Source organism: Anguilla anguilla, chromosome 17 (assembly GCF_013347855.1).
Source record: "Anguilla anguilla isolate fAngAng1 chromosome 17, fAngAng1.pri, whole genome shotgun sequence".
Lineage (NCBI taxonomy): Eukaryota > Metazoa > Chordata > Actinopteri > Anguilliformes > Anguillidae > Anguilla > Anguilla anguilla.
This window is the reverse complement of record NC_049217.1, coordinates 6,533,776-6,605,864: the sequence shown is the minus strand read 5'-3', so window position 1 is coordinate 6,605,864 and position 72,089 is coordinate 6,533,776. Positions and strand designations below refer to the sequence as shown.

At 40.0% G+C, this 72,089-nt stretch overlaps 3 protein-coding genes across 3 annotated transcripts in view; 1 reads left to right on the top strand and 2 right to left on the bottom strand.

Annotated features, from left to right (window-relative positions):
- LOC118216362 (beta-1,4 N-acetylgalactosaminyltransferase 2-like) overlaps positions 1-2,447 on the bottom strand; it is a 19,015-nt gene extending 16,568 nt beyond the window's left edge. The window contains exon 1 of the mRNA XM_035397453.1: positions 2,271-2,447. Within this exon, the coding sequence (XP_035253344.1) occupies positions 2,271-2,395 (125 nt within the window). The 5' untranslated portion in view covers positions 2,396-2,447. The remainder of the gene's footprint in view (positions 1-2,270) is intronic.
- Positions 2,448-20,827: 18,380 nt separating this feature from the next.
- LOC118216682 (beta-1,4 N-acetylgalactosaminyltransferase 2-like) lies at positions 20,828-38,577 on the bottom strand. Its single transcript, XM_035398079.1, has 10 exons — positions 38,408-38,577; positions 33,340-33,492; positions 32,407-32,513; positions 31,049-31,086; positions 27,692-27,872; positions 26,697-26,783; positions 25,656-25,837; positions 23,857-24,000; positions 22,478-22,700; positions 20,828-21,584 (listed from the first exon to the last, which is right to left on the bottom strand). Exons 1-10 carry the CDS (start codon positions 38,536-38,538, stop codon positions 21,403-21,405), a joined length of 1,428 nt encoding a protein of 475 aa, XP_035253970.1. The 5' UTR covers positions 38,539-38,577; the 3' UTR covers positions 20,828-21,402.
- A 19,870-nt stretch (positions 38,578-58,447) lies between these two features.
- On the top strand, positions 58,448-70,625 carry LOC118216685 (beta-1,4 N-acetylgalactosaminyltransferase 2-like). Its single transcript, XM_035398081.1, has 10 exons — positions 58,448-58,653; positions 60,773-60,922; positions 61,237-61,343; positions 63,257-63,294; positions 65,577-65,757; positions 65,906-65,992; positions 67,735-67,916; positions 68,059-68,202; positions 69,083-69,305; positions 69,579-70,625. The coding sequence occupies exons 1-10, from the start codon at positions 58,538-58,540 to the stop codon at positions 69,758-69,760; spliced, it is 1,410 nt and encodes a 469-aa protein (XP_035253972.1). The 5' UTR covers positions 58,448-58,537; the 3' UTR covers positions 69,761-70,625.
- Positions 70,626-72,089: the final 1,464 nt, after the last annotated feature.

The window sequence follows — 72,089 nt, the reverse complement described above, 5'->3', positions numbered from 1 at the left end:
CCAGTACCATCCGGTGGAAAAGCACCTTATCAAATGCAGTGCTGTGCATAGGCTATAGCCTACTTGCTGTGGGATTGTCGGAAATGCTAGATTCACCTCCAAAGCACCTCAAAGCACCTTTGTCATCTTGACCAACTCCCTCTGCTCAGAGCAGTAAAAATAGAATCAACTACTCCACCCGCTTCTTTGTTCGTCATATTCTTTGCGCTTCTTTCCAGGAATCTTTGGTTAGACTGTCTCAAAAGTTCTAAAACCCATTCAGCTTGCAAACTAGTGTCTTCAAACGCTTCAAAGCAATTCGTACATAGTGAATAAAAATGTTACTCCCTCCCTCACTTTCATGTCATTTGCATAATACATGTCTCAATATTTGTTGTGAGTGGTGGTGAGATGGATGCTTTAGTTTTATTTTATTGGAAGAAAATGCAAACACGCAATATTACAATTAGAAAATATTATAGTGCTAATTTTTAAATACCAACAAGAAAATATTAACATTAATTAGCTATGTTAATATTCACATCATGCAAATCAGAGAGTATGCTACCCATAGGCTATAGCGTTCTAGCTGGGATAACCAGCTAGTGCAACCCAATTCCTTTTAATTCTATACTCATTACAGGCAAGTTCACATTGCAATACGAAGGCATTATGGGGAGGGAGAGGCGTAGGGCTGCAGCAGTTATGTAGTCGAACTTGTTCTGGATCCGAACGACAGATTGTCCAGTTCCTTCACGGATTCGTTCCTGAACGACAGGTCCAGGTCCAGTGCCTTCTTGGATTCGTTCCTGAACGACAGGTCCAGGTCCAGTGCCTTCTTGGATTCGTTCCTGAACGACAGGTCCAGGTCCAGTGCCTTCTTGGATTCGTTCCTGAACGACAGGTCCAGGTCCAGTGCCTTCTTGGATTCGTTCCTGAACGACAGGTCCAGGTCCAGTGCCTTCTTGGATTCGTTCCTGAACGACAGGTCCAGGTCCAGTGCCTTCTTGGATTGGTTCCTGAACGACAGGTCCAGGTCCAGTGCCTTCTTGGATTCGTTCCTGAACGACAGGTCCAGGTCCAGTGCCTTCTTGGATTCGTTCCTGAACGACAGGTCCAGGTCCAGTGCCTTCTTGGATTAGTTCCTGAATGACAGGTCCAGGTCCAGTGCCTTCTTGGATTCGTTCCTGAATGACAGGTCCAGGTCCAGTGCCTTCTTGGATTCGTTCCTGAATGACAGGTCCATTTCCAGTTCCTTCACCGATTTGTTTAGGAACTGAACTGTCGTTGCTTCAGCCACACATTCGGGAGAGGCTCAGAGCACGCCACGTTCAAGCGGATCAATACTGCCATTGGCTAATTTCTACTACCAACCAAATGGTTAAATAGGAGGAATATCTGCAGCTTCAGCCAATGGCAAGTCCCCAATTTTACTAACTGAATGAAAGGAACGAATCCGTACATGGAGATGAGTCAGTTCTTTTCGTTTGCCAAAAAGATTAGTTCAAAAGGAACAAATCGTTCACGAACGGCACGCCACTACGATATAGTCTTCAAGAGGTGGCTGCAACGGAACAGCAAGATTCCTGCTCCCTGGTGGTGTAAAACCAGAAGCTGTAGCTTCTGAAAAAGCTAAAGTATCTCAAAAAAGTGCTTATGTCTTAACATGAATTACCTTTGAACTTTAGTGTATAGTGCTTTTTAATCTTTTTTTCATTTAAAACGAGTGAGATTTATCATTTTCCACATATGTGCAACTTTCCAACATAAAATATAGCACATTAAAATTGTTTTTCAAAGCAGGTTTTTGGTAATTATAATAAATCTGAATATCCCATATCTGTGCTCTAATTTGCATATCATCCAGCATTTCATCTTGGAAACACTAACCCTAATTCACATCAAAATACTTTTTTAACAGTGTATTGAAACAGTCAACCAAAATGTGTTAACAAATTTTCTGCATGTTACTCATTCAATTTTAATTAGAGAATAGTACAAACACATTGCCTAGTAAAATGTTCTCAGACATAGCTTTGTTTATAAATTACTTCATGATCTTAACCACATTGCAGGTATTAAAAAGACAGCCTCAGAGGTGTGTTAAGGCAAAAACTTTACGTACACATGAAAAAAAAAATAAAAACAGATTACGAAAGAGCATGTCATTCAAATTTTTTTTAGCTCATTGCACCCCCTCTAGGATTCTTCCTATTGGCACCACGACTGCACCTGGAGAGGTTAAAGCATCTAGAGAAATAAAGGGATTAAAAACATAAAGCCAATCCTACCTTTGAAGAGATGTTAATGGACAATGGTTTATTTCCTGGAAAAATAAACCAAGCACTGCCAGTGAAGAAACAAGGAGCAGGAATTTCAACAAGCAGCCTAAACTCACTGACTTTAAACCAGACATCGTGTCTGATGTGGATACATATGAGTTACCAAGTGTGTTTCTGGTTTACAGTGTATACGCCTGGCGCATAACTTGCGAATGAGGGGGCCGTCCTTGGACGAATGGCTACCAAACTGGATTTTCTAACTAGATGGAGGAATGTGTACTTTGGTGCCCACAGTGGTTCTTTCATTCTTTGATGCCAGATAAACCTGACTGGTGTGATAGGAATTCTTTTTTTTCTATTTCTTCAAATCTGAGCTTCGTGGGGGTCTCTAAAATAACTACATTACATTACATTATATTACATTATATTGGGGTGGAGATAAATAAATAAATAATAGCCTAATGGGTGTGCTTTCTGTGTGTGTGTGTGTGTGAGAGAGAGAGAGAGAGAGAGAGAGAGACTTCACTGCTCATTATGTGGTCCAACACTTTCACACACACACACACACACACACACACACACACACACAGCAGCTCACTACTTGCAACAATTGTATCAAGTAAATTGCAACAACCCGAAACTGCCCAAGATGTCTGCGATATTGCAATAACAAAGTGTCAATGGCCTGAAATATGCCAACCCAGGCCCGGTGCCAGGACGAAGTGGCTGACAAGCAGGTGAATTCCAGTTGTCAACAGCTGATTTTTATTTCTTTGTGAAAAAACCGAAACTAGCCAGGCTTGTAGACCCGGCAGCAGCGGCCTTTTTTCGGCGGCATGGTAGCTAGTCCATACTACTGCTTTCTGTTCAATATATTATAAAGATAATGTTGGCTGATACGTGCAGTGGCTTCTTCTTCCACGTGGGTTTGAACGTTCGCGGCTCACGCGCCCTCAACAGGAACAGGCGTAGTTCGCGCAATATTCTACTGCGCACCATGGTGGCTTGGTGGTGAAGAGCAGCCATAGTGTCATTCACGAGAGAATATTGTGCGTTTAGTTCTTTTGGAGAAAAAAAAATGTTTCTTTTAGCCTGTTTATCTCGTTAACGTAAATAATACTCATTACATTGAAAAATGCATTATTTGTGATTAAAATAATGGTTGTTGGTAATGTATTAGCGACCCCCCACAGATCTATGATTTTACTGCTTTCATGGGAGCTCAGACCCCTCCTTATGGGAGCTCAGCTCCCACTGGCTCCCACATAACTGGGACCCTGGATTTACCCCAAGACCATAGTATAGACTCAGCTCTTGCATGAGTTACAAACTCTGGAGACTTTTTCACAATGCAGATGCATAATGTCTATGGTAATTTTATTAAACCTGACTGCACTATTTTACTTGAGCAACTAATAAGGTGTGTTGATCTTACTGGCACTGAAATGAAGTGTTTTACAGAAGGCTGTATGTTTCTTCTTCTGTTATGTCCACCTGTGTTGTCACCACGATGTTAAGCATATCAAAAACCCATGTAATTTATATTTGGATCAAGTGGCAATTGAAGAATAATTATTGAAGAGTTTCATACTGATAAATGAGCATGAAGCTTCTAAATTAGAATAATATGTTTATAAAATCTCACTGGATAGATTTAGCTAAATGCATTAACCCCTTTTTGCAGTTGTCATATCTGGTTATTCCTTGCCCATTTAGGTAGTGTTCTATTTAAGGCTTTATAATTCCAGATGTGAGCATCATAGACTTGGAAAATGGCCCAAATGAAGCGGGAAACTTGTAGATAGTAGAATGGTGTGTAATTACAAAATAATTCCTCTTGTTTATTTCGCTATTCAGTGACCAGTGTGTTTCACCACGGTATTGGCATACTTTTGGGCTATTGTTGGCTTTATCTTGTCGCTATGATGAAATATGAATTTTTGGCAGTGAAAGAATATTTTCATGAACTCCCGGATGGACAGTATTTGTCCAATTTGTGACTCCAGTTGCAGATGAGACTGGGCGGGAGGTGCCTATTAAATGGGCAAACTGCATGACCATGCTGGTGCTTTTAAGCTCTGTATTTGGCATAGTTGTTGTGTATCATCTAATAAAGCTAGAACAGAGAGTTTATTGTTCCACTCATAGTTTGGTTGCAGCAGCACTGGATGTCTGACCTGAGCAATCTTAGAATGCGGGCCAGCCACTAGGGGGGTTACGCGAAAGGGTAGAAATTGAACCTCCTTTACTTTTGGTAGGAAAAGATATGATGTAGGCAAGCACCAAGTGATTTTTCATTTGATTTTATTTTTTAATACTGAATTTCAGTAGTTATACTGTATGGGATCTGTTTAAGCTTATATAATAATTTCCCAAAAAAGTAGTTATATTTCAAGTAGAATAAAACTAATAATTAATGATGATTATTCACACTTAATGCAATGAGGATTTGTGTAATTTAAATGATCAGGCCCTGCATCAAACACAACATATTTTGCATTTTTATGAACCATTACCCATGATGGAGAGACTGAATTGTTTTAATTTTCACATTTAATTCCCTCTCAGACAAAATATATTTTCATTTACATGCCAGTGCTTGTTTCTCAAGTTTTTTTTCTTTCTGTCAGGTAGGTTTCATTCATTTCAGACACAAACTAGATAAGAAGAATGTACACTCACTAGAGAAACAACTCCACAGCCAACCAGTCACTGTACATTTTTTACATTACATTACAGACATTTAGCAGATTCTCTTATCCAGAGCAACATACACATATTGTACATAACATTTAGATTGCATCCATTTATACAGCTGGATATGTACTGATGCAATGCAGGCTAAGTAGGCTACTTTGCCGAAGGGTACAACGCCAGCACCCTACCTAGGGATATAACCTAGGTTACAAGCCCAGTTCCCTAACCATCACACTACAGTGACATGCCTATGTTGTGTAGAATACTGCACACCACAAACAAAGCACTGACTTTCTGAGGGCTATATTGTTAAGGTCTGCTTTCTGACCCAAATCTGACAAGCCTGAAGGCACCCTGTGATTTTGTATCTGACCTGAGTGAACGCTCAAATATGGCCATTTTAAATTTGCTCGTTCAGCATAATGGTACCCCACAAAAAAACTTTAAGCTCTGTTTAGTGCCATTGTTGCTGCCGTTGTATCCTTGAACAGGGTACTTTGCCTGCATTTCAAAAAGCTATCTTTCTGGATAAGAATGTCTAAATGCCTAAATGCCTGTAATGTTGTCAGTAATAGTTGGCTGGAAGTGTTGCTCAGCACTGTTCTGCTATTTCAAGCGGCTTTCCTGCAGGAAGCACTGCATTGGTTTCTATTGTGCTGCATGGTGTATTTGGCTTGTTATTGGCTTGACACAATGGGGCTATATTGGGTTTGGGCTTGTTCAAGTCGGGCTGTAAAGACGTTGGGATTCGGCAGGCTCATTTCGAGCCTGATGCAGACCTCTACTATGTGGTAACGTACCAACTGACTTGGTGAGTTTAAACCTGCCCTGGGTAGGTTTGAATCGTAAATGCACTATTGACCACCAAACCTAGAGAGTACCAGATGTTTCTACTGATGCGCCACCTGTCGTTGGGTCCAACCCATGGTGACGCAAACGGGTTTACCGCAGACCAAAAAACAAACAGACCGGGCGCACGCAACAAGTACCTGAACATGGGACATGAATATCACCAATGATCAGACGTGTTTGCTCTTACATTGTCATGCCCATGTTTGCTCAGACATGCCGTCTGAGCAAACATGGAATTTATTATATGTAGCACAAGCCATTAACGCCTATAGACATTTCAGCAGTCACATTTTGCCCCAGGGTCAGACTGTTTGTTACAGGGTGAATGATGAGGGAAATGAGTAAGGGAATGGGTAAGGGAAACGTACTGCAAACCGACCAGTAACTCTGGTCCCTATCCGCCTATCCAAATCTAACTGAAAGCCGGCTAGTCTTCAAAGGGCATTGGGCGCGGGGCGGCTTTGAACGCTGCACTTTGAACAGTTCGCCCATAGTCTAAAACCAAAAGTCTGAATAGCATATCCCCAACAGAGTGTTAAATCTCCATCCAGAGTACCTTCAAAAATAATACAGGAAAAATAACAAAGCAAAATAACAAAGTTGTGTCCCAATGGAAGGATTTTTAATCCAGCTGGGAACACATTAACTAACCAGAGCGCTATACAGTGAGCAGGGGGCAAAACGAGAGTCGAGGCTGAGAACGAGTGAATAGGCACACCCGAAATCCAATCAGTGAACAAAGGAATGGGGCCAGGAAAGAATCGGAATCAAAAACGAGAGCAAATTGTCAGTAACGTGGAATCGAGGGGACAAACAAACCTGAAGGGTTAAGGCAAGGGAACGAGTCAGTGGTCAAACACAAGTCGGGTCGAATACGTGAAGTCAAATGAAGAATCACTATACACAACACGCCAAGCACGGGTTCGAAGAGATAGTCACCACTGGTAAGTGGCAAACGGCGACTTTTTCAAGCTGAGTAACCAAAAACGGAAACGGCCAATCAGATGACGAACTTGGAAAGACTAAAAACACGCAACAGAGACGAATGTAAACAAAACTTACGACAAGGGGTCATAACACCCTCTTTCAGTGCACAGAACAGTTCAGGAACCCGCCATACCCAGATCTATTGGGAACCTTGTTAGTTTTCCATTTTATTTTTTCCCATTTTAGGATTTTACACATTATTAGTAACATTACTTTATAACTTTTTTTTTTTGAATAATCAAATTACATATTTTTACTGATTTTATCTATTTTTTTTTACCTTTAGTAAGTGCGTTTCTGATATGTAAACATGACAAGAGTAACAAAAACACCACTTAAGCACAATTTCAATAAAGTACTTCCTTATCAGTGCTTTACATTATAAAATAAAGTGCTTGGAGAAATTAATTCATTAATTTCAAAATAAAAACAATAAAGAACAAAAATAAAATGAGATAATAGAATCACTAATCTCAACTAAAAGTCTCTGGTTTTTAAATCGACAAGTGAATCTGACAAGTTCATGCTCTCTGTGAGAGACATCTCCATTAAATTGCAAAACAGCCAGCCTTCTTCTGTAGGAAAATTTTGAGACTCCCCATGATTGAGATGACGTCACATGTTAAAGTTAGGGTATTCCCATCAATGTTGATCAAACTGTTTCCTCCAAACTCTCGATGCTGCATGATAAAAATATATCACATGTATAACTATACACTAATATAATCAATATGTAATCCAATAAACCTATGTCAGTAGTTGCAGCTAAGCTTATGGAAACGCAAGAAACCACAGTGTACACTGTAGAAAAAAGCAAATGCAGAAAGCTTAAAAAAAAAACATACTTACTCAGCAGAAAACTAACACTACATTATTGCCAAGTAAAAAGGCTAGAAGGTGAATATTCTTCCAAAACTAACACTACTTTATTGCCAAGTAAAGATGCTAGAAGGCGAATATTTTTCCAAAACTAACACAACGCTATTGAAGTGCTAGAAGACAACATTTTTACAGTGGCCCTTATGTAAACTGAATATATATAGAAAAGTACAGGAGGCTATAAATCCTGAAACTTGTATGCTTAAAGAAACATTTGAATATATATAGAAAAGTACAGGAGACTATAAATCCTGAAACTTGTATGGTTAAAGAAACATTACAGAATGAAGACTAAGATTTGTATAAAGGAAAGTTGGGGCAACAGTTCACAATAATGTTATCATCTAAAGAACAGAAAATCATTGTGGTGCCAAAAAGGTCAGGTCAACCCAAGAGCAGGAAAATCAAAATCATTGTGGTGCCAAGAAGACCAGATGGCTGATATTTTTAGAAATGTGTTAAGGGGAGTTGTGGGGTACATTTGTGTATAAAATGTATGTGAAACTGACAATTTGTGCACCTGTGCAATAAAGTCTAACTTTTCTGAAGAGCTTGCTGCTGTGGTGTCTTTTCCCTCGTGAAATTGTTTTCTACAGATTGGCGTTGAAGTCTGTCGGTTCCTAGACACGACACTTCCATAACAGTGTTTGCAGGACTGAATAAATTCATTTCTGATTAAAAAAAAATGAGCAAACAAATTAAATATTTCAACAAAAAAATAAATAAATAAATGAAATAGTAGACTCATTGTCCTCTCCTTTGAGTATGCCTATGCATACCCGTACCCTGTGTCACCATGGTTGTTACTCCATATATAACATTCCAAACTCAGTTTGTGTTGATTACTACCTCAGTCTAGTTTGAATGTAGTTGAGCCACTTTTTCAAAGTAGTGTTAAAGGTGTTTAAAGACACTGGTCCAACAGAAAGATTCAGCAGAGAAATGTATGCACCGTGTGAAATTGGTTTTAGTTTGACAAACTACTTTTTATTAGAGGCGTTAAGATTTAATTTCACTTCCTTCATTGTGAAGTAGATAGAAGCTTTGGTGAAGCTTTAGAGTAGATTCCCCAATGCTATTGGTATGAATAAAATCCTCTAAAATCTTACAAGTTTAGTTAAAAAAAAATTCAAACAGCTGTGCATCTAATTTATCGTTAAATGACGAATAGCCACTGTCTATTGCCTATCAAAATGTCCAGAACACTGCAATTGTGGTTGTCAGTAGTTTCATCAAAGGCAACGGAGAATTTGCCGCAGGCTTTAGTCAGGACGGCCTGCTTATGGGCCTCAGGACCCAGATTCACTCTGCAGCTGAAAAGTGTCTCAATACCAGTTTTTTTCCTTCCACAGTGACACAGATACGACTATTTCAATTCAATGTGAACAGCAAAAAAACAGCTGCATGGAGTCTCATTTTTACACATCCAATCCAAGCGACATTGGTGTGTGGTAGCTAGTGCTAGTCTGATTCTCAGGGATGTGACTTGAAATTAGATTTTTTTTTTTCCGTTTAAAGCGTACATCACGAACTTCAGACGGTTGTCATTACTTTGAACTCCCAATGCCTCTGGGGAAAAAAATGAAGAAATAGCCAGGCCGTAGTCAAACATGCATTTACAACGCCTTCAGTGGGCGCCTGAATTAACAAATGAATTTTTTATAAACCTGTTCTGCCCACATGCAGCCCATCCCTAATGAGACATGGTATCACACGGAAGCAAGCAAGCCAAGATGCGTGACCCAGGTGCATCTTTTTAAGGCGCCAGTCTTTCTCTGTCACCTACACAATGCACGCACGAATTCCTCTGACACATTGTTTTTGTAAATAGATTTTTACTCATAACACACACATTTTTTTTTTTTAATCGCTTTTGTAATACATTCATACTCTCTGGGTCCACCCTCCGCCCTTTCCTTAATTTTAGTTTACTTCATGTTTGTATTCATTATCAGCCTATTTGAATTGTTTAATCAAGTGTAAATATCAATACGATTTTATGAATGCAGCCTATCAGTGTGGAATCATGTAATTCCTTTAAAGTTGAAATTTCTTTTAACTTGAATTTTAAAATACAGCCTTTGAGTGAACTCAATTTCAAGTTGACATTTTCATTTTTGCATTATACTGGGGTAGGCTATGTTTATGAAAGTGTGTTTCTGTACATTTTGGTGATTCGTTGGTTTTGGACATTTACATTTATACAGACCGGGACATAATATTTTTTGGTTACCTAGCATCCAATTCCTGCTAGAATACATCTGAAAACTCTTCAAGGACAGATAACTTTTTTAAATTATGTATGATTTGATTTATTATAAATAAGAATACACCCTTATACCCAAAAATTTACTTCCAGAACAGATTTTTACTTAGCTCGCTCAAAAACAGTACTTAAAAAATATATCCCGCATAGGTTATCATATTGCTCCATTCCTGTGGGAGGTGATAGAGGACTGAGCTGCACAGGTACGAACCTGAAATAGCTACGACAGCCATATTGTGCATTAAGTTATTGACTGTGTTGAAAATATTAGGAATTAGAAATTCAGTGAAAATGTGATGGATAGTGGGGTGGGCACTGGGGTGGCCAGGCTTCTGTGCAGGGTGGCTGCGCCGCCCCCCCACCCCACCCCCAAAAGAAAATTAATAAAAAATTGGCCCCTTGGAGTAAAATCCCTAATCAATACAGCAAGGTGTTCATAACATTTCATGAGAAACATCTGGAATTTATTTATCTGAAACTGAGAACCGGTTCTGGAATCCATTCTCCATTTCAGACCAACTGCGGAACACTATAAATCACTAGTCAGTTCAAAAGTTTACGAGCAAGGGGAGCCAGTTAGAGATGTGTGCAGCATTAATTATTCATTACAATTATGAATAATAATTATTAGTTATGGCGTTAGTGAATATACTATAACATTAGCTATGTTTTGTAAAATCTCACATATAAAATATAATAATGTGTGGATTGACGGATGGAGGGACCGATGGGTTTGCAGCAAGTGATGTATTCACACTGAGCATGAATAACAGAATGTGAATGCCTGTGCTCGACTTGCAGGTGCACTTTTTTTTTCATTTGTAGCAGGTCGTGCTGGTTTTGAAGAATTACCTGGAAGTGCAGGCATGGAACCTGTTCTGCCTACTTGCCCTGGCTGTAAATTCTGGTGGGGTGCCAGGTGCCTTACATCTTGTTGTGGTTTCTGACAAGATATTGGGTGGAGCACGCCCGAAACTGTGGTTTCCAACGACTGCTGAGCTTGGGGTTCTGAGAAGGTGCTTGGGGAAAGTTCCAACTGGTCAAGGGAACATCCTCCCCCTGTAAAATTTCCCACTCCTCCATGCCAGGGCCATTTCAGCCCAGGTTGAACCCAGGATAGAACAGTGGGAGACTTTATGATTTTCTGTACATGATGGCCAGCTGATTCGTCCATTTTTATCTCGTGTATCCTTGCCTGGTGGTGCGAAATCTTGGCAGCTGTTCTTAATTCCCCACGTTGCACGTTTAGATTGCTTAACCCGTTTTATTTAGCTAGATTAACTATCTGGCTTGCTGGGCACAAGACAGTCTGCAGAAGGTCGGCTATTTTAATTTTTGTTTTTTTGATTTGCTGCTGCTAATGCAACTTTTGCTTGTAGCTTGTGAACTAGCTTACACACAATGGGACAGCACAGCTGGGACAGCACCCCTGGGACAGCACCCCTGGGACAGCACAGCTGGGACAGCACCGCTGGGACAGCACCCCTGGGACAGCACAGCTGGGACAGCACCCCTGGGACAGCACAGCTGGGAAAGCACCCCTGGGACAGCACAGCTGGGACAGCACCCCTGGGACAGCACAGCTGGGACAGCACCCCTGGGTGCGTTTTGTAGGGCATTCTCACCATTTACGGCACTCGCTGCATTTTATATATGTTCTGTACACAGGCCGCACGGTGCATGATGTGTGCAGTCCGGCTGGAAACATTAAGTACAATATTTTTACTGTATTAAAGTACTGTATTAAAAGTGATTTGGATGTTTTGTAGAACATTTGACTGTATTGTGTTCTATATGTTGGGGAAGTGAGGATTATGTGAAATATGTTTAATTTCTGAATCCAGCATTTTTAACCAGTTAACACCCTCATTTTACGTCCAGAACTCTGAATAACGAACACAGGCATATCAACTGTTAAAACCACTCACTTATCCAACATGTAAAATAAATTTAGTTATGAAATATATCAATTATTAATATTAATCGCCAAATTCGTTGATAGGCAGAGCAACCTGTTGGATCAACCTTTATTAAACGTACAACTCACAACCACATTCAAATTAAGAAATGTATTAAGTTACAACAAATATTCACGTTCAAACTAAAGACGAGGTTGAACTACCTTAAATATAACAAATGATTCAGACATGGACACAGTCACACAAGAAATTAATGAAAAAACAAATACCAAACAACGATTTCTTCAAAAATAGTCCCAGATCAAGATCATAGTCCAAAAACCAAAAGACAGCCAACTATTCCAAAAAAATCAGGGATGAAAATGTAAAAATACCAGGTGAGCTGTTACACAAAAATGTCTGATTCTGCGTGCACCAAACACCACACACCATAGAAAATAAATAGATAAAACACCAGGTTTTATTTATTTGTTTTATTTATTTTATCTTTAGTTTTAGTGGTTTTTGTAATTATTGGAATCTTGAGTACTTTTATTTATTTTATGTATTTTATTTATTTTATTATGTTTGTCTACTGTCTGTGTTGTTTCTAAATTGTGTCAAGATGGATGACTCTACTGCAAACCAAATCTACCTACGGGTACAATAAAGTGACCTGAACCTGAACATAACACCAGGCCCTGAAGCAAGGTTTCAGATTCCTCAGATGCTCAACAGTAGATTTCTACCACAGTATGTCCACTGCAACAGATGTTACTGGCTGAGTTTAAGCCACCAAGAACTCTTTCTTCCTCCTGATTTTGACTCTTGCTCTAACTGTACCTCTAACTCTGACTGACTAGATAAAGAAAAGCCCCAATTTTTGAGGGAGGGGGGCGTGGTTGAAAGTGTCGGGATGAATGTCTTGAATGAAAAAAGAAAATGTACATAATAAGGTGGTCATATGTTTTTGGAAGCATGGCTAAGCACTACAATATTGTTATTAAAGGATTCCTGGTTTTAAGCCCTTTATAAAAGGATTAATCATGGCTATGTTTGGAGGTTATCCCACCGCTCAGCTATCAAGGAAAGAAATGTGGAAGTTTGTGACAAGAGATCAGTTTTCATAGACAAATAATTGCTCAGCAATTGCAATCTCCACCTTCAGGCTAAATATTTTCCATGTAATTAAACCAGATTGTTTAGTCACACGGAAAATAGTAATCAGATCGTACCACGTTGGTTTCCACTTTTAACTGAAGCTAACTCTAAAAATTGAGATTTCAACAACCAGAACTCAACAACCATTACCTAATATGAACATTAAGATTTTTACTTAGTGATTTCAATTAGATTTCACAGATAGCATTAAAATTTCAGATCACAAGGAACATTCATGTATATAGCATCTCATAAAAAACACGTTTTCAACGTACAAAAATGCCAAGTTACTCAAAAGTATTGATATGACGCCAAGTTACGGTACTACAAACAATATAGGCTATCTTGCCTCACCGAAATTTCATAACATGTATTCCAAAGCAATGCTACCCAATATTTCCTCAGTTCTTTCAAGTCACTTGGCCCTTCATTCATTGTGTGAATTTGTACAGTCTGATGAGCGTGTACGTTTAGCAGTTTCAGTTTGCTATATATGTAAAACAGTGGCTGTGACAAATGGTGCAGTGGCGTAATTGTAAACGCATCAGAAAAGGTGAAATATGGCCAGTGTGGCTATGTAGGCTACTCACGGATTTGACGGGCATCCAACAAGCCTTGATTGACAAAAGAATCAGCAAGCCCGTAGAATTAGAGCTGCCTAGGTCGCAACTTGTGTACCCTTCTGTCCTGCTCCGTTGTCTGTTATTTCGTGAAGATGCACTTTTAGTGTTTGTAAGGTTTATAAGGCATTTTGATAGGCTTATCTGCAGGTAGGAATCCTCTTTGCTGTTTTGTTAAGCTAGAACCGGAAAAGGTGATAGTGGAGAATAGGAGCAGACGCATATGTCCCAGCAGGCTTTGCATATGAGAAAATAATAATAAGTGTGAGATAAATTAGGCGAAAATGATGAAATTGCGTAGTTGAAACAATATGTTTTTTAGCAGAATGGGCATGTAGGTGAAGGTTGACATGATCACAGACTATAGTGCGAAGTAAATGAAGTGACCATGAGCGAGCTTAGTTTCCTCATCAAATGGTATATATAACAGTCTGTATTTAACATTACTTGTTGAAGTGGAGTTTTAAATAATGTGTGCAATCTATTGCACTAATGTGTTTTTCTCATGTTCAGTGCTAGTAGTTATACTTATGAGTGAATCATGATTTTAAATGTAATGTTTTAATGCGAAGTTGCAGAACGTACATACGTAGTAATTGTTTGTAGCCTATGTGGCTAGATAGAGAACAGGGCGAGGTAACATGAATGTAGAAACGTGGCGTTTGCTGATATGAAGGTTTTGTACGGTAGCCAAGTGAAGAAATGTAGTTAGTAGAAATGGCACAGTGGTGAACTGGTGTAACTTTTTAATAAAAGGAATACATTTGCGTCATGAAATGCATATGGATGGCCGTGAGTGAGTTTTGGTAAAGAAAATATAAGCGTAAGAAAATGTTAGTGTGAAAGAGGAAATGATCTGCCTGAGGGCGAGTCGGGATTCAAGCCTTAAACCGGAGGTTTATCAGTCTGTGACTTTGTTAGTGCAGCACCATGCCATAGCTATGCAATGCGTGAAATATCATTAGCAAACCTGCCGATGGTTTTAAAGAAGAACACAGGCCAGTAAGCACAGAAGAGCTCCCGTTGAATCCATATGGCTTAGCAATATTGTAAACGGTTAATAACTGAACGTACAGACGGTAAGTCATAATGCATACGGCTTAGCAATATTGTAGCCGGTTAATAACTGAACGGTGGCATACCTGCCATCCCAATATAGTCACTCAGGTTCTTTGACCAATGAATTTCCTCCAGAGGGCAATAAAGCCATAACACTTTCAAGGAAGAGAAAACTTTCCTGGAAGACCTCTGGAGTGACCCTACTTGCCCAAGATATTTACCTTGATGTTTGTGGAGCGAGGAGGGAGCTAGAGATACATTCCTATGGTCACACAAATTAAATTGTCTGTTTCTCAAGGGTGATAATGGCGCCACGGATAGCTGCCTCGGTGTGTTGACCAAAACAAATTCCTCGTATGTGTAAACCTACTTGGCAATAAAACCTGATTCTGATTCTGATTCTGATAATCTGAAAACTACCGATCCAAAATATACCTCAATATAAGTATATACACTCCTGGGCAAAGAAAATGGAGTACAAGCATTGTTTTTCCTGAATATTTTTTCCATTGAGTTCAACAGGAAAATTAATCAGGAGAAACAATGCTTGTAGTATCTACTGCATATCTGGCAGCAGCACAGTGGTTTGAGGCTCATTTGATACCTTGGACCCTTGAAGCCATTTAGCCAACAAATGTGTTCCATACTGTATCAGCATGATTTACAGCTGAATCCAGTCCCATCCCCCAATTCCCATAGAGATCCATTCAAATGCAAAGAGTTTTTGTATCGCTTGTAGTACAACCTGAAAAATCCACATGAGCAGCCTCCCTCTCCTCTGTCCTGATTCTTCTAGACCTCTCCACTGCATTTGACACTGTGGAGCACTCTATCCTCCTGTCCTCCCTGGCAGCAACAGGGATCTGCGGCACAGTCCTTGACTGGATTGAGTCTTACCTCTCTGACCATTCCTTCCAGGTTGCCTGGGCGGGTAAGGTATCACCACCCCGTCCCCTCGCCACCGGAGTTCCCCAGGGCTCAGTCCTCGGCCCCCTTCTCTTCTCCTTATACACAAGATCCCTTGGCCCTGTAATATGCCCATGGCTTGTCCTATCACTCCTATGCCGACGACACAGAGCTGGATGGACAATCACCACCTGAAGCTCAACCCGGGAAAGACAGAGCTAATCTTTATTCCTGCTGTATCCTCTCCCCTCCTCGACTTTTCCATTTCCCTAGGGGACACCTTAGTGACATCATCACCCTGTGCCAAGAATCTCAGAGTGGTGATGGACAACAGGCTGTCCCTCTCCAAGAACATCGCAGCAGTAAGCCGGGCATGCAGATTTTTCCTGTATAACATCCGGAGAATCCGCCCCTTTCTCACCACCTACTCAACCCAGCTCCTGGTCCAAGCAATGGTTCTATCCTGCCTGGACTACTGCAACTCTCTTCTGGCTGGACTACCGGCATCTGCCACCAGACCCCTGCAACTCATTCAGAATGCTGCTGCTCGTCTGGTCTTCAACCTCCCCAGACACTCCCACATCACTCCCCTGCTCACTACCCTCCACTGGCTGCCTGTTATAGCTCACATCAAATTTAAAACATTGGTCCTAGCATACCAGGCAGTCAAGGGATCAGCCCCTGCATACCTCCACAAGATATTCAAACCCTACATGCCAGCCAGATCCCTCCGTTCTGCTACCTCAGGACGCCTAGCACCTCCCCCTCTTCGCACCTGCACTTCCAGAACACGTCTCCTGTCTGTTCTGGCCCCACGATGGTGGAATGACCTCCCCGTGGAGGTCAGAAGAGCTGAGACACTGACCCATTTTAAACAACGACTGAAGACTCACCTCTTCAGGCTGCACCTCTCCCCATCCCTCCCTACCCCCCTGTAAATGACTGTAAGCTTAGGGTTGTAACTAGGCAGCTGTTTCATAGGTGACTTAGGTGCATTAACTGTCTTAAATACTGCTTGTATTTTTTCCATAGACTGCGTTGTTGCCGTTCTCGTCGTGTTAGTGTTAATCAGTTTAACCTTCAGGGTCCAAGTTGAACTATGCGGTTGTTCCCTGCACTTGGACCGGTACTTCTCTCTAGGGGTTTCATCATACTTGTTCCTGGTTATGGTTATACACTTTGTTGTACGTCGCTCTGGATAAGAGCGTCTGCCAAATGCCTGTAATGTAATGTAATGTAATAAGATATCCAGACTTCTGATAATGTTGATAGGTCACAGACATCAGGAAGTCATGGCATGCAAATGATATGTAACCAAATACAAAGCATGACTCTTTTATTTGACATTATGTTAACTTGTCTACTGCATAAGTGAATTTCCCTGTTCCTAGCTTTTCCCCAAACAGTTCACTGCAGCTAAAGTAAACAAGCAAATGGTGGCACAGGAGGTCTCGGGAGTGCATTTGTTTAATTCTTGCTAATATTCTGACCAATGATTTGTTGTTAAGACCATTAAAAGCTTACTTTTTTGGCCCATTTTGGGCTTGGCCAATTTTTTTTTGCCCAGGAGTGTATATTGTCACTCACTTCTACCAATAACCTCTGTGGTCACTCGCCTTTCATTTCCCATTGCTTTGCAAACCGAGTCTCATCAAACATTAAACAAGGAAATTAATTCTTGTCCGGTCTGTGCGTGTAACAGCCTTGCTCGTCTTGAAGTTGCAGGTGTACTTTTTGTATTTGTGGCAGGTTGCACCGGTTTTGAAGTCTCATCAAGAAATCCAGGCGTGGTACCTATTCTGCTTGCTTGGCCTTGTTGTGGATACTGGCAGGACATCAAGTGCCTTCCCTCCCACTGTGGTTTCACACAGGACTTGTGGAGGTGGAGCAGTCACACATTTACTAATCCATTGATTTACATCAAATACCAAACCTCCCATGTCATAAATGTTCTCAATTATTAAAATATTTATTATTATTATTATTATTATTATTATTATCGTTATTGTTATTATTATTATTATTATTATTATTGTTATTATTATTCAGTATGTCTACTCATTATTTATAAGAGTACTGAATAATAATTTAAAAAATATGGAGAATGTATTTGGATACTCACCTACATAAAATGGGAGGAAATCCTTCATCGAACATGTCCTCTGCTGAGGAGCCTATGAGAGCCTCTGTCTCTGTTGGATTTGACCCCTTTCAGAGGAAAATTTCAGTCACCAGTGTGTGTTAGTTTAGGTCTTTGAAATGTTTTTCATAGATGTACCCTTGTACCAAACTGAAATCAGTTCTGATCCTGTGTATGGAATCTAGTGTATCTAGTGCTCTTTAGATAGGGCTGTATAGACCTCTGGAGGTTGTCTCTGTGCCACACTGGGCCATACTGGGGATTTGAGGTTTCTGGCACTGCACACAGGTATGGCAGCAGCCGTGGCTAATTATTGGGCCCAACTAGGGATGCAAATTTCGTGCAATTCTTTTAATCAATCATCTGCACCTTAATAAAGATTAACCGATAAGCTTAAAATCTATTTGGCCTATAAAAAACTACTCAAAATAGTTATTATAGTCAAATTAGTTGTATATATCAGAGAAGACATGTCCCAACAATCATTTGAACAGAATTTTGCATTATGCATTAAAGCCACAAACAAAAATTATACAAACACAGATTCATGAGCCAAGAAATCTGCACAGTAGAAGAGGACTACTGACATTTCTGTTGACATTTATTCCTGATAGAACTGCCACCGGTATGGAGACAAAGGGTATTGCTTATTAATGCGGCTTATTCATTATTAACTATGTAATAAACAAATGAACCTCTTTAATCCTTTTTTGTCGTTCTGAAAACATTTGTAGCCACTAAGGCAGTCTTATATGAAAAAGAACACATCACCTGTTTCTTCAATAGTGCCTTTCGTATGCTAGTCATAGTGCAAGTGGTAGGCTGTTCGTTTAACAAAACAGCACCAAGTAAAGTAGGCCTCTTGATGTGAAGCGAACATTATCTGGGATAATTCTGGTGCGCAGTCTGTGGAAGGTGGGACCGGCAGCTGCGAAGACACCGATGTTCCGAGAATGGGCAAATAGCATTTCGCTAATATTACAATACATTACAGGCATTTAGCAGACGCTCTTATCCACAGCGACTTACACAACTTTTACATGGAATTTTGCATTGTATCCATTTATACAGCTGGATATATACTGAAGCAATTTCGGTTAAGTACCTTGCTCAAGGGTACCACGGCAGTGTCCTACCCGGGAATCGAACCTGTGACCTTTCGGTTACAAGCCCAGTTCCTTACCCACTGTGCTCAGGTTAATCACGAAATACACAACACGCGCAAAATACTATTCTACATAGACAACAACATATCACAAAAAAAATATTAAATCTTAAATCTGTACCTGTGCCATAACTAGGTTTGTGTTGAAATGCAGTAGCTCTGAAAGTCTCCTGGATTTCGGCACCCACAAGAGCAGGGGTGGGCAATTCCAGTCCTGGAGGGCTGGTGTGTCTGCAGGTTTTTTGTTTCCGCCAGTTACTCTGGCTAAACAAGCTAATTGGCTGCATGCACCAACACTGGTTTATTGGTAGATTGGATCACAGTAAAACGTCTCATATACGGACACAAGAACAGTCTTCGGCTGTCGTTCATGCGCCTATCAAGAAATGTGGCTAAAATGCCAGATGGCATAAATGTTAGGGGTAATTAAGTAATTAAGGCCAGAAGTTGGCATGGAAACCAGAAACAGATATGGCCCTCATTGCCCACCCCTGCACAAGAGGATCTCCACCACAGTTGGAAGTGAAGTTCCTCTCCCTCCTCTTTGCTCCTGAAACTGGTAGGATCCCATTCATTCCAAACTGAGGAACCACAAAGTTCCCCACAAGTTGCAATGGGGGGAAATCATCACCATCTCTATGAAACAGTGTCAGCCTCCCTGAGGTCAGTTTTGTAAAAGTGGCATGTTTGCAAGTGCGTAACTTTAAGTTGAAATTCATAGACCCCAAAGAACAGCAACCCTCTATAGGGGTCAGGGGGCACACCCTCCTGGAAGAAATGCTTTGCAAGAACAGTGGTGAAATGACCATTTAAACCGCATTCAAAGTGAAGAATGCTGCAGATTACTTATCAGTAAGGCTGGGTGTTTGTCACTGAAAATACTGGCTGAGGTTGCTGAGCAGTCACGGAAGTTGTTAAAAATCATGGAAAACTGAAAAAAGTGGAAGAAATTAAGTTTTGTGAAGCGCAGTGGTAGGAAATGATTTCAATAACATGCAAATGTAGCAACCGCAACCAGAGGTGGGTAACCCGGCTTCAAAGAGTAAAAAGACTGACCATTTATTTGCTCCACCACCATGCACTAAACCAGCTGATGACAATAATTAGTTCTCCTATCATGCTGAAGAGTTATGCTAATTAGAATCAGCTGGTTTAGTGCATGGTGGTGGAGCAAATACATGGTCAGTCTTTTTACTCTTTGAAGCCGGGTTACCCACCTCTGACCGCAACAGATGCTTGAAGTTTAAAAAAAAACCAATGGGCAGTTGCTACTCGGAACAGCACACAAGTGAAATACATTGGCAGGCTAATCACGTAATTCGGAAAGAAATGGCATGGCGTTTTGCCTTTAAACTTAGCAAAATGTTGCTGGGAAATAGAGCATGCTCAAATTGCATTGCTAAACTGAAACACGGTTACCATGTGTCCGTTGTTATTTCATTGAAGTTTGTTTTGGTGCAGTGTGTTGCACATTATGAGGTGGACGTTTTCGATGAGAGCCGGTTGTAACTGTCACGCTGTGACGGGTGCTGTCCTTCCGAACATCGACAGCTGACAAGGACGAGAACCGTGATCCCAGCGCATTCCGGAATCTGCACACATTGTCACACTTTGTTTGGAACAGGCTATTGTTAAAATGCCTGGGCCTATGCTAATAACACCGTAGGCTACGTTAAGGTTTCCAGTTGCTATTTCAAACCGCTGAGAAATGAGAAGGGAGAACCCTACAATGGTGGAAACCGTGGAAATGGCAAAAAATGGGGAAAGTCTGGAAATCCGCGGCGCCTGTGACCTCCATGACAAACACCCAGACATACTGATCACATCACGAAACCCATGTTTATTTCATAAAATATTTTTTCTAATCATCATGCGGCATTATTGGTGGGGTTATTTGGTCTGTTATATTGGGGGGGGGGGGGGGGGGGGGGGGGGGGGGGTGCAGTTGAAACGTGCCTTTGGCTTCTGCTGTGTGATAGAAAACAGTGGAGCCACACACTCATTTTATCCACTCACAGACAACATACATCAAAGGGAGAACAATTAGTACAAATAAAGGCGCTGTCTATTTTATCACATGTCCAAGTGGCAAAACTTTGCTGTAAACATATATATATATATTCCATCAAACACCGCAACACTGCCTGTCCCAAAGTGATTTTCTGTAGGCATGTGGGTAGAATCTGGAATCCCAACAATGTATTCAAAAGGTCGAAGCAATATTAAGACCACGTAATCCCTTCCAAATGAAACGAGAGAGGCGACAGAAATAATGGCAATACTGCGTATCCAACATACCTACTGCTCTGAGAGTTTTACACAGAAACATAATATGAAAGTGTGCATGTTTTTGTAAAAAAAAAAAAAACTAAAACAAAAGCATAGCAGCCGCAAGCCAGATAGCGCAAAGTTGCAGTCATGGATTCACACCTTTTTTTTTACAGTTAATTTTACTAATGTCCCAATGTAATACTTCCACAGTACTCATATGTGTCTCTTCAATCCGAATGTTCACCACTTCATGCATTTCAGGCGATTCTTGAAGAAGTGGAGGTACAATTTCTTGTTGCCGTCACTCTGGGGGGGATGCCGAAATTTTCGGTAATTGTTATTTGCTTCCCTTTTCTGGTGGCTAATGTTGAGCACAGGGCAAATGACCGCCAGCAGCTCTCCCAGCCCGTCCATGAAGAACTCTGCAGAGAGGAGACAACCGGAGAGAGAGCAGAATGTCACTTTTTTTTTTATTTAACCTTTATTTTACCAGGAGAGTGCCATTGAGACAGAATCTCTTTTACAAGGGAGACTTGGCCAGGAGAGCAGCTCAGCATCAGTTTTTACTCCTAGCCTGTGAATCGAGTGGTTGTTTGACTTTGAAACCAGATTTTCAGTCTGGGGGCGACATAGCTCAGGAGGTAAGAGTGGTTATCATCCATTGAATAGCGGCCTTAAAAGAGAAACCAGTCTGAAACCAGTCTTAAAGGAGAAACCAGACTGAAACCAGTCTTAAAGGAGAAACCAGACTGCCCAAATTCTGAGGAAAGGGTAGAGAGCAATCTCTTCTGGAAGCAGTCCAGCAAGGTAACATATTGGAGGGGCCAAAGTATGATATCCAGTCTTCTGCATGGCAGGCTGGATCTTGGTGCATAGGTGAATTTGTAGGAGAGGAACTGTGCTGTGGAGATCCTTATAGGGCTGGTGGGGGAGACCTTAAAATATATTCTGTATTTTATGGATAGCTAGCAGAAGTAACAGAGCACAGGAGTAACATAATCCCTACTGGAAGTCTTGAAAGAATACTCTAGAGGATGCATTCTGGACCGACTGAAGTGATGTCAGCAGTCTAGATGAATTATTGTCAGCACAGTATTGCAGTCTGGGTAAAATATTAATGAAACATGCTAATTCCTTCCCCAGCCAAAATTGACTCTATTTGACAATATGAATGTTAGAGTTGATCATAATTATATCGAGCATGCCAAGGATTTAAAAACAGTGCATTGGAAGACGGGCAACTTTGCAAGGACACGGTTCACCCAAGAGCTTTAGGTAGGAAAGGGAGGTTAAATAGATCTTGCCCAGGCCTTACCTGAGTGGCCCACTCTCTTCAGCAGTGGGTCGAAGCCCACCTTACGTACGGCGTCGGTCCGGGCCAGGAAGAAGTTGATCACCACAGAGGCGTAGTAGCACTCTGGGATGCCTGGAACTTGATGGTAGGTGCCGCTTACTCTGGACAAACAGCCACCTTCCTCATCCCCCTCCTCGTAGACGAGTTTGAAAGAAAATTTGTTTGCGCCGACCGACCCAGCTACCTGCCAGCATAGGAAGATATTCCATTCATTTACTAATCATTAAACAGCCACAGACACAATCCATGAAGGCAAGATCTACCTGGTACCAGTCTACCTGAAATAATGACAACAGTACCTTGACGTTTTATTTAAAAAAATAAAACCAGGGAAGATCATAACAATGCCAATGATGCCGTTCACAGCAATAAAATTACTCTGTATCAACTGTTAGTCAAACTAAATAAAAAATTTTTACTGCATGAGTCAATCATTAATTCACAGCATTAGAATGGCCTATTTATATTAAACAGAACTGACTGGGACAAGAGTGCAGCACAGGAAAGAACAAACAAATACAGAAATTGACATTAAAAAAAAGAAAAAAAAAAGTCAATGAACAATAAATTAGAAGTATGCATTTTTGCTGTTTATCAAATTCAAATTGCTCAGCATATGTTCCACTAAAATGGTTGATTGGCTTTTTAACGAACAGGCTATGATCGTGTGAGTGTTGATTGGAAAAGCCCTGAAGTTAGCAGCTCGCCGTAGACTGGACTACGATTGGCGCCACAGTCCTGGACTGGTCTGAGCAGGCTGGGTGGCGGAGGCGTGAATCGCAGATTAATCTGACATCAAAACGCTGCTTTATCTTCCCTGACACACCCCCAACTGTACCTCTCCTGCCGGTGTGTCACCAAATGACTAGTCTCGAAAAGACAGACCGATCTCCACACTTCGTTTCAGCGCTGTGCCAGCAGATCTGGCTCAACCCATCATCATTCCGGTATAGGGGGGGGAAAAAACGCTCTGGCTTGTTTGTATTTCTTTAAACCATTCACAATTGGGTGGCGCTAAGCCCAGGATGCAGCGACGGTGCCCTTGATAACGGTAACACGCAGATAGCGGAAGGGGAGGAGAATTCCGACTGAAATAGTCGGCCAATGGCAGGATTATACCCACAGTCTATATCCTGTGAGTCAGACTACCAAATCACCAAAAGTGCATCAAAATCCGTGATGGAAATGCCACTTTGCCTGTGCGACAGCTCACCACGTCCCGTGCGCTGGCTGGAAAATAGAGACCTTAATCTCACCCTTATGGCACGGCAATTCCCTTAGTCTCTCAAAATCTATGCCAAAATACTGCCACTTTCAGCAAGCAGAAAATCAGTGCTTACCACATCTAGTTCAGGCTTAGACTCCATTATTTCTACAAATCTCTCTATCTTTGTTCTCTCTGTGAACTCAAAGTCATCATCCACCCAAAGAAAGTACTTGGTGGTGACCTGCGAGACGGCAAGGTTCCTGCCAGCAAACCAGCCCTACAGGGTAAAACAGAAAAAAACACAGTGCATTAGTGAACACTGAACACAGCACAGCATGCAACACTCAATACTCAACACTGAACACAGCATTCAACACTCAACACAGAACTCAGCATGTAACACTGAACACTCAAAATTAAAGACAGCTTGCAACACAGAACACTCAACACTGAACATAACATGTAAAACGGAACACAGCTTACAACACAGAGCACTTAAAGTAACATTCAACACTGCATGCTGTGTGTGTTTGTGTGATGTGTGTGTGTGTGTGTGCGCGCGTCAGTGTCCATTTATTTGGTACTTGGATGGGGGACCACCCAGGAAAACTAAATTGGTGTTGGTGGGCCAGCAGGGGGCAATCTTCCTTCTGGTCAAATAGACCCCAATGCACCAGTGCAGTGAGGGGGACTCCGTGCTGTTGGAGATGCCGTCTTTCGGATGTTAAACCGAGGTCCTGACTCACTGTGCTCATGAAAGACCCCATGACACTACCCATAAAGAATAGGGGGTTCCCCGGTGCCCTGGCTAAATTCCCAACCTGGCTCTCTCAAACTTGTCACCTAATCATCCCCTGATTTAATTGGCAAAAAAAAAAAAGTATCTCCCTCTCCACCTTAGCTAATGTGTGGTGAGCATTCTGGCACAAAATGGCTTCCGTGCGTCACCCAGGTGGATGGAACACGTTGGTAGTGGGTGAGGTGAGTTCCCACTCATCACTGTAAAGCACTTTGAGTGTGCTATATAAAAGCAATGCTTAATTCATTAATGCATTCATTATCCCCTGGTAGAGTAGAAACTCAGAAATATGAATCCATTGTGAATCTTGGCTGTTAGTATAGCCAAACTAATACATCTAACGGCCAATATATTGGACTGTTATTTGCATTTTTATTATGGTTTATAGATCATGCGTGATCAACAACTGCTTCCGTTTGGAATGCCTGGCGGAGATCTGCACTCTACTGAGTGCACACTTCTAGTTGGACTATACCTCCCCCTCTTCACGTCTGTACTTCCCGCTCCCGTCTGCTGTCTGTCCTGGCCCCTCGCTGGTGGAATGACCTCCCCGTGGCGGTCAGAACAGCAGAGAATCTCACCACCTTCAAACGCAGACTGAAGACTCATCTCTTCAGGCTGCCCCTCTCCCCACCCCTCCCTAGCCTATAGTTTAGCTCACTGTACCTAGTTAGGATAATATGATTGTTAGTGTATCTGGCAGGATTGTTTTTGTCTGATTAAGTGTGATTAGATGTGATTCCAGTGCTAGTTTGTACTTGGTAGGATTCTTGCTTGCTGAACAGCTTACTCTACAGGGTTGGAGTCCTGATCGATCACTTCTGGCACTACGATCCTTACTTCACTCTAGTGTTTCTTTTGCACCTCTACATCATGAACCAATGCACTTGTTGTACGTCGCTCTGGATAAGAGCGTCTGCTAAATGCCTGTAATGTAATGTAATGTAATATTTTTGTCAGAGATGAAGGATGAGGTGTGGCTGATATACAGGACTGATATGTATAAATTCATAAACATACAAGCTAGACTGACAAGCTTGAATGGAACGCGAACTAAATATAGACAGTTGGAAGAAGTTGCGTGACTAGAGGAAATGCAGTTCAAATAATTTGAGAAAACAGACAAGCTGTACCTGTGCGGGTGGCATAAAGTACTGCTCAATGTTGTCTCCATCCACTTTCTGTTGCTCAAAGCTGTCGTCCGCAATGATGATTTTGATGTCTTTGTAAAACTGTCTAATGCTTTTGACAAGACGGTTCACTTCAGGGTACCTCAGGAAGGCCTTAGTTGTCACCGTTACTTGGGAGTTGACATCTGAAATGATAAAATTAATGTGTACATTCTCTGAAGTCATATTATTTGGAGTAAAACATTCACACTGCGACACGTTCAGTGCTACATGCTGTGTTCAGTGTTGAGTGTTCAGTTTTACATGCTGTGTTCAGTGTTGAGTGCTCTGTGCTGCAAGATATGTTGAGTGTTGGGTGTTACATGCTGTGTTCAGTGTTGAGTGTTCAGTGCTACATGCTGCTCTTCACAGCTAATGAAGAGAGGACATCGCACAAAGATTTGAAATGGCTGAAGGAGCGCAATCAAAATAAAATAAGTTTCCCTACAGCTGAGTCATCTAAACATTGGTCAGGGATTAAGTAAATTAAACACAGCTTTTGACATTGAAATCTGAGTCTTGAAATGTGAGCCTGTATTACCGGTGCCACGCCCAGGTGTTGTGTGGCTCTGAGAAGGATATTGTTTAATATGTTCTTTAAAAAAGAGAAAACCCGTAAATTCAATTCAGTTGTATTTGTATAGCACTTTCTACAGGGAACTGTCACAAAGATGCTTTATGGAAAAACAGAACAGAGGACAAATGTGTCAAGTCATAGTCAGAACCCACAAAAGTCCAGCAAGAGAGGTTACAAAATTCCAAGTGGGATGAAGTAAGCATTCTAGTTTTGCCTTACTGCATTCCCTTGCAGTAGCAACAATCATAGCACTATCACACAATCACTTTGTAATGCCTTACAAGAAATCCTTCATGTTTGCGTTGCACACAATGGCATGTCTGACATTATGGACAATACATTGCTGGAAATTGCTTGCATATTCTTTGCGAGAAGTGTTTGGAAAGGTCTAAGTTCAGGAATGAATACAGGCAGGTATGGTGACTCACCCTCTCCAAGGTCGTACAGAACCGGTACTGTAGGCTGTCGGATCACAACCGGGAAGATGGTCTTGTACTGCTCAAAGGTGAAGTGTACTGATGAAGAATCAAAACAAATGGACATATGAAACGGTAACCTCACACGATGGTGTATTGGTTGAAGGTTATGATGTTCATGTCTTTAGCTGTAGCTCAACAATGGTCAGTTCCTTAATTAGTTCATTCACTGAATTCTATGCCTAGCCACCTTTAACTTAATACATTGTACTGCTTGCTAGGTAATCACTGTGTATAGTTTTTTTTTTTTTTTTTAAGTTTAGAAATGTTTGAAAATTCCTCTTTCCTGAGCTTCTGAAGATTCATGTGACTGCTTAACCCCTTTAGCTTATTGGAACATTTACTGTGAAATGAAAATGAGATCATTTAAGAATGTTATATTGGCATGTTATATGCCAATCACACATATACAGTTTGTCTGACCATATCTATTAGGGGTGTGTGTCTCTGCTTCTGCAGCCAACTCTATATGTATTTCAATAAGCAATCAATGATCTGATGCATCCAAGATGCATTTTAATAGCTAACAATTAGACATGACACGATTCAGGCCTGTTTTGGTGCAATGTGGTGCGATTTAATACAATACAAATTGTTTATTTTGACTGTACCATAGTTTTGCTACTGGTTGCAAGAAACATTTCACCACGACAACATCTGATTATAAATAGAACATATTTTACAATATAAAATGAATATGGAATAATTAGAATAAAATAGGTTCAGGGGCTAAACTGCTGCTTTTCATGGCAGTTAATTAATATTAATTTCATAGTATACTATCCACTTAAATCAATAATATTTATCCTCTGGCCCAGTTTTTGATTACTCTACCCAGCTCTGATTCAAACTGTTGGGTAAAGTAAACATGTGATTTCAGAGCTCATTACAAACCCTTTAGACTGATGAGAGAGAGAAGTGGAACAGAGCTCAGGGGAGGGGCTTACCCAGGTCTCCAGACTTGATGCTGTACACAGTGCTTCTGTAGGAGACCCGACCCAGCAGGTCATTGAGAGACTGCAGGCTGGAGGTAGAAATGGAGAGAACCTTCTCATCCTGTCCCTTCACTTGGTCCTTTTCCTGAAGATTTTCCACTGCCAGGACACCACTGCTTACACTCAGTGTCACCTGCACATACAGTCAGGAGCCCACAGTTAAACAAAACAAGTGACTTTTGTGGCAAGTGGCTTTTCCTCAAGTTAATAACCATAAGTCTTCTGATCCTCAATTTGGTAAAGTGTTCTGCATCCATACTGTAACAAAGTAGTTCAGTTCTTTTGCAGGTTGTTGTCTTTTACAATTTTAACAATTTTAGTTGGTTTGATTTAGTGCACCAGGGGCCTCATTCATAAAATATGATGGAAAACACGTTTTCAGCTAACAAAACAGCCAAGTTACTCACACATACAAAGCACTGTCCATAAGTAATTAATTCAAACTGGCAAAATCTATGCCTGCCGAAATATTGCATCAAATAAATTGCAATTTCTTAAGCTAAGGACCAGACTATATAAAAGAATGCAAGCAGTGTGCCTTTTGAGCAGGTGTTGGTGATTGAAACTGATAAATAGTTGTATGGGCGACTAGTCTGAGGGGCGACTGGTCTGTAGGGTGGGGAAAACTTTGGCAAAGGATTCACCGTAGCTCCCAGGCTTGGTGAACCTCCACTCACACTCGGCCCTGGGGGACCACTGTGTGTGATGGTTTTCATTCCAACCTCAACTGCAATACCAGAATTTTAACAAGCTGTTAAACGAGCTGGGGTCCCCCAGTCCCCAGAAAGGGCCAGTGTGGGTGCACACACCTGATTCTACTAATCAAGGTGTTTAGCAAAGATTCTAGTGGTTGATTAAGATTTCCCCCAAGGGTTGAGTACATTCCTAAGGTGGTTTCATGTGTGCACTCGTATTTGCTTGCCATTAAAGGCTCTCTTTGTCCCATCCAAAATCTGGACTTTGCTTGGCTTTTGCTTTGTTTCATCCCTGTGCTGGATTTTTATTTCCTTTCCATTGAAGGCTTGCTTTGTCCACTCTACGATTTGGACTTTATTTGTCTGCATGCCGTTTAAGGACTAAAATTGCTCATCAATAATTTAGACTTTACTAGCCATGTTAGGCTAGCTTTTTGGCTTTTTGGATGTTAATCCTTTAAGGCTTGCTTTGTTGTCCATGGTTGGACTTTGTTTCTGCTTGCCTAGGCGTTGAAAGGTTGTCTGTAACAGACCTTGGTCAAATACCAAATAATTTGTTTTTTATTCAAATACATTTCTGTGCTCTATTGATCTTGCCTGGTGAAATTGAGCCTGCCAATATGACCAGAAGGCAGGGTTTGCACTTTTTGAGAGTATTTCATTGGTTCCAATACACCAGACAAGATCAGTAAAGCATAGAAAAGTATTTGAATCCAAAACAAATATGTACTGTGTGTGACTCCTCCTCGAAACCTTTGTGGTTTCTGTTCAACCAGGGTAAATTTCAACCATTGCATGACTGACCTTAATTCTTTGTTTCACCTGCTTTAACTTTCAGTACTATATCGTCTTTTTAAAGTTTGTTCTGTATGCATTTCTTTGAATTCTTCTTTTGTGTTATTGTACTGTGGATGGAATTGGGAAATAACATAAGGAAACAGAAAGATCTATAGCACAACCATAATTCTTTTGAGGAACACAGTTTTCTTATTGTCTAGTAAACAAATAGCTTTTTATAAATGCAATGCTTGTTTTATGTGAATCAAACAAAAAAAAAAGAAAGGAAAAAAGGAAACACAAGCAGCCCTATATGCAGTATGTAGGCATTGTGTGTTTTTATAGAAGAACCAATCAATACATTTAACGGATGTGTGTTTTAAAAAATATTTTTCACAGAAAATAGTCTATTATATGGGAACGGCCATAAAAAAGGAAAACAAACAGGTGCATTTTTTCAGTGTACACAACATCTAACAGCATATGTGCGTGTGAATTGTTTTTGATTTTTCATTCAAATAAAGTGCCTTCTCTTTGAATCTCACAATGCTACCAACTACCAATGCTGCGTAAACATTATGATTAATGAACAACACAAACGTTATACACCAAAAGAAAATTGGTTCAAAGAAAACAATCGGAAATAATTTTGTTGTGATAAAAGTCTGGGTCATCGCCCATTATAATCTTTAAAAAAAGACCTCAGAAAACGTCAGCATTTATAGAATTCAGTGTATTGTTTTTCCATGTGCTTTAGTTCTTTTTTTCTGTGTAAACCACCACTAAATTCTTAAATGTAATGCTTCAATAAAACCAAATAGACTAGGTTACAAATAGACATTTAGCGAATTAGCTGGCTAGCTAGCTAGCTAGCTTCAAAGCCTGTGAGCGAGCCATACTGGACCAAAGCCGGAGTGGAGAGAAAAGATGGACACTCCATCGTTTTGAAACCCTGCACCGCACTCCAGTCAAATTACATCCCCTCTACTCTCACACTCCGCTTCACGCTCACATGCTCTGACCATCCCTTAAAAGAGAAATATCCTGCTTGAGGAATTCATGATCACCGATCAAAGATGTTGTTTTATCCTTCCAGTACCCAGCCTCTCTCTCTTCAGCCTCCTTAGCTAGGGATAAATTTATCTCATGATGGATGACATTATGGTAAGTGCACTTAATGATAACCAGTAGCTATCAGGAGGCATCACAGAAACATTGATTCTAGTGAGTTGATGTTGATGTGCGGAAAGGCAGCAAGAGAGATATAATGGGAGGGTGGGTTGAAAAGTCTCTTTTTACAAGACAGCTGTTTTATTTATTAATTTAACACCGAGGTCGAAATATTTGATGACAAGCCCACTCTGACTCAGTGATCAGGAAAGCTCTCAGTCGTCACAGCCCTCAAAGGGTTTCTCTGAAGTCTTTGAAGTTATGTCTGTTAAGGGAAGACTACGTCATTCCTAGCATATGACTGACAGCATCAGATCCCAATCCAGAGACAGCGATGGTGGTAGTATTCATTGGAATTGACAAGTATTTACTTACACATTTAATGCATTCCAGTCATTGTATGTGTTGAGTCATTCATGGTTGTACGTCTGGCAGAAAGGTGTTTTGATATTTTAGTTTGCCAAATTTAGCTCCAACAAAAGCCACTGCATTGTCTCATATTTTATTTAAATTTATAATCATGAAATCCACAATAAACATATTTTGTCATTTGATACATGACATGGAATGCATATGCTCAAAAGAAAATGGCAGAAATAATGTTAGCCATCCCTCCACCAGATTTCACCAAAAATTGGGCTGAGCGAAGTCAGTTATTTCCACTAACCTGGTAGTTTTGTTTTTGTACACCATGCACACCTAAACCTGGAACACAGTACAATTCAGAACAAAACTGTAATTATTTCACTAAATCTTGCCAATTTGTGCCAAACGGTGTCAATCCCCTGTGTAGTACTAATTCATTTTTGGTATCTAGGCATGCCATTACAAATTTACATTTGCAATATAAGTATCTTAACGTAGTACACTGAAAGTCCTCTTAGTGTCCTCTGTGGTAAACTCATCCCTGTGCACTAGATATGACCTTCTCCCGCACCCACCTTGCTACTTTTTATCCCTCTGCATGCAGGGTTATAACTCTACCCTCCTCTTGCCCTTTTCATGCTAAAACCCTTGAGCATGTCTGACTTTCTCCTTTACAGGAACCTGCTGGACAGTATGACTTTGGGCTGGCAGCTCTCTCAAGGTGGCCTCTACTGACCTCCTCTTTGACTACTCCGCAGCCTTTGACCTCCTCATTGACTACTCTGTGGCCTTTGACCTCCTCATTGACTACTCTGCAGCCTTTGACCTCTTCATTGACTACTCTGTAGCCTATGACCTCCTCTTTGACTACTCTGCAGCCTTTGACCTCTTCATTGACTACTCTGTAGCCTATGACCTCCTCTTTGACTACTCTGTGGCCTTTGACCTCCTCATTGACTACTCTGCAGCCCATAACCTCCTCATTGACTACTCTGCAGCCTTTGACCTCCTCATTGACTACTCCGCAGCCTATGACCTCCTCATTAACTACTCCGCAGCCTTTGACCTCCTCATTGATTACTCCGCAGCCTATGACCTCCTCATTGACTACTCTACAGCCTTCGACCACCTCATTGACTACGTTGCAGCCTTTGATGCAGCTGAAGAAATGTCTCGACTAAACCTCAATTGTCATTCTGTGGCCGAAAGACTTTATTGTCTCTCTACAGGAGTCCCCCAGGGTCCTGTCCTGGGTCTTCCCCTCTTTTTCCTGAACATAAAGTCTCTTAGGCCTGCCATCTCTGCCCAGAGCTTTTTGTACCATTATTATGCCAGTGACACGCAACAGGTTCTCTGCCGCTTTTCCTCTGATGGACAGGTACCTGGTCACATATCAACCTGAAAAATTGACTACTGACTGATGTGCTGTACTCTCAACCAAAATCGTTCCTCCTGCCTGACTTGCTGTACCAAATATAGCATGATTGTTTTATATCAGAAGCAAAAACATTTTATAAATTAGCTTTGAGTGAAAGTCTCCTTTACTTTCTAATCCTGCACTCTGTATGCCAGCTGTGCTTCAGTATTGAACACATTTTTAATAATCAGCCATGGTTTATCTGTTGCTAATCCTCAGAATTAATGATTAGGTCACAGTACCTGGAATGAGGCTCTTCTGAAGAGGACTCACAATGAATCCTTGGATTGGATATTGCAGAGGGGAGTTAGCTGGCGCTAACAGAAGTTGGTTTAGAATTGACTTTTTTCTGTAAGAGAAAAATCATCCTTAAATGAATTTACATTTTAGTCAACATTTTGAGTTTACTTTGCGTTCCATAGAGTTCCACCATAATAAAGGGAATTTTTATTATATGGACAACAAAGAACAATTTTCATTAACACCTTCCAACAACAAATGATTCTTTTTCTCTCTCTCTCATTCACTCACTCACTCACACACACACATACGCACACACACAATCAGACATTTTCATATGAACCAGCTAATCACAACTGAATCTTCAATAAACTGGCAGTAGAAATGCCAAATAACGTTGCTGTGTTTTTGTCAATGTTCCGATGATGGGTGACTACGGAAAAAGACCAGGTTAAAACCTAGTATATGGCTGGACCTAACACACGTGATCCGGCTGACCAATGGTGTAACTTCATCAATCAGTCACTCACTCAGTCACAGACATTCGTGTTTGTAGGGCTGGCCCCGCTGTTGCGGTCCAGCCAAAAACAAACAAGAAAAACAAGCTTTTATTGTTCAGATTATTGTTTGGTTTCTTCTGTCAGTATTTCTTAGAAACAAGGTGTGGGTGAAAAAACATCATGACACAGCGATTTGCCTATACAGTGCTGTGGGAAACACTAGATTTGGCACTAGACTGCTACTCACAAAGCCATCTTTTATCAGGAGATTGAGTTGCCTAACACCTGTATGTTGCAATGTTGTATGACATGGTGTGTGTGTGTGTGTATCACCCTTGTCTTGAGCTTTGTGTTTGCATTTGTCTCTGCTGCGTGTCTTGTGTTCTTCCAGTTTGTTATCTGATTGGCTAAACAACTGTGTGAAATCGCACTCACCTTGTCTGATACTTTTCGTACTCTTCAGCTCTCCGCCTAACGATGTCACTGAAGTTATCCTTGTTCACGTAGTCGCGTAAATTTGCAGATCCTGCTGGACAGGAACACGACTTTGGCTGATAGCTGGTATTGGGCGACATAGGGTCGTAGATCCTGCACAAGCAAAACATGCATCAGAACATGACTGAATATAACTGAACAGCTTCAGAGACACAACATCTGCACCAGCCTGACTCTGTCCTCCCTCTGGCCTCCCTTCAGCCATTCACGTTTGTATACACTGAACATTTCCTAAGGGCAGCAGAGATGGATTTTCAGCGCATTCACCCCTCCCCTTATGGAAATTTACAATGCTGAAAATATATTTTTAAATAAAATATTTTTGTAAGATATTGCAAAAAGAATGCCATAGGTCAGTAAATATGTCCTTTACTACAGCTTTCAGATATTGCAGTACCTCACATTGCTGTTAATGATTAGCATTAACCTCTTAGCGCAAAGCCCCTAGTGCTCAGCATGCCAAGATTGTCCAACTCAGACATTCATTGCTCCTGCAACCAAAGTATGAGTTCAAAACAGAAACACTTTGTTTTAGTTTCATTAGTAGATGATACATGACAACTATGCAGAAAACGGAGTTTCGCAGCGCCACCATTGTCGCTCTGGTCGTTCATTTACCAAGCACCTCCTCCCTGCAGTCTCATCTGTAACTACACCCCCCACCCATGACATAATGGACAATATTGTCTCTCTGGGCATTCATAAAAATATTGTTTCACCACTCAAAAATTGTATTCTGTCATAGCAACAAGATAAACTAATCAATAGCCCTAAGATATGCCAATACAGCAGTGAAAACGTTGCTCACTGAATAATGAAATAAACATGACAAAGTTTTCAAAAATTATACCATGTCATTCTACAGTCAATATCTGGGACTAAATAAAATGAATAAATATACAACCATTGGTTTTACGCGTAGAGATGTCCCTTTTGATAATGAGTGGTCATATATCATCTTGGACAATCTGTTTGTGAAATATACGTGTATTTGTGACACCTGGGTACCTTCCAAAATAGCTGTGCATAATACCACGCATTGTTTACGGCATTGTCGCCCTTTTTACTACAGTCTAGCTTGATTGACAATTTATTTATTCAGTAGGTGAGAGTATAAGCTTTCTAATGATGTATAACATGTCTAATTTTGCTTTTGACCAAAGGTTTTCTCATCATCGCATTCACTTAGGCATTCACTCTGTGGTAGCAGTAAAACACACTGAACCTGACGAAACATTATCAATGATTTTTGGCTGGACCGCAACAGTGGGGCCAGCCCTACAAACGCGAATGTCTGTGACTGAGTGACTGAGTGATGAAGTTACACCATTGGTCGGCCGGTCCAGCCATATAATAGGTTTTGACCTGGTCTTGTTCGGAAATTCTTAGAAAATAGTATTATTATTGAGGACTTCTGCACATAGCTAAGCCATATGTTTGTTGATAGAAATGGCTGACATCGTTTTCTGGAGTAAGACAAAAGCGGAGCGAACTGTATCATTGATTTATTGTCTCTGTCTCTATCTACTGAACACAGATAAGATTTCATCATCGCTGTGTAAATATTACTTCTCAAAATATTTTGGTTATATATGTTATTTTTTAAATTAAGTGTCTTTAAATAGGTTAGTGGTATTTTATAATGAGGATATTTCACACTGTAATGTAAGTGTTCATTGGTAGTTTAATAGTTTTTGTGATGCATGCAACAGTGATGACGTGAGAGTTGGAACATTGTCAAAATGAGGTGGACGGTTGAAAATTCCTTTCATGTCGCCCCACCCCCATACAAGAAAACATAGGAGAGTACAGAGTATATAAATACACACGAGTTAATTATTACACATTTAGGTACTGTACCGCATTGTGTGACAATGTTTTTGCATTATTTTTTAAATCTGATATCAATGTTTCATCTTAAACCTTCATAAGGGACTCATTTGTATGCTTTATAATGGACAAAAAGCAATTCATTCATTTATGGAGAGATTTTGGATATGTTTCTGGACCCCTAGATATTGTAGACCATTGTACTGACAGGAAGCTTGTAATTCCCACTTGAAAATGATGCAACAGTGAGTTTCTTGAGTCAAAACAGTTGATTTGTTGTGAAATATGTGAATATGTTGTGATTTACAGCAAATCATAATTTATACATTTTGGATACATTTGGAGATGCTGGGTGCACTGCTTAGTTTTTGCTTCATAACATAACATATCCACCCTTAGATTTTATGAACTTGTGGTCCACAAGTTTCTGATCCAGGACATGTGTAGTTTAACCTGCTGTATATTTGCAATCTCTCAGTATTTCATTGGAAACTAAAAAAGAGCAAATTAATTTTAGATTTTCTGCCTAGACAGTTGCATTTGTGGCACTTTATGGCTTTCAAAATTATCAATATAAACTAATCTAAGTTAGTATTGTAAATGGTAAAAATGTCTTGCTTCATTTAAGCCATATTTCAAGTCTCTGTGATGTTCGTATCTGCAGTTATAAAGCTGTTAATAGGGTACCCCCTAAATGGGCGAGGATTAGCCAGATTTGGCAGGTGCGCTAACGGGTTAAAGAAGGCCAAACAGGTACAGCAGGTCTGAGAGGAGGGAGCAGTCACGGTGCTTGCAGTGTACCAATGGTTATTGTTTGAAATACTGATAGATTCAGAGATACCTGCTTATCTATGTACCATCGTAATGTCTATCATTGCCTGTCTCCTTACTTTTCATTTGTTTTGCTGGTATCATACAGAATCTGAATTCATGGGAAACTGACCCCCCCCCCCCCCCTTTTCTTTTTATGGAGAAATGACCCATACCCTCTTCAGCCAAATGAATTATAAAATGTGAACTATTCTTTGGATTTATGACCATGAAAATTTCCAAACAAAAAGAAACCACTAAGCAAAAGGAAACATTTATCTCAGCAACTTCGAATGTCACAGTCAAGCTGTATTTAAGAGTATTAGAAAAAAGTTACTTATTGTAAATTAGTTTTTTATGACCGAGTTCAAGTTTATATATTGGGATATGCAATAAATATACATTTGCTAGTAATTTTATATGTATTGTATTTGTATGCCTAATTTAGAATAAATATTTATGCATATTAAACCATTGTAGGTGATGAAATTGAATAAATACTTTTTCTCAGTGGGGACATTTCTGTGATAGAAAATTGGCCCATGGAGTAACTTTTCAATGAGGGTCACTTTTCTATCAGACAGGTTATAAAGTGTTTTAAAGGTTTTTTTTTAAATAAATACATTTTTAAATTATGCCGCTCCCCAAGAAATCTTTGAATTATTCTTTTGTCCTTTCTTTTTCAGGCACCTTGGTTGAGTTGTGAAGTTGTGCTAGAACATCATTCAGTCATTAAGTAAAGTAAAGAGTTGCTTGACATGATATAAGGATCGCCAGAGTCTCTGAAGATGCAATAAAACGTTTACAGGTATGTGTCTTCGTATGTGAAGCAGTTGAAAATGGTTTCGAAAAGGAACCAGTTTGGGGCAGGATATTTGTATACCATCACGTCCTACCAGTTACTCTACAGCAGACATCGCCCCAGTTAAGTCTAAATCTGTCCTAGCCAAGCTACAAGCTACCTGGGAAACACTGCTTGCTACATTGAAGCTACTTTATACCAAATGTTGTAGGATGCAACTTTGAGGTCAAGTTTAGAAGCAACTCACAGTCAAATAAATCAGTTGGGGACAAATTGTCCAGTTTCTGTTGAAAACGTTCATTACAAATATTTATTCGAAAACATGGAATACACGGAACTAATTCACTGAGCCATTGTGTATTAATTTATAGATACACTGGCATCCAAGGGCTGACTGTGAATAGTACTGCCTCCATAGCCTCCAGTGTTAGATCATTCAGAAGGGCTTACTCACATGAACAGTACGACAAAGTCAAAGCCTTTCAGCCTTTGCATGGGAAAGATGGTTTCTATTTTCTATGCTGCCAGTCATCCACAATATGTAAATCACTTAAAAAGAGTCTGAAGTATTTTCAGCCAAAATTAAATCACTTTCTCACTGATTCAGTCATTACAGTTTTAAATTACAGCTTAAAGTAAAAGCTGCAAACCATGAAGTAGTTTTTATTTTTTTTTAAATGGTGATCATTAATTATTCCAGTTGACAGAACTGACGTGACAGCCTTACTGGTTGCCAAAATGCAAGTTCTTGCAGACACACACATTCACACCTCAGATAGTAACCCCCCAGTTCCTGCTTTGTCTTATCTCCAGGCTATGCTGGCTGAGCACTTTGAAGCTTTCTATGGATGAGAATGGCCAAATGGTGAATTACATGTCTGACCACAAGTAAAATTCCTAACAAAGTAGGCTGCAACCTATTGTACCAAAACAAAATTTAAAGATGTGAAAATGGAAGCACATCCTGTTTCACTATTGTGGTGAAAATGCAATTTGAGCATGCTCTGTTTCTGACATTAGCATCATCTTTCTTTCCATGATGGACTACAGTAAATAAATGGACACTGCATTAAATATTAATGCTTTTTAATGGAATGCATTTTACTTGTAATTATTCCTAGCAGCAATTGCCCACTGTTTTTTTTTCAAGCACATATACCTGTTATGTTATATTAATCATTTCCCATTGCTATGTACAAGATCTATAAATTAATTTAAGAAATTAATGTTTTTGTTTTTTGTTGTTGTTTTTTTCTTTGCCTTGACAGCTCTGTGGCAAAATCTGTTGTCCAAAGTTTACTCAGGATTTTGACACTTTGACATATATTTCAGAATTATTTAATGATCTTATCCACATTATGTTCTTCTCAAAGGTACATTCAAGCAAAAACGACATGTACTGAAATAAATGCAAAACAGATTACAAAAGAGCATGCAAATATTTCAAATATTTATTTAGCTCATTGCACGCTCTCTAGGATTCTTCCTATTGGCACCACGACTGCACCTGGAGAGGTTAAAGTATCTAGAGTAATAAAGGGATTAAAAACATAAAGCCAATCCTACCTTTGAAGAGGTTGTAATGGTAATGGACAATTAAATGTTCTCAAGTAAAACAAAGCAAACACTGCAAGTGAAGAAACGGCAAATAGGAATTTCAACAAGCAGCTGGAACTCATTAACTTTAAAAGAGACATAACTGTGGTACGTGCCTGACGTGGATGCACGAGTAACCAAGCGTGTTTTTCGTTTACAGTGAATACACTCGGGGCATAACTTGAGGACGAGGGGGCCGTCCTTGAGCATAACGCTTAATGTTGTTCCTCCCAAATCATATCCTCAGTGGTTATCTCTCTTTGTTTTTAGATATTCACCTTTGAGAAACAGGGGAGAAACTCGCTCTGTGAGCCCACAGGAATGTTACCTGTGTTCTCTCTGTCACAACAACCCCCACCCATTTTGCAAACGCCAAAGGAATGCTTTTGGGGCAATTAGGATCACACCACAATCACATCTCCAAATGTATACAGTGCCTTATAATTTTTTCCCTTGAAAGTTTTATTACTTTATTGTAATAAAGATCTGAAATTTGGATGCAATTCCATTTAAATCACTAAGTGAAAATCTTAATGTCTGTATAGATAAGGATTGTTGAGGCCTGATCATTGGAATCTACATTTTCGGGGCATTCCAGTTAAAAGCGAAAAATAATTAAACAAAAAAAAATTACACTGAAAATAGTTTACCTGTAGATAGAGAGTACAACTGGCTGTTTTTGGCGATTGTGTGTCCACAGATTTCACCTCTTTGTTAGAAAATAATAATGTATTTGACATTACTGTAAGGTAGTATGTAATGTAAAACAGCAGTAAATATTATTTTGTTTTTTAAAGAGATATTCAAAAGCTGAGTTGGTTTACCTCTAATACTACTAATATATTCATGTTTAGTCTCTTTGGAAAGACTGTAAGACAATGAATCTTTTAATAATCATAGGGCTTAGCCCTGCTTCCAAAAACACAAGGCAATTTTAATATGCAAATTTATTATTTTTCAGATAAGACAGACCCTGTCTGCAACCACACCCCATACTTTGAATCTCACCAAATCAACACAACGACGTTGTCCCCCCCTCTCTCGACCATGCCCCCTCCCTTGCAGAACCACTTAAAAATGCAGACTTTTCTTTAGCTAGTTTAGTCAGCCTAAGGAGGAAGACAGCAGTTCTTGGGGGACTTAACGTCAGCCAGTATCATCTGTCACGGTAGACATTTTGCTGGCTATTGCTCGCTATTCTGGGAGAAAGCTGTGGTTTGGTAGGCCTAGTTGAACATGATCTTCAGATCAGATGTGAATTTCTGTTGTAACTTAAATTTCTTAATTTTAATCTAGTTTCGAGTTGTACATTTGATACAGGTTGATCGAACAGGTTGCACTGCCAGTCATAAAATTCGGTGATTTCATTAATAATTGGTATCTTTGAAAATAATCAAATTAAATCGACTACATTTTTTCCCGTGAGCGGTTTTGACTGTTGATGACCTTGTGTTCGGTATTCAGAGTGCCGGACCTCAAATGAGGGTGTTACCTGGTTAAAACCGCTGGATTCAAAAATTAAACATATTTCATATAATCCTCACTTCCCCGACAAGATGGTGGTGCATATACCCGAGTGTTTTTGACAACCGGTTTTAATAAATGATCAACCTTGATTTATACATATTCAACTGTTAGAAATATTACATTTCAATATACAGGAAATAAATTTAATAAAATGATACAGCAATAGAATGTTTAATTCAAATAAATGTTTAAAAATTATTGACAAGAAATCATGCAATTGTCAATAGTGTTACTATTTAAGGAAATGTGCAGACTTTTCATTACTCGAATTAGCCTACTAAAAATACCGAGATTAAAATACATAAAAATATATTTTATAGCCTATCCAAAATGGTACGAATTTAGAGAATGGGGAAACTGCAGCGTATACGTCGCTTGTCCGGACAGAAGTGCTCATGTTTTACCTAGCCTCGTGCCCAAGCTCAGTACTGATTTAAAGGAACGTAACTCGGAAAGACAGCCAGGAAGATACGTAAAGATGAAACGACGGGAACTGAAGTGCGGACCGATGATTGCTTTTCACTACTTCTTGGTTTCAGAAGTAATTTGTATATGTAAAGTTGCTTTTGTTTTTGAGCTGAATGCCGAGCCTGATATTACCAATATTCTAGGGAATATTTTACAGTTTTACACTATGAAAACAATTGTTTTTGACACTTCGGAGATCTACCTGCTCTTTTTGAAAGTTACACACTACAGAGCTCTTAATGATCTGCCTGATATGGTAAATGGTAAATGGACTGCATTTATATAGCGCTTTTATCCCAAGCGCTTTGCAATTGATGCCTCTCACTCATCAGAGCAGTTAGGGGTTTGGTGTCTTGCTCAGGGACACTTCGACACGACCAGGGCGTGAATCGAAGCTGCAACCCTCCCACTGCCGGACAACCGTTCTTACGTCCTGAGCTATGTCAGCCCCTGGACACGGACGCTGAACGTATAAGATCAGGAGGGTCCTTTATAAACAGCCTATAAGAAAAGGGCTGGGGTCCGGCTGTGGAGATGTCTGCACAGTGCAGCGGCAACAACCGTAACGACATAATCACCTTGTTTTTGTTTCTAGAAAGAAACCGTGCTTCATTCCTTTCTTTTCGTCACAGGTTGAAACCTCTCTTCAACATTCTGCAGAAAATGGTTAATACATGTTTTATCCTGCGTGTTTTCTGAAACCGTGTTTCTACTCCACAGCAAGAAAGCACGCGTTCACGCTTGCAGACTTTCTGACCGGACAGTAAAACTGGCTATTTTGAAGAACGGCAAAGCCGCTTGTGATGCAAGGAATGTAGGCTGATGTTGTTTTAATGTTTTTAAAACAACAATAGTTGTTCTAAAGTTATAGTTAGTTCTACAGGGCAAAAAACTGGAATATATGTATTATAAGCATGGCAAATGGCCTGCATTTATACAGTGCATTTTCCAGCTACAACTGTACAAAGCGCTTTGCAATGAATGTGTCTCATTCAACCCATTTACACACACACACACACACCAATGGCGAGGCAGCCATGCAAGGTGCTGGGTGCCTATAAGCAGATACAGCGACTGGAGATGTTTGATACTGTGTGGGGGTATCAGGGGTGTTGTGTGTCTACTAACTGGGGGAGAATTGCAAATGAGCTGGTGAGGGATGTGAATTTTAAAATGGAGTGTTAGATTTACTTTTTTGTTCTTTCTGTTGATTCTTTGAAATACTTCGTCATTGAGTTTTTGAATCTTGAGTTATGATTGGTTGAAAGGAGGAATACTTAATAAAGTATCTTTTAAAAATAAACAAATATCTATCCACCATCTATCTATCTACCTAAATATCTATTGCTGTGAACAGTGTGTGCAACTTTACTAGTTTGCCGACATGTCATTTTCACAACACTTAAATACTTTTTTTTAATTTTCTTAAATTAGGCATATACTAATACTCAAATGTATATAGTTTCTTAGAGTAGTGCTTGTTGTGGTGGTGGTAGAGATGGTTTGCATTTTCGACATTATGTGCATAAATTAGGCCATGGTTGTTCCCAGACATGATACATGTATAAGCAGTGCCTTCTTTTGGCAGACGGGGAGAAGTACTATACAGCTAAGTTGGGAAAACCAGCAATGTGTGGCAATTAGCAGTTGATTGTTGGTAACTATAGTGGAGTAGAATGCTTCTGACCAAACACAATTGGAGAGAAAGAAATGATATTTTGTCAAAGGCATGCGATCACTTCACTGGCTACCGGTCGCTGCCAGGATCCGGTTCAAAGCCCTGACCCTTGCCTACACTGCTGCCAACAGGACAGCCCCCATCTACTTGCAGGACATGACTCAATTCTATGTGCTTGCTCGACCACTCTGCTCTGCGGCAGCAGGGCGCCTTGTAACCCCTCCCACCCGACCAAAGGGATCACAGAGCTTCGCCACCCTAGCTCCCCAGTGGTGGAACGAACTCCCCGTCCCTCTCCGAACCTCCCCCTCACTACCCATCTTCCGCCGTGGCCTGAAGACTCATCTCTTCAGACTATACCTAGACTAACCACCACCACGCTGTATATTTCGCTCTTTTATAATAATTTAAAAAAAAAAAAAACCTTTTTCCTGTCACTTGTTACATGTTGCCCCATCCCTGCACTTCTTGGTAATTTGTATTTGTCCTAATACTGTAGCTTATTCTTCTGCCTAGTTGGCTTTGCAGATGTTAGGCCAGAATAGTGTTCATTGTTCTCGGCTAGAAATAGCTGTACAAAATAAGTATTGTACCTTATTGAACCCGTGTTCAGCAGTTGTCTACGACCATGATATGCCCTTTTTTTGTATGTCGCTTTGGATAAAAGCATCTGCCAAATGAATGTAATGTAATGTAATGTAATGTAATGTAATGCATTTGAAAATAAAATTGGGGCCAAAAGTACTTGGTAGATTGTGTGGTTGACTGAAAAGTAATTAACTACTACAACTGCTACACAAATTTGAATGCAGTTGAAATACCAGAAAACTGCTGTTAAACGTTATTAAACTACTGGTTTAGCTATATGTACTTAAACGACTGCCCAACACTGTTGGCCATTGAGTAGCCTAGGTGTTTTTGCAGATGTGTGTCCAGAAGTTGGAGCGGGGAGACACCTAGACGCCGAATGTCGCCAGTGTGAAGTAAAATTGGTAAATCTTGTGTTCCAGAAGCCTGGAAATCTTCAGAAAGTGGAGGTTCAGCAGATTTGTTCCAGTTTTTTGTGTAATTTATGATTTTGGAGAAGGTGCTGTTCAGGCCAAACACTGCTTGGGCGTGCAAGGATCTTATGCATATAGCAATGTCATCAACATGGAGGCTGATTTTATGTTGTGAAATGAAGATATTAATTCCTTTGAATTTATTGTTTTGTCATGTTGCTTCAATATAAATCACAAATCACAAAGGAGAGTGTGGGCACACTTGTTTACTTCCCCGGGGATGTGTGAAGCTCTATGAAGTAATCCCAGTTACGTGATAGAGACCATAGACAACGTGCAAACTTCTGATCCACTCAATAAACAACTCTCCAAAACAAAATTTGTCTAATGTGTTGAATAAACTGATCAAATTATGGTATATATTTTTTGCCATCTAGTGATGCAACTATTGTCTTAGTTTGGGTATGTTATGATAGATTAATTACATTAAATTATCAACAAGCATGATTAAATGCATGTCTTTTTTTGATGAAACCTGTTTGGTCAGAATGAATTAAGAAGGGTGTGGCTGTTTCTGTTTCGACAGCTAGGGTTAATTATAAATCTCAAGACAGTGTTGAATAGAGAAAGAGGGCAGTAGCTCGAAGGTTGCGCTTGACGCATTGAATCCGGATGACACAAATTGGCACCATAAAACACTATTTTTAATCTACTTTGAATAACTCTCGTCTTTGAATGTGGGATCGTTTTCTTTTTTTTTTGTTAGGGAGTGGAGACGCGTGATTCTCAAATACGTCAAATTTACTAACAATAAAACCAGATTTGCTTTTGAAAATCACTATTACTTTTTGCTAAAATGCACAAAGGGTGAACTATTAGGTTAATCAGTTTAATCTGTAAAAAAACAGAGGATTGTGGAGGGAAAAATGTCAAAATCAGGGGCTCAAAGAGTTTTAATTAATCCTTATTTGGTTTTAGTAAGAGTGATATGACAGCTGCATTCATGTGCAAAGGGATTAGGGAGTTGAACAGTGACAATCTATGCCAAAAGTTAGAATTCAGCAGATAATCCATCAGGTTCATCAGGTTCAGGAGATTAGGCATTTGTTTAAGAGCTCTGTTGTGTACATCCGAAGTGAGTGATTTGCCTAAGGCCTGCTTGCTCTTTGGACAATTTGGGTAGTTCCAGGTTGTTTTACCAATGACTGTATGTATGCTAGATCTGGCTCAGGATCAGAGGGGTATAAATTACTGTAAAATGTTCAGAAGATGTTATTTATATAATGTGGGTTGTGGACAGTTTTCCTGGAAATCATAGCTGGAACTTTTTTTTTGTTTTTTTAAGTTGTGTCTGATTTGCCAAAACCATGGCTAGTTTGTTGCTATTGTCAAATTGTTCTATTTAAGTTGTTGTTCCCAATTTAAGATTCATTAGTTCAGTCTGTATTTGTTCATTGGGATTGTCAGAATGCTCAACTGTTAGTTGTTTAATCTTGCATTCCAAATATATGTTTCATATTGTGTTTTTTCTTGTGTGATGAGTATGATATGATTTTTCTTCTGATTGCTGCTTTGCTTGTTTCCCATGGTAGCAATGGTGAGATTTCTGGAGAGTCATTCCTCTCATTACATTACAGAAATGTATTAGATGCTCTCATCCAGAGCGACTTACACAACATTTTACATAGCATTGTACATTGCATCCAGTTATACATCTGGGCTGCGTTTCCCAGAGTCTCCTTAGCGCTACGTGCGTCGTAAGGTATCCCTTAAGCTCTTCCTTTAGCTCTCGAGCTGTTTCCCAGCGTCTCCTTAACTAAGGTATACCTTTAAAAGGGTGGTCTGGGGCACTCGTAAGCTGTCCCTTAGCGCTGCGTTCCGCCGTTTCAGCCTTATTATGCCAACATTTTGCTTTTCAAATCGACAGTTGTACTACAGTGCGCATCTAGTAGCACATCGGCATGCGAAAATTAGTTTAATATTTACTTTACGAAAATTAGTTATCCAATCAACGTGTCTGTGCATAGCACGTCGTGAGAATGTTGTCGTTTTACCTGTCTATCCCCATCATGATGGTAATTAAGTATAGGGCCTATCCATGATAATAATCCAATTTGTGAAAAGAAAAAAAAAGTTTTTTTAAATTTATACGTAGTGGCGCTAACTTAGGATATGGTTTTTCTGACTGCATACCCTGTATAAATTAGTTCGTTTGTGTGTGAGTCAATGATCACACTGACTTGGAACAAACCGCCGGTTTATTAAGAATATAAAATCTGTGTGTGCAAAAAACAACGTTGAGTGAGTCCACTTGCATGACCGAACTAGAACACGTTGATTGGCTAACCATAAACACACATACAGGTACAGTGGCTCATAATGGACAAACATAGCCAAATTATCTACATCCCCTTCCTTTAGCTCACACCTCCTATGTAAAACAAAATAGCACTGGGTAAATATCAACATTACGGAACATTTTTCTTACCATGTTGTTTTACGATTTTCGGTAAACAACCCAATAATGATATTCTTGGTTAAATTTAAAATTATCTAACAGCAAATTAAGGTGGATGAACAAATCACTTTAACAGGTAGACCTATTCATAAGGCACCCGGTATATAATTCATCATGATCAATTTACACAGACGCGCTTTTGCCTTTCATCTACGACCATTTTTGCATTGCAGAGAAAAGTTCGCGGGAATCAGTGCAGTGCAGTGATATGCTGCTACAGTTGCCTATATATTGTGTGACAAAAACAAATTAACATTAGACCTTTGTTTCAATAAGAACAAAATAATTCACCCATATGTAGCCTATATCCTTTCCCCTGGGCTTCCACGAAGTCCCAGACTATGGCTTATATGTCCCGATTGACGCTTTTTATTTTATCCATTGTAGCCTATATGTACGTATTTATTGAAACTATCACAAGATCTCGTCTTAACGGACTCTTAAAGAGATTAGCAGATAATCTCTAGTAGGCATAGCTTCCTCTTCTGCAATATTAGATTGATGTAAAATGATTATGACAACACGTGTAATATTAAAACGTCATTCACAAGCCTTTACAAGTGAGACAATCGATTCGCTTGGCATCGATTGATAAACTTTTCAGCACCACATTGAAGGCCAGCTCCAACTTACGATGTACCTTTAAGTTGTACCTTAAGAGTTGCCTTAAGGTATAGTCTGGGAAACACTCGTAAAAAAGCGGTTTCCCTTAAGAAGGTATACATTAAGAACCTTCGTAAAACGTTAAAGTACATCGAAACTCGGAAACGCAGCCCTGGGTATATACTGAAGCAATGCAGGTTAAGTACCTTGCTCAAGGGCACAACAGTGTCCTACCTGGGTAATCAAACCTGTGACCTTTAGGTTGCAAGACCAACTCCTTACCCATTATACTACACTGGCGCCCTATCCATAAAGACAAATAAAAATGCCTTCTCTTATAGTATCATATTATCAAAATCAGGATCCTTAAGCATTTATGTGTTCAACTGCCATCTAACCGAGGGTTTGATGGAGGATTCAACGTTTAATGTAAGAGAGGTGGCTACCTGGTCACTGATTATGATTGGTTGAATTTTACTTTTCAGAACGAGTGAATTACTGACTTCTTTAGAAAAGAAGAATTGGTGGCAGGAGGAAAATGTAAGAATGTTCTCTTGATGGTGGGTTTTTCATTCTCTGATGCCAAAATCATTCATATATTGTTTTATTGTTTCCATGGAATTTTATTTCCTTGAATTACCTGAGATACTTGAGCAGTCAATTTTGGGATTAATAACCACACTGAAGTTTCCAATGATTATAATGTTTGTGGATCCACTTAGGAAAGAAAAAATGTATGAATTATAATTGATCCTACACAGAATGCAAATGCAAACACAAGGCAGTCTATTCATTTCGTAATTTAATCTCTATCTGAAACGGAATGTGAATGCAAACACATGATAACAATGGATGACCGCTGGAGAATGAGTAAACGTCATCCTCTGTAGCCCAAACCAAAAATAGAAAACCCCCACTCACGAGTATACTTTTTATGATCTTGGCAGCATGCAAAATAAGTATTACATTACATTACAGGCATTTAGCAGATGCCCTTATCCAGAGCGACTTACATAGCATTTACATAACACTGACATTGCATCCATTTACACAGCTGGATATATACACTGATAGGTTCCCAGTTTTATTTAGTATACATATATATATTATATGTAGTGTATTGTGTTTCTGTTTCTGCCATTACTGTGTCTGTAGCAAGTTGCATGCCTCTGTGTCTAGCCCCTCAGTTGTGTGTCTCAGTATAACACCTCTAGTGTCTGCGGCAAGGATGTCACATTCCTATGCTAAATGGCTGCGAGGGTTCCCAGGAAGGGACAAGACCATTTTGTCTCCAGCCAGCCACTTAACTCAACCTTTTGATATGTATGACTGCAAACTGTATATCCAGACACCACACAGCATGATCGGCAGAGATTCTCTCAGCACAGCGCCCGAATATGCTGTGTCTGTCTCTCCCTTGCACATTGAATTAAACATCAAATCCTCTGAGGAAACTTTGTCAGCGTGTTCTTCATCGTCCTGCATTTGACTCCACGAATACAGGCAAAATATCCTAACAACACTAAAGGAATGCTGGTTAAGTACCTTGATCAAAGGTACAACAATGGTGTCCTACCTGGGAATTGAACCTGTGAACTTAAGGTTACAAGACCAGCTCCTTACCCATTAAACTACATTTAAAGGTGCATGTAATTACATCCTCCAGCCCAGTTCAGGCTGATATTCAAAACTGCACAAACTTACCCACAGGCTGGATTGCCTTTGCCTATTTTATTCAATAAATGCAATTCAATACAGAGAACTGTCACAAAGACACTTTAAACACCAGGCCTGAACCCCCAAACAGCAAGTACATAAGGTAAAAAAACTCCCAGTGGGGAGAAAACCCTCTAATGGCGACGAGAAAAAAAACTCCCAAATGGGAAGCATGATGTATGATCTTCTGGCTTGGCACTGAGGTTGTTTTTTTATTTAGTCTTTTTTTTTTAACAAAGACCAAAAGCATGTTGGCATTTGTCAAACCCAAAAAAAGCACACAAGAAAAAAAATGTGGGTGTTTATCTGAAGACCAATCTAGAACATTCAGGCAGGTAGACTTAGCCGCTTGCAATGTTGCCCTTCCACTGCGTAGCACCCTGAGGGTTTTCCACACAACAGGTGAGGTCATGATTGCTCAGTGCCTTCTCTACTCTGTTTTATTCCACCAAGACGCTCCCTGCGTGGGTCACACCCAAGCGGCCAAAACCAGACTTCGTTTTTGAAGCTCATTTCCTGGTGTTGTAGTTCCTGGTTGCTCACTAGCGCCACTACGGATGGCTCCAGTATAGGTGTTTTCATATCCGGTTTCCATGTAAGTCTACGGTACAAATGCGATCAAAATACAAAGTCAATAATTTTTTCTCACAAGAACAAATAGTCATAATAGGTGTATTTTATTGGTCTTATGACTGTCCATGGGTCGATTTCATGATTTATTGCGTCATTTGGGCACAGTGCCAATATTTGTTCTGGACCAATGAGGTACAGCTTGCGTCACTTCCGGATTACTGCGGAGGACTCACCTATAGTAGGGGCTACAGTCTATGGTCACTGGGGTGGGCGGTGGCGTCTCTTGGCCTTGACATTGCGGCGCCGGCTACGGTCCGCCTGTGCTAAGTCTGAAAATGCAAGCATCCCATTTCGTGGTGATTTAATTATGGCGTGTGCTATTTACAGCTGCACTAGACGACCATAAAATAATCCTCCTCTTAAGTTTTTCGGTAGCCGAGTCATTTTTACTATTTCCTTTAGCCTACTTAACCAAATAATTAGTTGGCAGAAAGCGTAATCAGCTTGCTATATTTGGTAGTCCAGTAGTAGCCTATGCTAAAACAGTTCGCAACTTCGGCTACCAAGCCATTTGACTAGCTAGCTAACCTTAACCGGCAAACATTCAATCTGTCAGACGTGTTTGGCGGCTTGTCAGTCGTGTACATTCCGTAAATGTCTACCTGGGCCATGCTTCAAGCATGTGACAAAGCTACTATAATCCCGATTTTGGGATAAACACTTTTTCAGTTTCACGAAGCGAATTAAGAGTCTCAAGGTTCATTTGCTGAAATCACACACACAGAATTTAACGAAATTAACCATCTTGGCATTTAGAAAGGAATATGTTTTTAGCATTTAAGAGACCGACAAGCTAGGCATTTAAGACAGTGGTTCTCAGAATCGGTTCTGGGGGCTCCTTGCGTATATTGGCTTTTCTCCATTGGTTTTGATGATTTACAAGAAAAAAACGATAGCCTAATAATAATTAGAAATTCAACGTAGGCTACATTATTTTTGTCTTCATGCACCAGGTGGAAAACTTGCTGTACAAAGTGCGTTGTCATATTTACACGCCTGCAGATCAGTTATTAAAATACTTGGTAGATTTGTTAATAACCGCTGACAGTGTTAATTTTTATTCGGTAGAAAGTGATTTGCGAACGATCGGTCAGCTAGCGTCACCCAGCAAGTGAACATCACAAACGGCGATGGAGTAGCTAGTAGTAGCAGTTACTGGCTCATTAACTGACTGGCGAAAACCTACGACGATAACTTGCTCGGTTAACAGCAGATCTACCAGACAGTTATACGAAAATTAGCCTAGTCAAATCACCAGTAGCCTACACATCTCCGATTGATTGACCATCAGTGTAGTCAATGTTCTTCCCCTGTGGTTCATATTGCTAACGCGTGAGCTAACCACGGATAGCCTACCTAGCTCACTGGCAAGCTGATATGCTAGTTAAGCATATTCGTTTTGCTGAGAAACATGAATTGAAGATAACTGAACATAGCCTAATTGTATTTTTAATGTCATACATATAACGTGATTACATGACAGTACAGTCACGGATGGAAATTAAACTCCGTAAACATCTGATAATATATTTTAAAACATAACGGCAGACAGTCAGCTAGCCTCGTTCAGGTTGATGGGCTTTTCCGCACCGGACTGTCAATCAAATTGTAAAAATCACAGAGCGGCTTTTAAACTCTGTGGTTTTGGCTCCAACTCCAAAATGGCCGCGCCCGCCATTGAGCTTCAAAACGTATTTTCGGAGACCCACGGAGAGTCAATGGGTGACGTCACAGTAGCTTTGTCCATATTTTTTACAGTCTCTGGTCACACCCTGCATTCGCCAGCTCCCTAACGCCTCTCCTCTAGGCCTGGGGGCCAGGCCTCTGATAGGCTTCAGAAGTCGTGTCGTCATTCCCTTCGGGTTCGTTAGCATTTTCGAGACTTCCAGTTCAAAAAATTGACGCCCCTATGGGACAAATGAATGGCGATTTCCGAATTCCTTTAAAATAAATTATGACATTTGGACGTTTTTTTGTATTGGAAAAAATAATGATTTTTACCAATTTTTTATCATCTAAAAAAAATTCTGTGTCATTTTAAAAAGTCAATTGCTAACGGCTAAGTGGTTAGCCACCCGAGCTGACCCGTCGCACAATTACAACATCACACACAGAGCTGTTTCGAATCACCCGCGAAAACAGTTTTCTTCCCGTTGTTTTCCATTAGTGTAATAAATTATGCATTTTTCTATTTTTTACAGTTGTATATATATATATATATATATATATATATATATATATATGCTTGCGCTTCACAAGCGTTGCCAGGGAACCTCAAGAGCTGTGACGTAAATAACATGCGCAGCCGTGTTAGCTTTTTGTTAGCCAAATAATTGTTTCGGTTGAAAAACGGCATCGGAATTCAGCGGATCCAGTGCCATTTAAGAGAGAAATGTGTCCGGATAAAAACGTCCAAGTTTTAAACGCCAGCTTAAATCACAGACTGTGACAGGGACGGTTATGTGAAAATCCATTCATTTTTTCCATAGAGAAATTTCCCTTTGAACCGGAATTCCAAGGTTTTTGCTCTGCGTTACGTCAGACTTCAGAGTTCTATGGAGCCCATAATTAGGTAATAGGCCACAGCTGATGTGATTGCAGTGAACCACATTTATCTGTATGGAAGGTGCCCCCTGGTGGACAGAACCCTAATTCCCTTCCTGGCACAACATGTATTTAGTTGAGAAACCAACATATGCACATACGCAGCTGTAAATGCAACAGTCCAACTTTTTCCGTGTTCAAGTAGTTCAGAAAGCGATGTTGTGTGTTGCAACTCCCTTCCTGTCACACCTGTTCCCATAATAAAAAAAGTTGTTCTTCCATTGCCTTCAGTAGCAATGCTGAGCAGGAACTCAGTCAGACTCAAACACACAGACTTGAAAGAAAGGGAGTCTACATTTTCTGCATTTCAGTCAGGACAACTTACATATTTAGATAAAATGTTTACATGAATTTGTAAATACATTTTTTGGTTTGGCGCTGAATGGATTTGCTTCAGTGTGCATGCACTACTCTGTCTAACATGGAGCAGAATTCATCTCCTCCAATAAACAGGAGGATTATCAGAAAACGCCCAAGACAGCAGATCATTCAATAACCAAATACTAAAATTACGTGTACGGCAGAATGCCTCCTGTTTCCCGAGTGATCTGGAAGGCCATGCCAATACCCCTCCAGTATAGAGACGGAACAGGAGCTGTGATCCTGGATCACACACTGGCCATGCTGTCAGTATGTGGTAGTAAACTACAGACGGGTGACAAATTAAAGGAAAAACCTGAATAAATGAGTGGAGAAACATAACGAATGGATATGCTTTCATACAGGCGTACTGCATGATACAATTAAGCAATTAACATCCTGTCATGCTTTGTGGAATGTATAAAAATGCTGAGCAAGTCCAGTTGACCTTGATTTTGGATCAAGATGGCCGGAGGAAAAGATCTAAAGGTCCGTTTCCACCGCAGGAACTAGGGTCTAAATTTAGTTCAGGGGGCTTTATTTTACCCCCAAAAAAGTTCCCGCTCGGGGGGTAGTACTTTCCAAAAGTACCGGAACCTTTGGGGTGGGGCGCAAGCGCTGAAAATTTCTGATTGGTCGACTACTTGCAGTGTTTTATTTCAATCGCCATGTTTAAAAATCTGCAGCTGCAAACCGATTTATTTTCATAATATCTTCAAATCAAACTTGTATGTTATGCGGCACACTAGCCTAGTTTTGGTTATAGCCTGCCAACATCTCTCTTCTGTTCTTTTCTTGCTTTAGTATTTGTTTTATAAAATGCTAAGCATTCGTGCTGGGACAGCATATTATGTACCAAAACATTCAAACGGATTAATTCGGTTGCTGAATATTTTCTTCTGGATTTTCTTTGTTAGCCCCTTGTAATTGACACAAAACGTTTTCTACAGTTATGTGAGGTATGCGGTAGTTCTGTGTAATTCACATTGGTGATACAGTAAAAGCAAACTGGAAATCACCTTCCACACTTTTTGTCAGGGTAAAATAACAGGTTAATTCTAGTAATCGTCCCTTTAGCTTTTTCAGACTGCCGTAATTTTACTCTGCCATTCTTCAATTCCACAAAAAGACCAGGAAGACTATGGACTAATTTATGGTGCATAGTTCGCATCTGGAGGGCACACTTCGCTGCTTGGCTAGCAGTAACTTCGAAGGAAAGCAAACGGTGGCTGTACCACTGCTAATTTAAATTTTCACGCAAGTCCGAGTTTTCATTCTATTCTTGTCATTTTGCGATTAGCCTATATGGAATTGACGATGAGAAAGTAATCAAACAGCATTGTAAAATTGTTTACAACGTGTGCATGTTTTCTGCTGTTGTTGCCAGTTATATTGGAAATGTGAATGCATTCTGTCGCCTCGGATGTCAAGACATGAAAGTGAATGTTCGCATAAAAACATAATGAATGTGTTTGAGAGGATATCATCACAATTTTACTATTGGCCTGTTATATCCTATTTGTTGCATAACAACGGTCCAAGTTCAACTACCAACGACAGTTTTGCTTGACAACGGTAAAATATGCCCAAACGGCTGCAGAAGAATATTTCAATTCCAGGTGAGTAAATCGATAAAAATCAATAAATACAAAAGTAACCATATATAGTCATTGTTGGTAACCCGTTGTATATAAGTGGAATAAACCCCTCCGGGCTGTCTCGGTTATTAGAAAAGAATGTAGGCTACTTCAGTGGTAGTATGGGGTTACAGAACAAATCATAGAACAGATGGACCGACGACAACGTCGCTTTTTCATACGTCAGTGGGCTAATTTTCCTAATCTTCGCGAGACTTTAGACCGCGGTGGAAATGCAGACAACAATGGGCTGAAGGAGCCTTTTAGTTCCTTGAAAAGTAGTTCCTGGGACTAGTTCTGGGTACTTTTGGTGGAAACACGGCTTAAGTGACTTTGAAAGAGGGGTCATTATTGGGGCACGGATGGCAGGAGCTTCATTCACAAAGCCTGCTCAACTGGTTCGTGTTTCAATAGGGACTGTGACTAAAGTAACAACTGCATTTAGATCTATGGGAAAGACATCAGTAAATAGGGTTGGAAATTGTGGTCAAAAGCACACATTCAATGACCATGATTCTGCATTAGAGCGATATGTAAGGAGGAACAGGAGAGCAACTCTTCCTCAGATGACTGAGAATGTCTATGCAGGATGTGATCAGACACAGCAAGAACAGCCCAACAACAACTACACAGAGAGGGGTAATAATATATATAATATAATAGGGTCGCAGCGCATAAACCCCTCATTACACAGACAAATGCACATTTGAGAGTTCAGTGGTGTGAAAATCGTAGGAATTGGTCTAGAAATTTGGAAAAAAGTGATATGGTCAGATAAGTCATCCTTCACCATATTCTCAACAAAATGGTGAGTGTATGTGTGGCATAGCCCAAGAGAACGGTACAGGCCTGAATGCTTGACCCCTACAGTGAGGGGGTCCAGTGGCTCTGTTATGCAATGCGTGTTGTTTCCTGGCTTTGGTCCACTTTTCCCCTTAAAGACAAGTTCACTGCTATCAATGCAAAGTTATTCTGAGTGATCACCTTTATCCTATGATGAAACATTTCAATCCTGATGGGAGTAGTTTCTTCCAGGATGACAATGCCCCTATCCACAGGGCAATAGGAGTCATTGAATCATATTCTATAGCATCCACAGTCACCAGATCTCAACACAGCTGAACACCTATGGGAGATTTTGGACAGAGGAGTTAGACAGGGCCCTCCACCACCACCATCAAAACATCAAATTAGGGAATATCTTTTGTAAGAATGGTGGTTCATCCCTCCAGTAAGTTCCAGAGATTTGTAGACTCTATGCCACGGTGCATTGAAGCTGTTCTGATGGCTTGCTGTAACCCAGCACCCTACTAAGACAATATATGTTGGTTTTTCCTTTGATTTCTCCCCTGTCTGTATGTGTACAGCAGAGCACGTGCTGCTTCCTGAAAGTCAGGAAGTCCCTGCCGCAATCCCTCCAGCACACAAGCTGTGATCCTGGATCTGATGCTGGCCATGCTGACATTATGTGATAGTAAACTATGTGTAGGTTTATGCAACTTCTGGCTCCTCCAGACATGAAGTCAGCCCCCCCACCCCCCAAGTGATACCGGAACATTTGCTGAAAAATCTATTTTCCTACTGCTACATTATCCATGCTACATATTTTTAATTCTTTTAAAAATAATTTTAACAGAGTCTGAATTTTTTCAGCCATCACACAGTCAAAGATATAGATGTTGTTATTGCCCAAAAAATGCCCTAACGTCATATCTTTGCAACCATTACATTACATTGCATTACATTTATTTGGCAGATGCTTTTGTCCAAAGCGACGTAAAATAAGTGCATACCGAAGGTCATTGGAACAACTACAGAACACAAGTCCGATAAGGTACAATACTCATATTGTAACAGTTTTGTAACAGTTATTTGGCAAGGTTGTACTTACTGTATTTCCTACTAATAGAGCTAGAACATAGAGTTTGTTGTTTACACTCATAGTTTGGTTGCAGGAGCCAGTTGCCCTTGAATATCAAATCCTTGTCTTACATATTATTCATGAGGCAAGTTTTAAATAATCTGTTATTATTTTGACAACCAGGACCAACAGGAAAAATATCATTTATTTGCCGATTACATTTTAAAAGTTTGACTAACACAAACTTTTCAAACCGTCTTATTACCTCATAGTAATAGTCAAAGTCAGTGTCAAAAATGATACGTGATAATTGTGTGTTGGATTTCCAAGTGTAAACATTAATTCTGAGGCAATAACAGACCAGAAGGGTGTAATGTGAAGCGACGTTACAGCGTTAGCGAGTAGGCCTATGGGCTTTCACCATCATGAAGCTGACTCACTTTAAAATACACGCAATCAATTGTATGGTTCAGGTATTTTTGCCAAACCCTTGTCTTTGGCTTTGTTGGCGGCAACGGTGTTACTTCTTTTTGACATTATAATTGCTTTATGTTGTACATTCAGTCATTTTCCCTCGGGCGAGAATTTCACCTACCATCGTAGTGCACCGCAAAGGATTACTTTCTGCACCCGTTTAGTTGCTCTTCAGGTTCCCAAGGCCACAGTTTGAACATGGTGATCCTTCAATGTTCATGTAAGAATGGAGTAAGAAGATTATATATAATTATACAATGATTCTCTTTCGGTTTCTCGTGTCAGATACCTTTCGTTTGTTTTTTTTTTTGTTTTTTGATGTTATAATACCTGCGCAAGGAGTGACATCAAGTGCTAGATGGCGAAAACAGAAAAGCAAAGCTTTATTCATAAAATATTGCATATTTTACTGGTTTTATATCTTCACTGTGAACGATATAAAAATCAATGGCAAGTGAATTTTCTCCTATTTTGTTCAATCTAGTGTCAAGGCATTTGAAATTTTTACATAAAGATACAGGCCTTAATTCAAAGTTATTTTCCGTAAAAATGTGTATACAGATGGAGGTGGGCCCTGCATGTGGCCTTAAACTGCACTGATAAACGGTTTGCTTTCAAACAGTCCTAAGACGTTATTTTGCACGCAATCGTTAAAATCTCTTAATACAGATAGGAGAGCACCCAGAAAACAGCACAGAATTTATAGCACACAATCAGCGTGCTTTGTCGTGCACAAACATAAAAGTCAGGTCACACATTTTCATAGATGGCAACTGTTGTCATATTAAACCTGATGACCCCAACTATTAGCACCGGTCAAACCTGCTCTGCTGGCCACTTAAGCTGGCATAAAAGGATGACATTTGACAAGTGATTTTGTTTAGTGTGTGGCTTTCTTCCATGGGTACAGTGAAGTCACATATTTTGATAGCTGGCAAGCCCTATCACGAACCCTGACTCCGTGGTATTCTTTGCCTGTTGAATATAGTCAAACGTGCTTTGTTGAGTGCAGACAAAAGAGGATGATATGTCTGCTCAGATATTTTGTGATTGTGTGGCCCTTTTTATCTATGTTTTTCGTCAACGAATATACTGTACAGGCCAAAGGTATTAGACCACCTGTGGTTTAAAAAAAAAAAAAATCATAAGTAGAGAATTCAGTTATTTTGCAAATGGGAGGTAGGAGGAAGGTAGAGGGGTAGTTAAATTGACTGAAACCTTATCTACTTTAAAAATACTTTTTTTTTTAAACCACAGGCCTAATACCTAATTGGACTGTATTGCATGTAAGTACAATAGGTACTAAAGCTACAAGAAATATCACAAAGAAGAATATCTTGTGATGTCTAGCAAAAAGAAAACACAAGTACAGGAAGTAGTTGTAGTTATGCAGCTAGAGACCCTGACTACAGTGAAAGTAAAACTATGATCTGCTGGTCTAAAAGGATGTGCATCTGCCTTTTCTCAATCTTTTTGGTTCAGTTTCAACAGTGCTTGGTCCCCTGGAGTCTTTTCTTCTACCTGGGGTTTTAAAAACCTTAAGATTTTGTGAGATTTAACTCGATTTAATGAGCTCTCCACTTCCCTCCCACCCCTCCACCTCCCACTTTGCTAAATTATCGTATATACTTCCAATAATCAATTTAAGCCAGCTTGTGCAGGTGAGAATGGATGAGGTTAGCATGTGTCTGCATCGTTAATACCCACAGCTGGCTCTGGTGGAACCAATTAACTTTTCCAGTCACTATAATATTTATTGTGAGGCAGGTGGGGGTAGGGACTGGGGAGCAAATGTGTCCCCCCAAATTCACTCCAGTGCTCCTTGTAGCCAGTCTATACTCTTGCAAAGAGGGAAGAATGATAGATTCACCCAAGGTCAGGGTAATTAATTCATGAAGGATAATTGGTCATTTTGTTGTAACTACATCTTAAATTCTTCAAAACCTTGTAGTCCAGAGAATGACTTGGTAGCTTAAACTGTATTTCCAAACAGTGATAGGGATGTTCTAAAACGACTAAAAAAAGGAAACAAAAGCCTAATAAACATCTGTGCAAAGTTTGAATGTTCAATCTCTTAAAATAGGTAGTTTACATTAATCGATGTTAATCACTATCTAGTCTAAACCATTATGTTTGCTGGTGTATAATTCTTTAAGAATCCTTATTTAGAAACTCCGAAGTCCTGTTATTTATATTTCCTTTTACAAATTAGCCATGCCCAATTATTGCCACAAAAAACAGAAGTAGACTTTGATAAATTAGTTTAAGCCTACCGCTTCACTAAAATAGGCTACGACACCGGCAAACAAAAAATTCATCGACAAGATCTTGTTATAACGAACAGATCCACTGGGGGAAAAAAAACTATTTAAAAACACATTTATTCACAAAAATCACAAACCTCGCTTTATTCTTTCTTCTTTGGAATCAAACTGATGCTATTGATGACGTTATCTTGTTAGTTCATAGCTTCCTAACAACGGCGATTTATTCAAACAGAATTTGCGACCAGTAACTACACAACGACGCTGAATCCGAATGTCCAGCACGGGCAGACTTAACGGGCGCGTTCCCGTGGAGTCCAGAGCACCTGAGCCCTCCTGCGTGCTTTCATGGAGAGTTCCCGAGAGTCAGACTGGGTGCAGACTTTACCAGTGAGATTACCCAAAATTCATATCAATAAAGTGATGATATGGCTAAAAGTCAGCAACAAACCAAAAAAGGTATTGGAGTGTAAGTAATACATAATTCATATAGCCTAAATGGATACTTATTTGCAAACATTTATTTATTTATTTATTCTTTTTACAAAGCGGTCGTATCCACGGTAGTATCTACGCGGAGATCGGCAGTCCTGTCTCATTAGTCGACTTCTACCCTCGCAGCCCCGCTCTCTTGCAGACTTAACGTAATGACGCCCAGCACTTCAGTCAACGTCACATTTTGAAAGTCCCTGGAGTGCTGACATTTGGTCTCAACCCGACGCTTTGGGTGAACGCGCCCCAGAATAGCCCTGCGCGATGTCTGTTTTACTCAGTTTGACGAAATTCTTATTAATTGCTTCCACTGCAACTATATTATCACTATGTTACCTTTACATGAAAACTGGGAAATGCGCATCACCACCGCTTCAGAGGTAAGGCTTTTTAAATACTTAGAAAAATAGCCTTTGTTTTGCCTGGTACCCAATTTACAGGACTCCCAAACAGACTGTTTTAATCTCAGTAATTTATATAAGTAATAGAATCCAAACAGCTAAAATATTTTACTTGTATATTTTAGTACACTGCATTTAAGGCATGAAATTTTAAAATAACTAAACTGTAGCCTACCTCAGCTAGAACAGGTGTATGTTCAGTATAGCCTACTTTGAGACAATGATATTCCACCGTGTTACAAGTTTTAGCACAAAGTTGACTGTGTTGTGCTTTTTGTCTGTTCTTAAAATGAGAAGTAATTAGGTGAAAAATATTTTCAGTGTCTCAAAATTTAGCTCTCCAAAAGATTTCTCCGAGTAGCTTACGTTGGATGCCTAAGTCCACAAAATTGGTGTTATGGTTTATGACCGTTAATAGAAAATGTCAAATTCATAAATGAAATGATAAAACTAAAATCTCTCTCGAAGCTCTTTCAAGTTTCATCTTCAGAGTCTATTGCTAACAGCCGGGGGGGGGGGGGGGGGGGGGGCAATACTGGACAGTAAGTGCTAGCTAGTAAGGGTGCACCCAAACTCGAATACCCTATTCCAGTGGCAACCAACTCTGTTCCCGGAGATCTACCATCCTGCAGTTTTTCCATTTCAACCTTAATTTGGCACAACTGACTAATTAACAGCTCAACACGATATCAAACTGTTGAATGAGATGTGCTTTGTTAGGGTTGGAATGAAAACCAACAGGATCCCCCAGATTGCCACTGCCCTATCAGGAAATTCCGAGATAAATAATGCGTGGTTTGTAGCTCATTTCTTAGTCACGAAATTGACCCATAATACACGAAAAAATGTCTCTATTCGATTTTTTTCATTTGTTGATAAATCCTGAAAATCCCGTGTTACGAGACTTACCGTGTTCGCGTAAAAAAGTGAGCATCATACTAAAACAAGTCACGCTTCTCAGTTATTGAATTAGGCTACTTGAAATACACGTTTTGTTCTATAACTCCGTGTTCGTCCCGAAGCGGCAAAAACTAAATTCTCACAAATTTGCAAATCACGCTACATTTTTCCATATATCCTGCTCTGTCAGACCATAATTTTTTTCTGATGTATGAAAACTTTTTTAATTACCTGAGAACGAGCCGTGGAACCATTTAGCGCCGTAGACTTGAAACATTAAAAACACAATAAAAGTGTAAAATATGTGAGTAATTTAGTAACAACTTATTAAATGTGTGTCTGGTGATTAGATGAACTTCTTTATCAGTAATTTTATTGCAGTCCTCTCCATGCATACGTGTCCTTATCTTCAACGCACATACGGAGGTCAACATGGGTACAATAAGCAGCTGATTAATGTCATTGCCAGGGAGGCGGGCTTCTAATTGTGAGATTGAAGGTTTGATTGCGGTTGTACCTTTGAGCAGCCTGCATAACCTGAAATACTTCAGTAAAGCATCCCGCTGTACGGATGGTCTGTGTGCAGAGAACGGAAACAGTCATTTGCTGTAGATGCAGCAAGAGCATCTGCCAAGTACCCTCAGTGTGTTAAAATTCAGTTTACGCTTGCAGCTCTGAGAATGCTGCTAGTCAGGTTTGCCGTCGTCGCCCACATAAAGTGTTTATACACGTATGTTCTCTTCCCCCATCATTTTCCCTCAGGAATGTTGTCAGCCAGGTCTGACAGTGACACATATCTACAAAACGCACATTTTTAATCAGGGGGTTCTAACTATAACATCGACTAGCCATATTCATCAAAATGGCTTATTTCCTCCAGTTTTATGAAATCGTATACATTCCACTGTGGTTTCAGTAAGGTTTGCTCTGATTTTTCCCCAGCTAGTCTCACCGTTTGGAAAAGTTGCCTGGTAAAGAGATCGTTTAAAAATAGTAGCTTTCAGCGCTGTATCCCTGGGCTGCAACATCAAAATTAGCATATAACAAACCACATCGGGAAGCTGTACTGATGTAGCAGAAGGCTGTGCAAATTAAGTGGTGCTAAGAGGATAAATTGTGTTGGACCAAGGCTGGCAGATAATTATATTTCCTGTTTCATCTTTCAATGAAAATGCTTTTTGTTGTTGTTGCTGTACAGGGCCTACAACCCCATGCCTAATATCACTCGACAGCCAACATCATGTAGCTGTCCCAGCTCCGGGATAGATTTAACAAAATACGTGAACAAGGACAAATTCAGCGACATTGTTAAACGCAGAGCTGAAGTTTTTGAACAGGATCAGATCAGGTAAGTGACGTCATGTGCGGTTGTTGGGTCTGCATACAATAGAGAGAAATGCTGGATGTTCGGGGGAAAGCCACATAACTGTTTACCTGTCTGCAGTTGTGATAATTGGTTTGAAATATTGGAATTTGACAATTTTCCACTATTTTAGTTCTATTTATTGTAAAATGCACTAGCAAGCCTATCTATGCGGTTAAAGCCCCACAAACCACTGCAAATCTTAAATACAGCTGATTGTTTGCGCACTTGATTACGTTACCAAAAAGCAGTTGATACGCATGTTTTTTTTGTTTGTTTTTTTTTTTGTTTTTTTACAGAAAAAAGACGATACTAAATGAGCTTCTGTTAGCTCCACCTCATTCCCCTCTACAATATCCAATCCAAGGATTCATTGTCAGTCCTCTCAAAAAGGGCATCATTCCAGGTACTGTCACCTAATCTTTTATCCTGATCAAATTCAACAGATTAGTAATCTCATATTATAAGAAAATATTAAATATTGAAGGATATTTTTCGGTATCAGTTAGCTGGAATATAAGACATACAAGGTGCAGACAGAAACAAGAGGGAACTTACAGGACACACGTTTTAGACAATTTACTCGAAGAGTTGTGGCTGTATTGGAGGAAACGGTAGACAAACACCTGCAAACCAACGTTATTTTAATCTGATAGCTTACATATAAACATTCTTCAAACAATCTTAAAGCTTGTATATCAATATATTTTATGCAATCGGATCGCTTATATATAAAAATATTGCATGCAAACTTATACTGCATAAATATATTTTAATGCCTCACAACTTCTGTATACGTATATTTCATTCAATCTTGTACCTTATACGTCAATATATTTAATCTCATAGCTTGCGTATTAATTTATTTAATAAAATCTATAGCTTGTGTGTAAATATGTTTCATACAATCTTGGCTGAAAGGATTGTGTACAGATTTATTATTCATTAAATGGTAAATTGACTGCATTTATATAGCGCTTTTATCCAAAGCGCTTTACAATTGATGCCTCTCATTCGCCAGAGCAGTTAGGGGTTAGGTGTCTTGCTCAAGGACACTTCGACACGCCCAGGGCGGGGTTTGAACCGGCAACCCTCCGACTGCCAGACAATCGGTCTTACCTCCTGAGCTATGTCGCCCCACTCATTATTATTTTGTAGTTTATTTATTCCATTGATGTTGCAATGACTGGGATCTATGGCCCTGATGGTTTGTATGACGATTAATACCATTATCCTTCTGGGTGTACATATATATATGTATATATATATATATATACACCTAGAAGGATACCATAATGTTTGGGACAAATGGCTTCATGTGTTTCTGATTAGTCAAGTGTGTTCAATTGTGTGTTCAATTGCCTCCTTAGTGCAGATATAAGAGAGCCATCAGTATCAGATCTTCATTCAAGGCTTTGCTTGCCATTGGAGTCTGTTGTTGGCGTTTGTTGGCATAAGGACCAGTGAAAGCCAAAGAAGCCATTATAAAAAATAAAAATTTTTAAAAAACTATCAGTCACAAAGGTGAAACCTTAGGCTTCCCAAACAGGATAAGCAGGTTACAGCTGGCTAAGCAGCAACTACCTGAAAGAGCCTGCAGAGTTCCAGTAAAAAGGTCTTGTGGACCAACTCGATCTGAATACAAATGAACAAGCATTCCATATGCTGAAGAAAAAACTTCAGCATACGGCAACTGGCCCCTGAAATGAGCAATAGCTGAAGGTGGCTGCAGTGCAGGCATGTCAGAGCATCACCACAGAAGATACTCAGCACCTGGCGATGTCTGTGGGTCAAAATCTTCAAGCAGTCATTGCATGCAAAGGATATGCGACAAAATATAAATACTTTCTAAACATGAATACTTCCATTTACATAACATAAGTATAGGTCCCAAACATTATGGTGCTGTGAAATGGGGGGGGGGGGGGGGCTATGTATAACAAGTGCTGTAATTTCTACATAGTGAAGCCAAAGTGTATAAAAATATCCATTATTAAAAGCTGAGAATGTGCAATCGTTTGTTTGTAAGTCTAAAATTGTGGAGTACAGAGCCAAATCAAGAAAATAAGTCTAAAAATATATATTATATATATTAATTTATATTTGATTTATATGAGAACAAAAAAACTTGTGGCCCTCATGCAAGGGGTAATGGACACAATTACATGAAATATAAATACTATATACTGTATATTTCCTGATGGTATTGACAGTGTGGATTATGGTGTGTGACTGATTTCCTGTTTTTAAGTGGAATTCTGGCAGGATTTTGTAAAATATTTACTGTGTGTTTTGAAAGAAAATTGTACTGTGTTACAGGTTTAAGTGTACATACTGTACAAAAACAAAACTACAAGGTTAGTGAAAAAAAAAACTCAACTCACGTTTTAACTTCTGGTGAAATCTGGTGGTGGAACAGGTAATAACTTCTGTTGCTTTTCATGTCAACATGCATTCCATTTCTTGTATGTGTGAAAACACAGATGATGTTTATTTAGGCTTTTATGTGTATTTAATCACAAACAAAATAAGGAAAAACTTGAAATATCAGACAATGCATATTACCCAAAACCTGTTGCAGACCTGAGTCAAATACATATTTGTTTTGGATTCAAATACATTTCTAAGCTTTTCTGATCTTGTCTGGCGTATTGGAACCAATGAAATACTCTCAAATAGTGCAACCCCCCCCCTTCTGGTCATATTGACAGGCTCAATTACACCAGGCAAGATCAATGGAGCACAGAAAAGTATTTGAATCTGAAACAAATACGTATTTGACCCAGGTCTGCTGGGTTTTTTCAGGTACAAAGTTATGAGGTCTAACACATATAATGACTGGAATGCCATGATGTACATCCTACGTGATTGAGACAGTGTTTATATGTACCACACACATTAGAACCTCAAAGACTTCAGCCTCAGACATTGTGAAATGAGAAGTACTTTATGCATTTCCACCCGGTCAATTTCTTTATAGTCACTGATGCAAAACTGAGAACATTGAACATCAATCAGTCACACCTTTCATTAATAAAAAAGAACTTACTAAAATACAGATACAGATACAGATCAGACAAGGGCGTGCCTTAGCACAACACTAAATAATAGCTTACATTGTGGGGAAAGTAAACAATGTTTCAATTAGTCTGTATAAGAGGCCACAGTTATCTGTTCACCTTCAAGGAGATATTCAGAAAGCCCACATGGAAAAAAAGTAAAACGTTTTCTATGGTAGGGGTGTCCAATCTTTTCAAAAATCTAAAAAGGGTCAGTGTGGGTGCTAGTTTTTGGTTTGGCCCAGCACCTAGGCTTAATTCTGAATTCTACCTATCACGGCCTTAATTGAAAATCATGGCTACTTAATCAGTTGAATCAGGTGCCATAGTGCTGAGCTAAACCAAAAACCAGCATCCGCACCGGCTGTTTTTGGGTTCTGCATAAGATCAGTTCTCAAACAGTAAATGAAGGAATTGTCAATAATTAAAGCAGTGGTCTTCAAAGTCAGTCCTTTTTCATGGCATGCCTACAGTAGTTGTTTCTCGTGCAGTGTCACCTAAGAGGGCAAATAAACCCTCAAAACATAAAAAGTGTAATGAATAAAAACAGCTTGTTAAAAATGGAGAAATTGCAGTTGTGGCTGGAACAAAAACCAACACAAAGGAGTTTGAGAACCTCTGCTTTAATTATTGATTCCTCAATTCCTTTATTTTACTGTACCAAAAGGATCATTGCTACAAAACATTAGTAGCATGTAAGCAAGCAAACCAGTATAAAAAAACATTTAGGCTAAGTATGCTTTATAATCAATGAAGGATTCACATGAATAATCATGGTGTGTTTTGTTACTTTCCAGACATTTCCAATTTCTGAATGACCGGGTGCAGTGTGTTGTGTTGGTTAATGCAAAACTTGGGGGTCTGGTAAAACTGATTATGGATCAAGGAACCAATTGTATGCTATTGTACACACTGTACAATACCATACGATTAAAATGTGTCCAAAAATGTTGTTTTTCTTTAAGTTGAACTGTGGCCCAGGGGTGGCTGGGTAGTGTTAATGCTTATGAGCATGCTCCATTGTGTTTATGTCAATATGAGCTCCTATCAGTCCATGTGAACACTGGGTTTGGTTTGGTTCTACAGTAACAGCAACGTTAGTAATTTAGCAAAGTCTTTATCTAGAGGAACACGGTGAACATGGGGGATTCCTTAATTAGCCCAGTCAATTACTTTTAATGAATCTGTTTCCAATGATAGAGCTGAAATGTGTGTTTTGTACTGATGCACAGAATTCATAGTTTTATTGACCATGACTGAACATAAACAGAATGCAGCACAGATCATTCAACAGAATTCTTACACTGTTCTAATACTTTTCTAATACTTCAAAAAAATCAATGACTTCCAGCCTGTGAAGTAGCCGGCTCACCGGCTGAACCATATACCCTAAACATTGCTTGTCGAGTCTGGGCTTTACCAGGTCCCAAATAGGCCCAACGTGTCTGCCCGTACCTACTGTGGAGAACACTTCACCCAAATGAGGATCAGATCAGGATCATTAATAATAGTTACTAACTTGAGGAAAAGCTGTAAGTCACTTGTTTTGTTTAACTGTGGACCCCTGACTCTATGTGCAGGTGACACTGAGCGTAAGCAGTGGTGTCCTGGCAGTGGAAAGTCTTCAGGAAAAGGACCAAGTGACGGGACAGAATGAGAAGGTTCTCTCCATTTCTGCCTCCAGCCTGTACTCTCTCAATGACCTGCTGGGTCGGGTCTCCTACAGAAGCACTGTGTACAGCATCAAGTCTGGAGACCTGGGTAAGCCCCTCCCCTGAGCTCTGTTCCTCTTCTCTCTCTCATCAGTCTATAGGGTTTGGAATGAGCTCTGAAATCACATTGTTACGCTTGTCTGTATACCAATAAACTTGGGAGTAAGCTATGAGTGTGTGTTTTGATTCTTCATCAGTACACTTCACCTTTGAGCAGTACAAGGCCGTCTTCCCCATTGTGATCCGACAGCCTACAGTGCCAGTTCTATACGAACTTGGAGAGGGTGAGTCAACTGAAGTTTCAATCAAATGTATTTGTGAATCTACTGCCTTCACCCCTCCCCCTCGCCGGTGTTCTGGGCAAAGACAACCAACTAAAATAACAAGGAAAAGCCCAGTGACAGTTTTTCAAGTCACCACTCGTAGCTTCCCAGCTTCTCAGCAGCGTTTTCTTTTCAATTGTCTTCTGTGCTTGGACATAATCTGCCTTTTTACTGTTGCTCACGCTCGCTCATTTTACAGTAATAACGTCACCTCTCGCTATCCAGCTAGCTACGTTAGGTGGGGAATTTTGATGTTGAGTACTTATGGGCAAAAGTGGTTTTAGCTCAACATAACTTAAGAAAGAGAGGGCTTCCCTGGAATCTCTGTCAGAAAATGATCTGATTGTAATTTAAAAAGCTGACAAAGGTGACATCACTGTGATTTGGAGTAGGGACATGTTTAAAGATCCAGTCAAGATGCTGAATTTGACCAATTTTGACATGTACTCTTACTGAATCCCTTAAAACAGAACTAAAAGACATCCTAACAATGGCTAAAGAAAAATGTTGGATTTCTGATAATGTAGTAGGGTTTCTGCTCAATGAAAATCCACAAATTGCTTATTTTTGTATGCTTCCAAACTCCATACAAATTCGGAAAATGCCCCAGGTAGTCCAGTAATCTCAGGGTGTGACAACTTCTCTGAATGTAAATCTAAACATATCGATTACTTCCTTAAACCCTTTCTTCCTTCAGTCATGGCCTATATTCAAGACACCACAAATGTTCTAAATGAAATCAAATAATGAAATATTATAGGCACAGAGTAATTATTGGCTACAATGAAATAAAATTGTTGGAAGCAATTGGTTGCTGTTATTGTTGCTAAGGTTGGTGCAACCAGTTATTAAGTTTAAGAGAGTATTTTTTAATGTGGGTGATATGGGTGTTTGATAACTTTTTTTCATTAAATAAATGAAATAATCATTTAAGAATTGTTTTTACTCAGGTTTCCTTTATTTAATATTACATTTTGTCTAAGGATCTGAAATCATCCAGTGTGACAAATATGTAATAATAAAGGAAATCAAGAAGGGGGCAACACTTCTTCACTGCACTGCATGTCCTTATCACCCTATGAAGTTTTTTCGTTGCCAAAGCAAAAGTGGCCTTGTCCTGAAAATGCCAAAATGCCCGGTCTGATACTAATGGAGAATAAGGAATGGTTTGATCAAGAAATGGGGACAGAGTCAGACAACTTATCTAGTTGTGAACATTCCCGGGATATATACTAACATGTACCAACATCATTTTGGGAACACAGTGGGCATATATCATATGCCAAAAATAGGAGATCTGGCAACCCTAACTACAATATACCAATCATTAACCGATACTGCAAACCCTAACTACAATATATATCAATAATTAACTAATACTGCAAACCAGCTGTGCGTAATTGGTAGAAATAACAAAAATTCTAATCCAAACATTTTGTGAGTTGAATTAACAAATGATAACTTTGCTATGTTTGTTACATATAAATGCTACCCAAAATAAATACACAACTCTAGCTACTACAGTTACACAGTTGTTTTATTTGAAGCATTCTTATCCATTTTATTGTGCACACATTGGGGCAGCAGTGTTGCATTGTGTCTAAGGAACCTTCTCAATAAATCTTCTTGGTAAATGATCTAGGTCTTCAGCTGGGTTTAGTGAGCTGTAATTTGATTGCTTTTATTTGCTTCTACAATTTCAGATATCAAATCCCAAGTAACGGTGACAACTAAGACTTTCCTGAGGTACCCTGAAGTGAACTATCTCGTCAAAACGATTAGACAGTTTTACGAAGACATCAAAATCATCATTGCGGATGACAGCCTAAACCCACAGAAAGTGAATGGAGATAACATTGAGCAGTACTTCATGCCACCTGCCCAGGTATGGCTTTTAGAAGAGATGCTGGAAGGGTATATGATGAGTGTTCAGTGTTACATGCTGTGTTCACTGTTGAGTGTTGCATGCTGTGTTGCGTGTTAAGTGTTCACTAATGCACTGTGTTTTTTTCTGTTTTACCCTGTAGGGCTGGTTTGCTGGCAGGAACCTTGCCGTCTCGCAGGTCACCACCAAGTACTTTCTGTGGGTGGATGATGACTTCTACTTCACAGAGAGAACAAAGATAGAGAGATTTGTAGAAATAATGGAGTCTAAGCCTGAACTGGATGTGGTAAGCAAAACCCTTTGTAACAGGTTCTTCAGTACCTCTCGCCACAAACCACACAATCCGTTGTTCTTAGACGCACTGAGGATTTATTGTGCGCTCGATACAAAAACATGGAAACATGAAACAACACACACAATAAGGGGACACGTCTCCATTGGTGACGTGCGAGCAGCCAGATCCTCATATAATGAGAAGAGACTGTACGTAAAAAAACAGATGCACAAGCAACTCGTAACTTACTGTGAACGCACAAGCAACTCGTAACTTACCGTGAAGTGAGTTGTGGTAACGTCCAATTAGATCAGGACAGCCACTTTTTTTTTGTTTCTTAACACCCAGGTAAGCTTTGACAAAGCAAATAGCTGACCATACTGACCAATCTGGTGTGTGCTTATTATAAATACATGTGACCAGGTAGCTGTTTCTTTTCCATTATCACAGCATCCAGAAGGGGAGGCTCTGTCAACACAGCAAGCAAATTAGCTGAGCCCATTTGGTATTAAACACCAAATTGTATGGGAAAATTGGTATCCTGCCGATTACGCCAAACTATAAGGAACAATTTGTGACAGGGACCAAAAGACTTTAAAATAGGAATATGGAAATATGAGGGTTTATTAATAAACATAATCACCAGTTAAGATAATGACAGCAAATATGAACACATTCATTACCTATAGCGGATCACATGCTGGCCAAGGCAAATGAGCATGGACATGTTCACCGACAAAATACGTAACCACATGATTCCGTACGGCAATGACTGTGGTACCGGGAGAACTGTTAAGCGGACTCTCCTCGAATGCTCATTTGAGCTACGCAGCTTGTTTCTGTGGCTGTTCCATGATCCGTAACAGAATGGAATATCTTCCTGTGTCGGCAGGTCGCAGGGTCGGTGGGCGAATACGCGAATTCCTTCACGCTTATCTACGACGAAGGAGACGAGGACGGTGGCTGTTTGACCCGAGTAAAAGGCACCTACCAGCCCATTCCCGAGATCCCAAACTGCTACTACGCCTCGGGGGTGATCAACTTCTTCCTGGCCCGGACCGACGCCGTACGCAGGGTGGGCTTCGACCCACTGCTGAAGAGAGTGGGCCACTCAGGTAAGGCCTGGGCTGGACCTGGAAAACCTCCGGTGTTGGACTGCGGCTCTGTTGGACTGCGGTTCTGTTGGGCTGCGGTTCTGTTGGGCTGCCGTTCTGTTGGACTGCGGTTCTGTTGTTCACTACTTGTACGTTCTCCTGCAGCGCAACACCTCGTAAAACCGGCTTATTTTCACAGGCTCAGACGGCCTTCCTGACTCACAGTCTGGGGGGGGGGGGAAAGAGATAAATGTGACGTTCTGCTCTCTCCCTCTCGCTGTCTCCTCTCTACAGAGATGTTCATGGACGGGCTGGGAGAGCTGCTGGTGGCCATATGTCCCGAGGTCGGTCTTAACCACCAGCGCCGAAGGGCGAATCCTCAGTACCACAAGTTCCGGATGCCGCCCAAGAGCGACACCAACAACAAACTCTACCTCCACTTTTTCAAGAACCGTCTGAAGTGTATGAAGTGGTGAAAACTTGGGTCAAAGGTGTAGATATTTGTACTGTGCTATTATTGTGTAGGTACTCACGCATAATGAAATATGAGCGCTGGGCGACGTTTTGTGATATGACATTTTGGCCCGCAGTTACTATGCTAACTTGGCGGTGCATTTGTATGCAACCAGGCAGCACAGCTCTTTGGTTTAGGAATAGACTTTGGTGTGATTGCTTCAGGTAATGTTTTAAATACACGCCATCAATTGTATGGTTCAGGTATTTTTGCCAAACCCTTGTCTTTGTCTTTGTTGGCGGCAATGGTGTTACTTCTTCTTGACATTATAATTGCTTTATGTTGTACATTCAGTCTTTTTCCCTCGGGCGAGAATTTCATCTACCATCGTAGTGCACCCACAAAGGATTACTTTCCGCACCCGTTTTGTTGCTCTTCACTGTCATGGTTCTGTGTTCCTGTCTGTGTGTTTCCTTGTTGGGCCGCCAGATGGCAGCACTTCGGTTTTGTGTCCTGTTTAATTGTATTATTATTTTCAAATATCCAATTAGTGTTTGCTGGTTGTCTCTTTTTCCCTTCCCTCTCTGTGGCCTGATTGTTCATGGTGCCCTCCCGTGTCTCGTCAGTGTCTGTTCTATTTAAGTTCCCCTCTTCCTTGACTCAGGCGCTGGATCCGTGTGGTTATGTCTGGTTGTTTTGTGCGCCCCTACTCAAGTACCTGCTCCATGTGTTCTTGCCCATGTTCTGGCTTCCTTGTGTTTGTATTTTCTGGATTTTCTTTGTTCCTGTGTTGTTTTAAGGTCTCCCTTCGTTTGTTGAAAGTTGCCCTGCGAGGCTTTTTGTTCCCTTTTGTTTCCTTGTTTTAGTAAAGTCTTTTGTTCCCCTCATTTGGAGTTTTGTATTTTTCCCCGTCTGCGTTTGGGTCCAAACCCCCCACGCATCCTGACACTTCAGGTTCCCAAGGCCAAGATTTGAACATGGTGATCCTTCAATGTTCATGTAAGAATGGAGTAAGAAGATTATATATAATTATACAATGATTCTCTTTCGGTTTCTCGTGTCAGATACCTTTTGTTTGTTTTTTTTGTTTTTTTTTTGATGTTATAATACCTGCGCAAGGATTGACATCAAGTGCTAGATGGCGAAAACAGAAAAGCAAAGCTTTATTCATAAAATATTGCATATTTTATTGGTTTTATATCTTCACTGTGAACAATATAAAAATCAATGGCAAGTGAATTTTCTCCTATTTTGTTCAATCTAGTGTCAAGGCATTTGAAATTTTTACATAAAGATACAGGCCTTAATTCAAAGTTATTTTCCGTAAAAATGTGTATACAGATGGAGGTGGGCCCTGCATGTGGCCTTAAACTGCACTGATAAACGGTTTGCTTTCAAAAAGTCCTAAGACGTTATTTTGCACGCAATCATTAAAATCTCTTAATACAGATGGGAGAGCACCCAGAAAATAGCAAAGAATTTATAGCACAAATCAGCACAAAATTTTCATAGATGGCAACTGTTGTCATATCAAACCTGGTGACCCCCATAACCGTTAGCACCGGTCAAACCTGCTCTGCTGGCCACTTAAGCTGGCATAAAAGGATGACATTTGACAAGTGATTTTGTTTAGTGTGTGGCTTTTTTCCATGGGTACAGTGAACTCACATATTTTGATAGCTGGCAAACCCTATCACAAACCCTGACTCCGTGGTATTCTTTGCCTGTTGAATATAGTCAAACGTGCTTTGTTGAGTGCAGACAAAAGAGGATGATATGTCTGCTCAGATATTTTGTGATTGTGTGGCCCTTTTTATCTATGGTTTTCGTCAACGAATATACTGTACAGGCCAAAGGTATTAGACCACCTGTGGTTTAAAAAAAAAAATCATAGGTAGAGAATTCAGTTATTTTGCAAATGGGAGGTAGGAGGAAGGTAGAGGGGTCGTTAAATTGACTGAAACCTTATCTACTTTAAAAATACTTTTTTTTTTTTTTAAACCACAGGCCTAATACCTAATTGGACTGTATTGCATGTAAGTACAATAGGTACTAAAGCTACAAGAAATATCGCAAAGAAGAATATCTTGTGATGTCTAGCAAAAAGAAAACACAAGTACAGGAAGTAGTTGTAGTTATGCAGCTAGAGACCCTGACTACAGTGAAAGTAAAACTATGATCTGCTGGTCTAAAAGGATGTGCATCTGCCGGAAAGCACTTCAGAGGGTGGTGAAAACCGCCCAACGCATCACCAGCACTGCACTCCCAGCAATTCAGACTGTCCAGCACAAGCGGTGTCTGCGAAAGGCACGCAGCATTGCCAGGGACACCTCTCACCCCAGCCACAGACT

Bases quoted from the DNA above. Each gene is read 5' to 3' on its own strand.
- LOC118216685 (XM_035398081.1), top strand. From the start codon at position 58,538: ATGTCTGTTTTACTCAGTTTGACGAAATTCTTATTAATTGCTTCCACT. The intron at 58,654-60,772 runs GTAAGGCTTTTT...GTTGCTGTACAG, and splicing joins GCATCACCACCGCTTCAGAG to GGCCTACAACCCCATGCCTA. The intron at 65,993-67,734 runs GTGAGTCAACTG...CTACAATTTCAG, and splicing joins TCTATACGAACTTGGAGAGG to ATATCAAATCCCAAGTAACG.
- LOC118216682 (XM_035398079.1), bottom strand. From the start codon at position 38,538: ATGTCTCTTTTAAAGTTAATGAGTTCCAGCTGCTTGTTGAAATTCCTA. The intron at 31,087-32,406 runs GTACTGTGACCT...ACTGTGTTCCAG, and splicing joins TCAGAAGAGCCTCATTCCAG to GTTTAGGTGTGCATGGTGTA. The intron at 21,585-22,477 runs GTAAGGCCTGGG...TCCTCTCTGCAG, and splicing joins GAAGAGAGTGGGCCACTCAG to AGTTCTTCATGGACGGGCTG.